At 43.4% G+C, this 72,089-nt stretch overlaps 1 protein-coding gene, 1 long non-coding RNA gene and 1 other non-coding gene across 3 annotated transcripts; all 3 read right to left on the bottom strand.

Moving 5' to 3' along the window:
* Nucleotides 1-35,499: 35,499 nt before the first annotated feature.
* On the bottom strand, nucleotides 35,500-35,606 carry LOC138833433 (U6 spliceosomal RNA). The gene has a single exon (XR_011373908.1). It is a non-coding gene; the product is annotated as a U6 spliceosomal RNA (small nuclear RNA).
* Nucleotides 35,607-41,883: 6,277 nt separating this feature from the next.
* Nucleotides 41,884-46,685, bottom strand: LOC138833417 (uncharacterized). Its single transcript, XM_070031755.1, has 3 exons — nucleotides 46,104-46,685; nucleotides 44,812-46,054; nucleotides 41,884-42,300 (listed from the first exon to the last, which is right to left on the bottom strand). The coding sequence occupies exons 1-3, from the start codon at nucleotides 46,683-46,685 to the stop codon at nucleotides 41,885-41,887; spliced, it is 2,241 nt and encodes a 746-aa protein (XP_069887856.1). The 3' UTR covers nucleotide 41,884.
* Nucleotides 46,686-53,084: 6,399 nt separating this feature from the next.
* LOC138833423 (uncharacterized) lies at nucleotides 53,085-62,444 on the bottom strand. Its single transcript, XR_011373900.1, has 3 exons — nucleotides 62,250-62,444; nucleotides 60,427-60,474; nucleotides 53,085-53,366 (listed from the first exon to the last, which is right to left on the bottom strand). It is a non-coding gene; the product is annotated as an uncharacterized lncRNA (long non-coding RNA).
* Nucleotides 62,445-72,089: the final 9,645 nt, after the last annotated feature.

Below are 72,089 nucleotides of genomic sequence, written 5' to 3'. Positions count from 1 at the left end.
GCACAGGGAGCAACAAAGAATTGCCTAGATGATGGCTCTCATATCAACTACATCTTGTTCAGGGATATTATCCTAGCTACTTAGAAGTCTAACATGAAAGGATCTCAAATCAAAGCCTGACCAGGAAGAAAACCTTCCTCTCTGCAATCAGCAGACAGGAAGCATTAGCTCTGTACCTGAAGCCCAGCTAGACGGCCTCAGACAACAGACATCCAGACACACAAGACTACCCCCATCTGAAATATTATCAAATACAGTCACATAATATCTCCTATTTGGGAGATAATGTTTAAAAGATGTATCAAAAACAGTTCAAAAAGGTAGTTAATAAAGGCTAAGTGAGAGTGGAAATATGTACTCACACACTGAAATGAAAGTTACTGCCAGAATGATGTTAATGGAGCTAGAGGCCCATTTGGTAACTTATCTACTCAACCATCTTTCCTCACATCTTGTCAGTCAGCCTGAAGAGTGAGATTTTTTAATGAAAGGAATGTGTGTGAGCATGTAGCTTGTAACATTAATAATGAAAAGCTAGGCATTGGAAGCTCAGGCCTGTAAAACTAGCTACTCAGAACCTTAAGATATGAGGAACTCAGGTCAAAGCCAACTGAACAAAAACGATTCTTACCTCCAATTAAACAGTAAATGCAAGGCAAGCACTTTACCACTGAGCCACCTTCCCAGATAAGTTGATGTTAGGGAAATGAACCCTAAGATATGTATTCAAAAGTTTTTTTTCTTTCATGCGATTGTTTCTAACACATTTATAAGATTATTTCTTTGTTGCTTTGTATGTCCCTTCCCCACAGTATAACCCCAGCTTTCACTGTATTTGATGTCGGTATAATTTGTGGAGGGGAAGAGGGAAAAATCATTTAAATAGGGATACAGGTGGACCCATTGAAACAATGAAATGTACAAGTCGTTATGTTGAAAATGAACTTTACAACTTTGGTTGGGGGGAGGACTGGTTGGGGGGCGGGGGGAGGATGGGAAGGGATGGGAAGGGGAAACAAAGGAGGAGGCTACAATTCTTGATAAGAAATGTACTCATTATCTTGCCCATTCAATTGTAACCCCTCTGTACAGTATTTCACAATAAAAAAAGCCAAAAAAGAAAGTGAAAACATAAACAATCACAGGAAGTTTGAAAAAAATAAACAGTAAATGCAGAAACCTGAGCTGTGCTTCAAATGGTAGAATGCTAGCTTCATATACAAAAGCTAAGTGACAGTACCTAGGTCCTGAATTCAAGCCCCAGCACTGGCTCTCATACACAAAATAATCATGGCAACACCACAGTACATGCAAATGTTAGCAAGGGATGTAGATGAATAAGAGATGACATCATTTACCTCACCTTTAGTCTCAGGCATTCTGTACAGTGTAGTTCAGTCTTTGAAAAGCCCCGGTGAAATCTTTCCTCAAAATCAGATACATCCTCATTTCCCTCTGCACATTGATATTATGTACACACACACACACACACACACACACACACACACACACACACACACACACACACACACACACACACACACGGGCTATATTTTTCTAACTAAGTTTGAAATACATAACCTTACACACATGCTTCAGTATTATGTGCCCTTGTTTAGGTTTCATAGGGAGCACAATATATCCAGCATCTGGCTCATTCTTGTAATCTTAGCTGCTCACGAGGGTGGGATCTGAGGATCACAGTTTGACGCCAACCTAAGCTAATAAATCCCCAAGATTATTATCTTCAATTTAGTAGAAAAAGCCAGAAGTGGATATGTGGTTTGAGTGGCACAGTGACAGCATTGTGGTAAACAATCTAAACTGGAGTTCCAGACCCTCAGTTCAAGCCTGAGTACAGGCCCACTAGCACTCCAAAAGCGACCCCCAAACACCAAACCAAAAATATGTCAGAATATTTTGTAACTTTTGAAGCAAAATGCAATGAGGCAACATAGTTGCTAGTTTGTTGAAGATTTGGTGGGGAAACACCAAATTCAACATGTGTTAAAATGACATAACAAACAAGCAACCAAATAAAATTTCCCACTAAAGAAACTTCCTTAGTATTCACTGGGACCCCTGGCAAAGATATTTTTTCTATGCTTTTTGAAAATCAGTGTTTTTTTCAGTAAGGTAATTAGTATAAATCTTTGCTGTAAGTTATAGGAGTCATTGAAAACTTCAAGTGAAGTGAATGTACAACAAAAAGCACACAATATTACAAGTTTCTATGCTTCTGTTGAGACACTAGAAACCTGTAATAGCGTGGCCTCTTGGAAAGAGAAGGGGGATGCTCACCATCACTGGTCATAAAAGAAATGCAAATTAAAACCAAAACCATATTTAGATTCCACTCACCCCAGTTAGAATGGCCATTATCAAGAGAACAAATAATAACAGATGCTGGGGTGGATATGGCTAAATAGGAACACTACTACACTGATGGTAGGAATGTAACCTGGTTCAACCACTCTAGAAAGCAGAATGAAGGTTTCTCAAAAGACTAAACATAGAACTTCCCTAAGATCTAACCACCCCACTCCTCAGAATTTATCCAAATGATCTCAAACTGGGGTATAATAAGCTACCAGCACAACTATGTTCATTACAGCATTGTTACACATAGCTAAGATATAGAGACAACCCATTTACCCCTCAATAGATGAATGGATCAAGAAAATGTGGTATATTTACTCAATGGAATTTTATGCTTCTATCAGAAAGAATGACATCGTCCCTTTTGTAAGAAAATGAAAAGACTTGGAAAAAATCATACTATATTAATCAAGCCAGGCCCAAACAAACAGAAGCTCTATGATTTCCCTCATTTGCAATGATTAGCATTAGCCTGTTACTCCTGAAAGTGGATCATAATAGCTGAGGAGTTATGAATATATATATGACCAGAGAAAATGATGCTAACTGAAATGAATACCAAGACATAGAAACAGCAGGTCTTCTTTCGTTTAGTTGTCAAGCTTGATGTAGCCAATGTACTGCAGATAGTTCTTTCTTCTTACTTTATGTCATTTTTCTTTTCCTATTGTTTTTATTGCAATTCCAGTCTTTGATTCTAGTACCCTGTATCCTGTATATGCCTTTATCTGATTGGGGGAAGGGAAGGGAAATAACAAAATGCTGAAAGAAGTACAAATGGTGATCCATTGCAACAATGATACTCACAGGACACTATGGCAGAAATTAACGTTACAATGTAATGGGGGTGGGAAGGAGAGGAGCGAAGGGACAGGGAGAAAAACACTAAGTGGGTAATAATGTTCAATGAGAAATGTAACTTACTCATGTAAATGTAACCCCTCTGTACAGCATCTTTATAATAAAATAGATTTTTAAAAATATAAAAAGTAATTTTTTCCATAAACTCTCAAGCTAATACCAATGGAACTTCTGAGTTTGTGTCAAAGAGTTTTTTAGGACTTTCAAGAGCTAGTGCTGAGTACATACAACCACAATTAAGTGATAATGAGAAAAGTAGTGCTTTTTATTGTATTATATGAAAAAAGGAAAATTTCTTTTCATTTCTGTTAACATAGAATTCGTGTTTGTGATCTTCATTGTTCCCAAGTTAGACTAATCTCTTGTTCTTAGTTTTCTTTGGTATGTATAGCTTGGACATGTAATCTGAGATATTCTTTGTTTAATTTGGAGGCACTCCTCCCTGGGCAAGAAGTTAGTCTGGAGGACCCCTGAAACTTGCTGTGGTTTCTCTCGCACAGCTCACTGAGGAACTTAGGAGTTTGTGAGAGTGACTGCTAATTAAGTGCCTCTTACTAATAAGAATTATTGGTAGGATATGAAAACATATTTGGATAATAAATATACTAGAAAAAATTTTAGTTTGCTATTTTTTATCACTACATTTCTTTTTGTCTAAGTATAAAAGCCAGATTCACCCTAAGGACCTAGAATAAGCAAAATGGCTTATAGAGCTCAGATCATTTTTTTCCACAGAAGATGACAGCAGCAGAAGAAATACAGGTCCACAACTGGCACAAGGAAGAGAGAGTTTGATTTCTCCTTAATTCTTAGGCTCGAATGTTCAAGGAAGAACTCTCGGGACTTATGACACCTTAAGGACCTAACATTTCCTGTGTAGTTCCATCATAGGAAGCAGTAGGTGCCAAGCCTGACTGGTGACCTTGACTGTGTCCTAAGAACGCCCAGCAGGGCTCTGTCATGGTCACTGGAGAGGCAGAATTGCACTCTAAGAGGACCTACAGGAAGGTGGTAACAAGGCCTGTGTCAGGGTTTTGCCAGATCTAGATGATTTATAACAGGCACTATTGTTTTCTAGCTAAGAATGTGGATATATCATCGGGGTCCTGGACACAAATATATCACATGTGTTAGCTTGCACCATTTCCTTATGAAAACCAGCAAAAGGTCATTAATGCCCTCTGGACATATTCTCATCAATATTTAGTAGGTAAAAAAGCTATAAAATCAAGTTCATTATGAGGAAAAAACCCAGATGAAAACCAAATTGCAGGAACATTTACAAACAATGTTTTTCTGTACATATCAAATGTGACAAAGTTTTAAAAGTTAATGAAGCTGGGAAAGTTAAATGGATTTCTTTTTAATTATAGTTACAACTGTCTTTTACATTTCAACTACTTAACAAAAAGAAAGTAGACCAAGCATCACCAGTGGCTCACACCTGTAACTCTAGCTATTTATAAAGCTGAGATCTGAGGAAAGTGGATTATAGCTAGAACAGGTGGGAAAAATCTGTGAAATTTTGATCTCCAATTAACCATTCAAAATCAAGAAGTGAAAGTTTGGTTCAAGTGATAGACTGTTACCCTTGAGTTAAAAAGCTAAAAATCAGCTCTCTGAGTTCAAGCCCCAGTATGCGCATGCGCGCGCGCACACACACACACACACACACACACACACACATTTTATCTCAAAAAGAACCAGTGACTAGGAAACAGAAACAAGATAATTTTCTTTATTTTATTTCATTTTTGTCATGTTTCATCTTTATCTCTCTTTGCGAGGTTAAAGGGGCATTCAAAAGGAGAGACAAATGATGAACATGTGTATCAGTGATATTCAATTGGTACTATGCTGAAAATGACCTATGAAACTTGTTTGTGGGGAAGGATGGGAAAACTGGAAGAGATGAAGGGAAAGGTTAACATTGTCCAAAAAGAAATGCACTCAGGGAAGTAGAACTGTGGCTCAATATGAGTGCCATTCTTCAGCAAAAGAGCTCAGAGACAGTATTCAGGCCCTGGGTTCAAGCCTTATTACTTACTGAAACAAAAACAAAGACAAAAGAAATGTAGTCATTGCCACAATATATAACTATTCCTTCTAGATCTCGAAGAAGAAGAAAGAAGAAGAAGAAGAAGAAGAAGAAGAAGAAGAAGAAGAAGAAGAAGAAGAAGAAGAAGAAGAAGAAGAAGGAGGAGGAGGAGGAGGAGGAGGAGGAGGAGGAGGAGGAGGAGGAGGAGGAGGAGGAGGAGGAGGAGGAGGAGGAGGAGGAGGAGGAGGAGGAGGAGGAGGAGGAGGAGGAGGAGGAGGAGGAGGAGGAGGAGGAATTTAATAAAACCAAACTAGTGAGAGAGAAAAATTGAGAGAGCAAGGGAAGGGGTGACATTTTAAAAAAGAAATATATCCAGACCTGACTTATATGACTATAACCTCTGTGTAACTCACCTTTGTAATAATAATACAAAAAATAAAACAGAAATAGAGTGCTGGAGGCATAACTCAAATGGAAGATCTGACTAATATGTATGTGATATCAAGTTCAAACCCCACTATCAATTTCCCCTTCAAAAATGGCTCTTCTCATCACTTGTGCTTCCCTAGCTTATGAAAGGGGGTGCAAACAGTTAAAGAGAGAGAAAGGTAATCTGTCAGGCACAGAACTGTACTTGCAATGAGCAGTACTTGCTAGAACACATGTTGACTAGAACAGATGACGACTCCGTGTTTTCTGAAATAAACAGATCTAGTTGAGCTTGAATACAGGCTCCACTGTATACTAGATGGGAACTCAAACTTAACCTAACTCTCTGGAGCTCAAATTCTTCATAGGTAAAGTCAGCATAACAATATGTATCTCACGGGATTATGGAGTGGGTTTTATCTTAGGTGTGTATGCAACACTCAAGCACTGCTGGAAGGAGTATAAACTGGCATGTTTACTATATTACTTAACAGTAATACAACAACTACTACAGACTCACGCCTGTAATCTTACTTAGAAAAGAGGTTGAGAAAGAGGATCAAGGTTCTAAGCCTGAACAGAAAACTGGATCAGACTCATCTCCAATGACTTCTAAAAAAGCTTGAGGTGGAGGTTGGTCCAAGTGGTAGAGTGCTAGACTTGAGCATAAACCTCAGGAACAGTGCCCAGGTCCTGAGTTCAAGCCCTAGGTCCAGCACAACCACACACACACACACACACACACACACACACACACACACACACACACACACACATACAAACACACACTACATTTTGTATGTTCCTCTCACCCCACTTAACAATACTTTCCTTCTTCCAAGCTCAACAGTTGTTGTTTTGGTTTAAAAGGGACTTACTGTGTAGCTCAGGCTTCTCTTAAGTTTACAATCCTCCTGGAAACTAGGATTACAGTCGTGTCTACCATAATTAGCTTTACTCAGTAATTCTATTTATAACATTTTCTGCAAGAAATTCATTCATGCTCATGAAGATATGTGGCTTAAAGCTGTTCATATTAATATTCTACTGTACAAAATGTAAATAATATAGCTGGACATGATACTATGCTACCACATGGTAATGCAATCATTACTCAGGAACCTGACACAGGAGAATTAGGAGTTGAAGAAAGCCTGGTCTACACTGCAGAACATTGTCTCCAAAGGAAAGAAATTCTATAAGTATTAATCTACTATGAAACATACAATATGTTAAATTTATAAAATGGAACAAATAGATCATTGTTAATGGAAATAAAATCTTGTCAGAAATTTTAAATACATACATATGCATATATATTTAAATTTGGAGAAATAAAATTTCAAGTGGTATTATCTGCATCTTTCAGTCTGTCACTATCTATTTACTGACACATTGATTTCTGTTTAGTCTTCACAAAACACTGTTCTCTCACATAAGTACCAAAAAAAAGTGAAAAAGAAAAAGTACAAAAATGCATTATCAGACCTTTTCCGCTTGACTCATACGTATACTAGATATTGTCAGGAAAATGAACCCTTAAATATGTATTTTAATGTTTTTTTCTTTCATGCATGTGTTTCTAACGCATTTATAAGATTATCTCTTTGTTGCTTTGTATGTCCCTCCCCCACAGTATAACCCCTGCTTTCAATATATTTGATGTCAGTATAACTTGTGGAGGAGATGGGGAAAAACCAGTTGTTTAAGGATACAGGCGGACCTGTTGCAACAATGAGAAGTACAAGTTGTCATGTCCAAAACGAGCTTTACAACGGGGGTGGGGGGGAAGGGGGGGAAAGGAGAAGGATTGGGATTGGGGGGAGGGGGGAGGCCCGGAAGGGATGTGAAGGGTAAACCAAAGGAGGAGGCTGCAATGCTTGGTAGGAAATGTACTCATTATCCTGCCCATGTAATTGTAACCCCTCTGTACAGTATGTTCACAAATAAAATTAAATTAAATTAAAAAAAAAAGAAAAAAATGCATTATCATAAATACAAATGTGGATTAATCCCTACCATAATAATTTGGAAAGAATGAATTAGGTTAATGACATTGAATATTGCTCAAGAAGGGTTGTCTAGGAGAATGTACATTGTGTGTATGTGTGTGTGTGTGTGTGTGTGTGTGTGTGTGTGTGTGTGTCTGTGTGTGTGTGTGTGTGTGCGCGCGCGCTCCATGAGTGAGTCTGAAGTAGACCAATTATACTTGGTTAGTCTTTTTGCTCAAAGCTGACACTCTAGCACTTGAGCCACATCTCCGCTTCTGAATTTTGGTTTCTGAATTGGAGAAATATCTCAGATTTTTCTGCCTGGGCTGCTTTAAACCAAGATACTCAGTTTTTGACCTCTAAAGTAGCTAGATTTTAAAACATGAACCACTAGTGGACAGCAACTATGTTAACATTTTTGCATGTTTGAATAAATTTTAAAGTAAGACATACATGTTACGTTTGAGAATGGTGGGAAATAGTAATTAATGTTTAACAGAATTTAAAGCATACAAAGCTGAGAATGGCAAGTCTCTGAGAATAGGATGGAATATATCAAACTTACCTATGACAGTTTTCAGTCTGTGCACAGAAATGACTGCATTGTTGGAGGCCAAGGCCATAAGACAGCTGAGCTCTAGCTGGCTGCTATGCTCATGAGGCCAGTTAGTGCTACTCACAAGATTGTGATGTCGTTGGATGGCAGGGATCAGCTTCAAGTTCAGAGGCTGGAATGTTTCTATTCATCTAGAAGGCGAAATATACCAGGACCGAATGACTGGGAATGTGGTTAGTGGTAGAGTGCTGGCCTCGCATGCATGACACACTTGATTTGATTCCTCAGTATGATGTAAGCAGAAAAACTGGAAGTGGTGCTGTGGCTCAATTGGTAATGTGCTACCCTTGAGCAAAATAAACTCAGGGAGAGTGCCCAGGCCCTCATTTCAAGCCCCAGCACTGGAAAAAAAAATTTTTTAAGTTCAAAATGCTGTTTGTTGAAATAAATATTCTGAATAATTCTTTTTACTCACTAGAAAATTGTGCTGTTGAGAATTCATAATGAACTTTGTTAGGAAAAAGTAAATTAATGAAATATTATCTGGCATTGGACAGGACATAGTGAGATCTAAAAATGATTGCTGCCTATGGTTACTTGATACAACTAACGTTACAGATACACTTGCCAGATTGTAATCGTTTAAGGATAGAATCATGGGATTTTTCTTTTTCAAAATAATTTTACTGCCAGGCCCCAGTGGCTCATACCTGTAATCCTAGCTACTAAGGAGGCTGAGAACTGAAGATCTCTATTCAAAGCCAGCCTGGGCAATAAAGTCTGTGAGACCCTTATCTCCAACTAAAGGTTCAGAAAATGTAAAGTGGCACTGTTGCTCAAGTAGTAGAGTGCTAGCCTTGAGCTGAAATGCTGAGGGACAATGCCCAGACACAGAATTCAAGCCCCACAACTGACAAAAATAATAATAGTAATAATATTAATTTTGTTACAATTAAGGTATTATAGATAAAGGCTGCCATTACATATTTTGTTTATTTGCTCAAAGAAACACGTATCCATCTTCATTGCCAACAGCCAGGATTTGACCATCTGCTTTCCAGCTGATCTCTGTGTGTAGAGGCAATGCCTAATACAACACAATACAAACCAGTTCTGACTTTAATTTTTCTCTGCACATCTTAAAAATCAATGCTGACAACATAAAATAAAACATCCCTAAGTTTAAAACATTCTTCTAGACAAGTTAATGAAATCCTGAGAACAAATATTTTAAGAATAATTTCAGAGAACTTGAACTCACAACTTGGGTTCTGTATCTGAAATTTATTGCTCGAGGCTAGTGCTGCCACTTTGAGCCACAATGCCACTTCCAGTTTTCTCATGGTTATTTGAACAGAAAAGTCTCACCAACTCTCCTCTCCAACCTGGCTTTGAACTAGGATCTAGAGACCTCAGCCCTCGGAGTAGCTAGGATTATAGGCATGAACCCCTGGCACCTGGTTAGAATAATTGCTCACCTGAGACAGAAGCTAGTAAGTATTAAATGCCAATCATGTTTAACTTTGTAAAATAAAGTTAACTGAAATGCCTTACAGTAGAAATTTTAAGAAATAAAATGTTAGGTGTGTTACAAAGTTCTTACCAAAATCTACATATATTCATTGTCTTTTTATCTTCCAAAATTGTGTGCTTTTCAGAGTCATACCTTACCTTTCCTTGCTGATTTCTTTATTTTATTTCATACAGAACCACAGATTCTTCAACTATAACATATTTATGTGAAGAGCTTGCACATATCTATTTTCAGTCCAAACTCCTTGTAAGCATCTCTCATCCATATATTCAACTGCCATAAAAACTTGTGAAACACTAATCATCTCTTTCCATTACTGGATATTAATGTGTAAGTAAAATTTAGGAAAATAAAGAAAAACATCAATAAATATAACATAATTTTGATAGTAATACTAAACATAAATTCAATGTTGAGTATTTTCTGAGCAACTTAATAAAAACCTCAAGGAAAAGAAATCAACTTTTTTGAGTGCTGATGTTTAAACTCAGGACATTACCTGCTCACTTAAGCTTTTTCCCTAAAGGGTGGTGCTCAATAATTGAACCATAGCTCTCCTTCCAACTTTCTCTGGGGGATTATATAGAGATAAGAATCTCATGGAATCATTTGTGTCCCTCTCTTGGGGTTCATGTCACTTAACATCATCTTATATGGTCATATGATACCATGTACTAATGTACTCGTTACTGCAAGTAAGGGAAACTACGGAATCTATGGTTATATATATATATATATATATATATATATATATATATATATATATATATATACATCTATATATATGTATGTATTTATATATATATATACATCTATATATATACATCTATATATATGTATGTATTTATATATATATATACATCTATATATATGTATGTATATACACATATACATATATAAATATATACAATGTGATACACACACACACACACACACACACACACACACACACACGACATTTTCTCTTTTTTATTGGGAAAATACCATACAGAGGGTTTGCAATTACATGGGCAATGTAATGAGTATATTTCTTATCAAGAATTGCCTCCTCCTTTGTTTCCCCTTTCCATCCACCCCCCGCACATACGCACCCCAATCCAAAGTTGTAAAGTTCCTTTTTCAACATAACGTCTTGTACATCTCATTGTTGTGATGAGTCCACCTGTACCCCTATTTAAACAATTTGTTTTTTCCCTTCCCTTCTACAAATTATACCAACATCAAATACAGTGAAAACAGGGGTTGTACCGTGTGGGAGGGACATGCAAAGCAACAAAAAAATCATCTTATAAATATGTTAGAAATAATCACAAGAAAGAAAAATCATTTGAATCCTTATCTTGGGGTTCATTTTGCCTAACATCTACTTATCTGACTGTTTCTACCTGTCTCAGACATATACTACTTATTGCAAATATGGGAAACCATGAGACCTATGTTTCTTTGGGCCTGGCTTACTTCACTTAATATAATTTTTCCAAGTCTTTCCATTTCCTAACAAATGGAGCCATGGCATTCTTTCTGTTGAGGTATAGGATTTCATTGTGTGTATATACCACATTTTCTTGATCCATTCATCTACTGAGGGGCCTCTGGGTTGGTTCCATATCTTAGCTATAGTAAATACTGCTGCAATAAACATCGTTGTGCTGGTAGCTTAGTATGGTCTTGTTTGTGATGATTTGGTAAATGCCTAAAAGTGGGATTGTTGGGTCATAGGAGAGCTCTAAGTGGAGTCTTGGAAAAAAATTATATTAAGTGAAGTAAGCCAGATCCAAAGAAACATAGATCCTATGGTTTCCCTTATCTGCAATAACTAGTATATGTCTGGGACAAGTATAAAAGTTCAAAATCTATGTATATATGATCAGATAAGATGATGTGAAGTGAAATAAACCTCAAGATAGGGGTTTATCATCTATATTGTGATTTTTTTTGTTTCCTTGTGTGTTCCTCCCACAGAGTATAACCCCTGTTTTCACTGTATTTGATGTCGGTGCCCTGCATCTTGTATACACACTTCTCTAGCTTGGGGAGGGGAAGGGAGAAAACAAAATGTTTAAACAAGGATACAGGTTGACCCATTGTAACAATGAGATACACAAGACACTATGTTGAGAAAGGAAGTTTAAATTTAGGCAGGGAAGTGGGGAAAGGGGGAAGAGGGAGTGTAGTTGTGAAGGTGGGAGGGAAGGGAGGGTAGGGGAAAAACAAAGGAGGAGGTAGCAATGCTTGATAGAAAATGCACTCATTACCTTGCTCATGTAACTATAACCGCTCTATACAGTATTTTTACAATAGAAACCTCTCAAAAAAAGGAAGGTGTCATGTACACCAAGTATAGTAGCCCACATCTGTAATCCTAGCTGATTGAGAAGCAGAAATGTCTGAGGCCAGGCCAGAGAAATAACTGCCAAGACAGCCATCTCAACAAATGATCTGGCCATCCTGGTTCACATCTGTAATCCTACCTAATTATGTGGGAGGCATAGGTAGCAAAGTCTCAGTCAATCTAAGATCAGACCTGGGCAAAAACTTCAAGAACTCAAGCAAATAAAAGGGACTAGAACCATGGCAACAGTAGTTGAGCTGCTTGGTGCTATACAACCAAAGTCCTGAATAAAACCCTAGTAATACTCTTCTCTTCCACCAAAAAGCCTAAGTAATTTTGATTTATTGGAACATCTAATTTCAAGGGCACTGACAGATTAGAGATGATGACACTCTCTTTAAAATTAGGTATTCAAAAGAGACAAAGTAATTTAGGCTTTGAAAGAATTGAAAAGGAAGGAAAATGCATATGATTTTTGTTAGCTCCATAATTCTTGAAATCATAAAATGCATATATCCATGTATGTATGTATATATACATACAAGTGGTTCATCTCTTTTGTGTGTAGCAAATGGTACAAATGAATCTGTACAATCACTACTCAAAGGCATGAATAGACGAAGAGAATGAGCAAAGAACTTATTCAGGAATCTATTCCTAGCCAATAACCCTGACAATATTTTACATCAGTTTGCATGTGTCAGTTACTGCAGTACAGGGACAGTATGGCAACAATGGGATACCAGGCAGAAGAAATGAGAAATGAGATACAAATTGGACAATATTCTTTCTGATGGGTAAGTAGAATTTCCAGTGTGTGTGTGTGTGTGTGTGTGTGTGTGTGTGTGTGTGCGCGCGCGCGTGCGCACGCATGTGCGTGTGTGTGTATTGCATTTTCTTGATTCATTTCTCTCTTGAGGGGTAGGTAGGGTGATTCAGTAAGCATGGTTGTGCTGAAACTTTTACTACATCCTAGTTTGTAAATGTTCAGGTAAATGCCTAGGAGTAGAGTTACTGGATAATATGGAAGTGGGTAGTCAAAAGAGGGGTGAAGGGGGAAAATGAGAAGAATGAAAAGGAGAACAGGGGTGAAGTGCAGAGAGGAATCCAGTAAATATCGTACAAAATTAAAAAGAGTTAAGGAAGAGGTTCATAGAGGAGACATGGATGAGAATGTTGAAAGGGTTGTCATTGATCAAGGTATATTGTATGCATAAACTGCTTTGTTTAATGATAACTCCTTTGTTACTTAAAATAATAATTAAAAATCATGTCCCTAAAATGTTATGCCATTAGAAGCAAAGCATGAGAATCTGCTCAGATCATCTCTAGGGTCTATAAATCTTTTTTCATTTGGATGAGTTTTAGAACAACACTAATGAAGCATATCATCTGAAGAAAAATTAATGTTTTCCAGCTATTAAAAAAAATCATTTTTGGAGATATGGCTCAAGTGGCAGAGTGCTACCTAATGAGCAAAGCTATCAGATATTGAATTCAAGTCTTTTTTTTAAAGTGAAAATACTGTACAGAAGGGTTACAATTACATGGGCAAGATAATGAGTACATTTTTTATCAACCATTGTAGCCTCCTCCTTTGTTTCCCCTTCCCATTCCTTCCCATCCTCCCCCTACCCCTCTAATTTTCCCCAATCCCCGCATGAAAATTGTAAAGTTCATTTTAGAAATAACGATTTGTACATCTAATTGTTGCAATGGGTCCAACTGTATCTCTATTTAAACGATTTGATTTTCCCTTCCCCTAAACAAATTATACCGACATCAAATACAGTGAAAGCAGGGGTTATACTGTGGGGGAGGGACATACAAAGCAACAAAGAAATATCTTACAAATTTGTTAGAAACAATCTCAGGAAAGAAAAAAAAGCATTTGAATACATATCTTAGGGTTCATTTCCCTAACACACCTTATCTGACCTTTTCTGCTTGACTCAGACATAAACTAGATATTGGAAATAAGGAAAACCATGGGACCTATGTTTCTTTGGGCCTGGATTACTTCACTTAATATAATTTTTTTCCAAGACTTTCCATTTCCTAACAAATAGGGCAATGTCATTCTTTCTGATGGAGGCATAGAATTCCATTGTGTATATATACCTCATTTTTTTTGATCCATTCATCTACTGAGGGGCATCTGGGTTGGTTCCATATCTTAGCTATAGTAAATACTGCTGCAATAAACATAGTTGTGCTGGTAGCTTTAGTGTGGTCTTGTTTGCAAACATTTGGGTAAATGCCCAAAAGTGGGATTGCTGGGTCATAGGGGAGCTCTATGTGGAGTCTTTTGAGGAACCTCCATACTACTTTCCAAAGTGGTTGAACAACTTTACATGACCACCAACAATGCAATAAGGTTCCCTTCTGTCCACATCCCCTCCAGCATCTGTTGTTATTAAAGTTCTTGATTTTAGTCATTCTAACTGGAGTGAGGTGGTATCTTAATGTTGTTTTGATTTGCATTTCTTTTATGGCTAGGGAGGTTGAGCATTTCTTCATGTGTCTATTGGCCATCCTTCTTCCCTCTTCAGAGAAGTTTCTCTTTAAGTCTTTAGCCCACTTATTTATTGGGCAGTTGTTTCTTTGAGGATTTGTTATTGGGGGATTTAATTTTGTGAGTTCCAAGTATATTTTAGATATGAGACCCTTGTCCGTTGTATGGTTAGTGAAGATCTTCTCCCAATCCGTGGGCTTTCTATTGATCTTGCTAGCTATGTCCTTTGCCATGCAGAAGCTCTTCAACTTCATGCAATCCCATTTGTCCAACCTTTCTTTGATTTGTTGTGTTTCCGTGTCTCTATTAAGACAATTTCAGCCTGTGCCAAGGAGACCTAGGGTTTCTCCTATTCCATACTGTAATGTTTTGAGAATGTCAGCTTTGATTCCGAGGTCTTTGATCCATTTGGAGTTGATTCTGGTACAGGGTGATATATAAGGATCTAGCTTTTGTTTTCTACAAGTAGTTAACCAATTTTGCCAGCACCATTTACTAAAGAGGCTGTCTTTCTTCCATTCTATTGTTTTAGCTCCCTTATTGAAAATTAGATGGCTATAGGTCTATAGGTTCATTTCTGGGTTTTCAATTCTATTCCATTGGTCCTGAGGTCTGTTCTTGTGCCATTACCAAGTTGTTTTGATTACTATGGCTTTATAGTAGAGTTTGAAATTTGGTATTGATATTCCTCCAGCAGTGTTATTTCTGTTGAGGATCGGTTTTGCTATTCAGAGTCTTTTATTGTTCCATATGAATTTTTGGATTGCCTCTTCTATTTCCTTGAAGATTGAGTGAATTTAACTCTTGATCTGGAACATAAGTGAAAACAGTCAATAAAAGTCAATCACTGTCCTGAGCACTGGTAGCTCATGCCTTTAAACCTAACTTTAATCAGAAGGCAGGGATCTGGGGATCTCAGTTCAATGTCAGCTCAGATAAGAAAGTCTGTGAGATTTTCATCTCCAATTTACTGCCAAAGAAAGCTGGAATTGGATTCGCGGCTCGTAGCCTACAGCAAAAAGCTCAGGAACAGAACCCAAGCCTTGAGTTCAAGCCTTAGAACAGTGCAATACATACACAAGGGAAGTAATTCACTCAAATTCTCAACCTTTAATTTCCCTAATCCTAACTCTAATCCTGGTCACAACCCTAAGAGTAACCTTGATGATAATAGTAACCCAATCCTAAAATTAATGGAAAATTCTGAAATTTAGATACATCCTTACAGATACTCATTGTCTTTGAAATGATTTGCAGTTTGCTCCAAATCCTACAGATTCCCTGACTTGGAATCTGAAATCTATCTTTTTCTCTATTATGAATCATTAACCTCAAATCCTCATATCATGAAAAATACCATAGTTTCCAATGATATTAACTTTTACAGAACTCCTGTATCTCCAAAAAGAAGTTGCATGTTTACTTAAAATCTACTCTAGTTCCTAGCCCTTACTATATATCTAAACCTTACTAGAAACCTAACTCTAAATTTAACCCCATTGAGCCCTGCATAGGAAACTTAGAGAAACTCTGTAGTTTTTGGTAAGTTTCAAACTTAATTTACTTGAAAGTGTTAGCAGAAAATTCAGTTTTACCTTAAAGCTTAACCTTCCCTAATCCTAAGCCTAACCTGAATTAGAAAAGTAACCCTAACCCTGGAACTAATGGGCTTTGGATTCTAAAAGCCACACAAATACATTAGTTTTTATTCATCCTTTGATTCAACTCATCTTTCTCAAAATGGTTTGTAATTTTACTCATTATCTTGCCATTATTGTACCCCAAGCCCTAACTGAAATATTGAGGTTAATGCTCACACTAATCATAACCTAATCTTAGTATTGTTAGCAGTTTCTTATTTCATATTCATCCTAATTCTAACTCGACTTGTTATTCGAAGATTTACTTTCAGTTGGACCCTTATCTTTCCATTTCACTAACCCCAACTGGAACTGAAACCTTTCACCTTGATAGTCCAATTCTAATATTTAAGAAAATGACTCTAGATTTAAATCATTCTAATCAACACTCCATTTTGCACTCTGGAAATTAGTTTCAGTTTGCCCTCATTCCCACAAATTTTCTGACTCTACTTCTGAAGTTATCTTGTTCCCTAACATGAACCATTATATTACTTGTCCTCAAATTCTCATTATCAGGAAAAATATTGTAGTTTCCATTCATCCTACCTTTTCCAGAAACCCTGTACCCTAAAACAGTTTCAGATTTACTTACCATCTAGTCCATTACTTAATGCTAACTTTCAGCCTAAACCTCTCATTAATCATGATGAGAATGATCACTGAGAAATAAATATAATGATAATGCTCTACTTACTATTCAATCTCACATTTTTGCTTCTACTTGTAAGTAAAAACTCAAGTTTATACTAAAAACTTTCTTATTCATAACAGTAATCATAATCAGAACAAAATACTGATCTTAATCTTAATCCTAATTATATGACAATACTAACACTAACACAATTACACTAGTTTTCACTCATCCTAACTTGATTCAAATAAGACTTCCAAAATTAGGTTTCATTTATTTTTCGAATATCTTAGTCATTTTCTAATCCTAACATAATCTTAACTGGAACATTGACAATAACCATAAGTCTAACTGTAAGTATATTCTAATATAAATAACAATACTCTAGTTCACATTCATTCTAATTCTTACTAGTCTTAGTCTAAATTTACCTTCAATTTGAGCCCCATTTTTTTTCTCCTTCACTCTAACCCTAACCATGGCTGGCATCCTAACCATAACCTTGACACTAACAGTATCCCAATTCTAAAATTTATGAAAAATGCTCATTTTCTACAATCCTAACTGAAATTCCACTTGTAATTCTTGAAATAAATTGCAGGTTTTCTCTAAACCCTACAGATTTTCTCACTCTTAATTCTGAATGTATCTTGTTCCATAAGAGGAATCATTATACTCATTGATCGCAAATCCTGATATTATGAAATACATTGTACTTCCATTATCTCAGCATTTCCTGAATTCCTAGAACCTAAAATAAGTTCAGCTTTACTTATCATTTAACACATTTCTTTTTTTTTTCTTTTTGTCGGTAGTGGAACTTGAACTCTGGGCCTAGACACGATCCCTGAGTTCTTAGCTCAATGTGGGAGCTTTACCACTTGAGCCACAGCACCACTTTTGGATTTTCTGGTGGTTAATTGGAGATAAAAGTTTCACAGACTTTCCTGCCCGGGTTAGCTTTGAACTGGGATCCTCAGAAATCAGCTTCGTGAGTAGCTAGGAAAATAGGCACAAGCCACTAATTTAACCCATTTCTGTACTCTATCCTCTACCCCGGTTAACCAGAAACCTAATCCTAGTCACAGTCTGATTTAACTCCAAATGGTTAATGTAAGGAAAATTGTCTAGATTCTATTCAATCACACATTTTTTTGCTTCTACTTCTTAGTAGAAAACTAAAAGTTACCCTAAAGCTTATCCTTCCCTAACCGTAATTAGAACAAAAAAGTATCTCACACTTTAAACCAAATTATATCTGAATGTTTAAAGTAATATAAACACTGGTTTTCATTCATTCTAACTTTGATGCCATTCATTCTTCTTAAAATATGTGGCAGTTTTTCACAATATCTTACATCTTTTTCTCATCTTAACCCCAGCTCTAACTGGAACACCTTGCCTAAGCCTAAGCCTACATATAACCGAATCATCATGTTAATAGCAAGCCTCTTTTTTCACATTTATCCTAACTCTTGCTCAGCGTGTACGTCTAATTATTACTTGCATTTTGAACCTAAATTTCTAAGTGTTTTCATATTTCCTAACAGGTTTTATTTTTCATTATTTTTTGAAAATTTTATTTTGTTGTAAGGATGCTTTAAAGAGCGAATAAGTACACATGTAATATAAAGAGTACATTTCTTGTTGAGCATTGTTACCCCCTTCTGTCTTGTTCTCCCACTAACCCATCCCTCCCCACTTCCCTTACTCCTCCCTCCCCATGGTGTAAACTTCATTTACAACATAGTGTCTTTTGAGTATCATTGTTGCAATGGGTCATCCTGTGTTGAAGTTAAATTTTCTATTTCCCTAATTCTAATTCTGCCTGGGGTCCTAACCCTAACCATAATAATAATGATAACTCAATTCAGAAGTTAACAAAAAATATTCAAGTTTTTATTCATCTTATTAATCCACTGTACAGCTTGAATTAAGTTGCAGTTTAGCTTAAATCTTCTAAATTAGTTTATATGCACATATACAAAGATGTAATTTTATGTGAAAAACAGAAGATCTTTAGAGAAAGGAGTAATGGAAAGGAAATAGAGGGACTATAATCAAATTCTTTAAATATATTATAGAATTGCCACTTCTGACAATTAATAACCATTAAGAAAATAACTAAAAATTAATAAAGAACACACTGCCTTCTAATGTTCTTTAAGAGAGACATGATATGTCTTGTGAAAGAAATATTGTGTTAGATAAACTTTGTTCTTACATAATTTATATTGTTATTGGCCAATTATTTAACTTAATGAATAAAAAAGTCAAATAAGATTCCATGACAAAAAATATAAAACAATTATTTAGCAATTGTTTGAGAAAAAGTTATAGTCATGAGTTTTAGGAAACTGAATTTCTATTTCCCAGAAAGCAATGAATTAGATTTACTAATCTAGTATTTGTAGTAAGTATAGAGAACATAATTGGCATGAAAAACAACTAACTGTACATCTTCTTTCTTGAATGAGTGATATTTTAAACATTATATTTTATTCAAATGAATGCTTAGGTTTACATTTCAAAATAAATGTACTTCTATCTCCTTTCAGAACAAGTACTTACCCTGCAATTAAATGTACTAGCATATTCAGGTATTTAAGAGTTAAATTTTCTTTGTTTGAAATGTAGCTTTACATGTTCAGAATGACATGATTTTTTATTCATAAATGTCTAACCTCGGATTTTTGCTTCATCAATATAAATTGTCTCATGAGGTTGTAGTGAGGGCTTCAGTAACCAGAGTGGTCAAAACCATTTCCTGAATTGTAAATTTTAAATCTAATCATTTTTAACCTTTGATTACATCATTTATTGTCTCTTCAGAGCAATTAAGCTAAAATAAATACTACTTTTTAAACATTTCACTCACATTGTAAATAATATTAACATAGGTTAAAAAGACACTAATCATTTCAGACTCATATTTGGTGGTCTTAGTGTGAAGAATGTAGAGAGTAGAAGGACTTTATACTCAATAAATATTTTTGGTTAAATTAAATCATATATCTGGATTTCTAATTTGAAAGTTAATCACATGGAAACAGGGAAACAATAAAAAATAATTACTTTGGGATCATTATTCTTCTTAAAATTATGAAGCAAAAACATCTCTAAGAAATATATTTTTCAGGGGCTGGGAAGGTGACTCAGTGGTAGAGTGCTTGCCTTGCATGCATGAGGCTCTGTGTTCGATTCCTCAGCACCACATAAGCAGAAAAAAAAAAGCTGAAAGTGGCACTGTGGCTCAAGTGGTAGAGTGATAGCCTTGAGCTGAAGAGCTGAGAGACAGCACCCAGGCCCAGAGTTCAGGCCCCATGACCAGACTCTCCCCCCCCAAAAATATATTTTTTCTCAATAAAATGTTTCAATCCTTAGTAAAGTGCATTATACTTTAATATAAAGTTTTTCTCAAAATAGAAATTCTGCAACTAATCTAATGTATGTATTTATGCACAAAATGCTGTGACTTGTAGCAGTTAAGTGATTTTATTTTTACTTTTTAGTTGTGACATGATCCCTACATACTTTTATTACAAACATCTGTAATTATACAAATCAAGCTTATGCACACTAATTTATGTAAGATAATATTCAAACAAAATTATCTTTTTTCCTGTCTCTAACGGGGAAGGATGATGTGCTGAATTGTATTAAATGAAAGTACTCTAATGAAGAGTCTTTATGGAATGGAAATTTGCAACATGAGGATGGGATAATGAGCACTTTCTACTTGGCTGAACAGGAATTCTTGCTTCTACTTTCTTACCTTTTAATCACACAAGGAAAGCCACAAAATTTGAAGTTCATATGAAGGAATTGCATTGCTAAATGATGTGTCAACTCTGCTCAAAAGTTTGATCTTATCACTAGTTCTTTGTGCTTGCAGGCTGATCTACTTCTGTATCGTATGTTTCATATTATTAAGCATATTAGTAATTCAGCCATGAGAACATTGCAAGAGACTCCTGAAAATCACAGCTATTGTTGTGTAATAATCAGAAGAGAGGAAAAAGATTATATTAATCTCCAATTCCTCCTTTTGGCCATTAATATACCAATTATTTGTCAAAACAATCATGTAAGATGTTAGTTTATTTTTCCCTTTTTAATTAGAGATTAAGCAAGTGCTTTTAGCAGTTAAAAGTGATGACAGTGGTATCAGAACTGTGATATGAGCACCTTCTTCATAACAAGTAATGCTCTATGGACTGTAAATATGGAAGATACACTAAAATTCTCTCTCTCTCTCTCTCCACACACACACACACACACACACACACACACACACACACACACACACAGAGAGAGAGAGAGAGAGAGCTGTCACCAGACACATCAGAGATCAGTTCCATTTGTGATAATAGTTGATTCATGTTTGCTCCATTGTTTTATCTCGGCTTCAAGATCTTGCCTGGACCTTTATCTTTCTCTGAGATCAAGTCCCTAGATCTTAGTATATTGTGTGTCTGTGTATTCAAAATATGTTCCTGGCTGCTTCAGGCCAATTCACAATACCCTGAATGCAGTATCCTCAAACTTGACATTCAAAGTAAACTCCATGAATTTATACTACTATTCCAAAATACTAAAATTTATTTGATCTAGAAACGAAATAAAACTCCCACCTTGTTACTTTAGTAGCAATTGACATCATGAAAGTAGAATAATAATGATCAGAAACTGAAGTAAGAGAATCGGAGTATGTCTAAAATGTAGAATACAGGATCTGTATTACAGACACAAAATCTTGTTCAATAGGCTCATGAATTGAAAACCTGTAATCCTATATTGAAAGCAAAATTTACATGTACAGTTTTCCAATTATTTTGCTTACCTATCACTTCTCATCACATATCTTCTTATGAATGTTTATCATATCATTGAATAAATCACAATTTGCATGTACTTATCACCTTAAGGAAAGACAGTCTAATTTTATATCTTTCATTCTATGTAACAAATCCTTATTTTTTGTTTCTCTGTTTGCTGAAAAAAATGTATTCCTGGAAACAGGATATTGACAGAAAATCTGGGTGTAATTTTCATTTTTTAAATTTCAAAAATAAACTTGGTTTTGATTAGTCGTTTTCTAACAATGAGTGATATTCATGAACACTAATATTTTGGTGCCTTTAAGCAAATTGAGACTTGATGTGGTATGGTAGTTTTTGGGTCTAATTGACTTAATCATTAGACCATTCATGTATAAGCATTTGCATTGAACTTTTTTATTTTTATATATACAATAGTCCCCAAAGTTTTACTTTAAAGTGATAATGGGAGGAAGTGTCTTCATGTTCAAAACTTTATATTTATTTCAATTAAAGTCCTGAAAATACACGATGTTCACTGGAGCAATATGATGAGAAACATGAGAAATATGAGAAAAATATTTCTAGAAAAAGATGAAAACATATTTCTAAAGAGAATGGATATATTGATTAAAACATAGAAAAGAGTTAAATAGGATTCTTGCTTGAGACTGCATAAATTTCATATGAATATAGCTCAAGATGAGACTGAGAGATAAATTCATACTTATATTACTGAGATTTACATCACAATATAAGAAATATAGGTATTTTAAGGAATTGATCTTTCAAAGCTCTAGTTACCTAATGGATGAAGAATGGAATTGAAAATTGCAGATGAAAACAAATCAACATGCAGGTATTATGATTTTATAATACTAATATGAAAGCACTGAAGCTTTTGTCTTCTGAAAAAGAATGGTTAGCCTGTAATTGCAATGTAAATGTAATGAGTCTAATATGTTTCCTCCAAGATATCCAAGAGTACTATGCTCATTCTCTAAAGAGTAAATAAGTATTTTTATTAGTTTTGCTTAATATTAATTTACTTGTAGCAAAAGGTTATAATGTCTGCTCTCTTTCTTTCAATGTAATAACATATATTTCATATTATTACTGTCTCTTCATAGAAGCCTGAAATCACTATTTCAAAGTAACACAAACAGAAAAACAAAAATAACCAGATACAACCATCACAAATGCTAAATTATGTGAAAAAATCCACAATATCAAAAATAAACCTGAGGAAGTAGAAAAACAATGGGAGAATAAGAACAGAAAATTACCTTAGCTCTAGCTAATGAAACAGAGATTTAGAGTCCTAGAAGGTATTCCACTATTAGCAGGTCAAACCAAGTCAGGTATAATTATATATAAATATATAATTCAAAGAAGATTTTATACTGTCTTTACAAGAAAACAGAAATCTATGAAAAGTTACCCAGCCAGGCAGGTGACTGCTGTGACTGTGTTGGCCAACATATTCAAAAGCACAGCTGCACTGTGGAAATAAAAGGACCACATGAGAAAAAAGCAGGAACAGAGGAAGCCACATCCAAACACAGACACTATTCATCTTACCACTGGACAGTTCGAATTGTCATTGGAACCACAAGTACTAACATGACAACATCTCACCGCAAATGATCTCTAATCCTACACTTAATCGTCTAGACAAAAACCAAATTTCAGAAAAACACATAACAACAGAAGACCAAACCAACACCTGAAAAATCAACCAAGAACATAGAGAGTCACCTATTAAGATCATAGATTCCCCAAATGAAAGCCAAGAAATCCACCAAATGGAAAGAACAAATCAGAAAAATACAAGAAAACTGATGCCAAGGTAGTATAATTCACACAGGAACTGACCAGACATTAGAACAGACAATTAAGGAGCTAGAAGAGAGAATTCAAAATACGTTACAAATACTGCTGAAAAATGTGATTAACGAAAAGATACAAAATCCTTACAAGGTAATTTGTCAAAAAAGAAGACACCAATCAAAGATTAGCAAAATAATTCATGAAGACTACAAACAGAAAGATAAATAAAGTCTGAGAAGGCAAAGGAGTCCAAGGAAAAAATAGTTAAGTAGTTAAATAGTTAAAAGGTATGAGAAGACACAGCTAAAAAAACAGCCCCTCCAACTCCCCTACCCAAAGAAAAGATGTAAAGAAAGTCCACACAAGACCTAAAATAAAGCTTTAGTAAAGATAGAAGCCCTAAAAAAATGACCAATTAGAAGATAGAGAAATCAAAACCAAAGTAGAAAGTCTCCACAGCGAAGAGATGACATAGAAGATAATGTTAGGCATCAAAGACAGACTAGGTCTAATAGAAAAGAGGAGCTATCATTTAGAACAAATCCAAGAAATAAGAAACGATCTTGCTGGAAGTTCAAGATTCAGTTAGAAGATCAAAGTTGGGGGAGATAGGTATCAAGAAGGAGAAGAGCAGGAAACAAAATGGATGGGAAACATATTACAGAATTCTAGCAGAGAACATGCCAAACATCCAAACAGATAGGCTCATTCAGAGAAGAGAAGCCTTTAGAACACCAAACGGAGAATAACAGAACAGAACAACCCACTACCACATCATAATCCATTAGAGGATCATTAGAGATCAAGGAAAGGATTCTTAAGCTGTCAGGAGAAAAGACTGATTATTTATAAAGGATATACAGTCAGAATAAATAATGATTTCTTAGCTGATGTGGTAAAAAGGAGAGCCTGGCATGATATATGGCAAACATTAAAGACAAACAATTACCAACTGTGAATACTCTCCCAAGCCAAACTCTCCTTTATATTTAAAGGAAATATAAAAATATTTCATGACAAAGAGAACTTGAAAAATTTATATCCACCAAATCAACAAGATAGAAATTAATCAAATATATCCTACATAGAGAAGGTCAAGAAGAACAGGAACTGGTTATATAAAATGCTCCCTACCAGAGAACAAAGTAAATATATTAAGAATAGATGAGGCACAGCTCCTAACAGCAGGTGTATAACAGCAGGAATTATTAAATATTTCCCAGCTGTAACTCTCAATATCAATGGACTTAAATTTCCAATTAGAAAACACAGGTTAGATAGTATTATGAAAAAACAAGACACATCCATCCAGTGTCCACTAGAGATACATTTCCTTGACAAAAACAAACACATTGACAAAAACAAAAACACAAACAAAGGAAATTTTTCAAGTAAATGGATACCATAAACAGGCCACAGTAGAATTGCTAACATAAAATAATGTAGAATTCAAATTAAAAGTAGTAGGAAGGGACATTATATATTGATAAAGGCAGCTCTCCATTAGGAGGATACAAGTGTAAATATCAATGCCGTGAATCTTGGACCACCCCACATCATCAACCAAATACTACATAACCTAAAAATACATCTCAACCCATAATTGTCACGCATGGATTGGTTATCCAGGAAAATCTCAACCAAGAAACTGAAGACCTAAATAACTGCATTGACCACCTTGCCCTAACAGACATCTAGAGAATATATATTCAGTGTCAGTATATACATTCTTTGCAGCAGGTCATGGAAGATTCTCCAAAATAGAACCCATCCTATGTCACACAGAAATTCTGTCCAAATCGAAAGAAAAATTAATTGAATTCCCATAGCTTGTCAGACCACAGCAGAATAAACTTACAATTAAAGAACTAAAGCAAAAATAATTGTCAAACCTATGAAGACTGAACAACACATTGCTGAATGACCAGTGGAGCACTGAAGAGATTAGAATGGAAATCTGAAAGTTTCTGGTATTTAACAAAAATGAAGACACAAAATACCAGCTCCTCTGGGACACATTAAATGCAGTACTTACAGGAAAAGGTATAGCTTTGAATGCCTACATCAAGCAATTGGGGAAATTTCAAATCAGTATTTTTATCATGTACCTAAAGCTCCTTGAAGAGAGGAACAAGTCCAAACATAAGTAGGCTGAAACATAAAAAAAATTAAATCAGAAATAACTAAATAAAGACAAAATAAAACAGAAAGACCAAGAAAACAGAGCTTGTTCTTTCAATAAATTAACAGACTTGACAGACCCTTACCAAATCTGACTAAAAAGAGAACTTATATAGATAGAAAGACAAGTAGAAAACTAACAGAGTGGGAGAAGGTATTTATTAGCTCTGGAACATACAATGGCCTCATATCTCAAATATTCTTAGAGCCCCAAAATTAACTCCCCCGAAAAAACAAATCCTCATAGAAACAACAACCCTCATAATATAATTGAGCTTAAGATTTAAGGAGAGACCTCTCTGAAGAAGAAATATGAATGGCCAATAGACACATGAAGAAATAAGCAACATTTCTGGCCATAAAAGAAATGCAAATCAAAGCAAAATTGAGATTCCACCTAACCCCAGTTTGAATGAAGAAAACTAATAATAACAGATGCTGGGCTGGTGGGGATGTGGCCAAAAAGGAACATTACTACACTACTGGTGGAAATGTAAACTTGTTCAAATACTCTGTAAAGAAGTATAGAGGTTCCTCACTAGAGCTCCCCTATGACCCAGCAATGATGGATCAAGAAAATGTCGTATATATTCACAACAAAATTCGATGCTTCCATCAGAATGATTGACATTGTCCATTTGTAAGGAAATGGAATCATTTGGAAACATAATACTTCAAACAAGCCAGTCCCAAAGAATCAGAGGCTACATGTTTTCACTCATTTGGAAAAACTAGAATATGTCTAGGATATTCACAGTAGCTCAATAGCAATATGCATATCACCATATAAAATGATGCATATCGAAATGAGCTCCAAGAAATGGATACAAGATGATTGTATAGTGAATTGTTTTTAGTTATTTCTATTTAGTTTTTCCCCTTTGGTTTATTTCCTGTACTCACTGTTTTTTATTTCTGTACCCTTTGTCTTATACATGTTAATCTGATTTAGGGAAAGGAAGGAAAATCACAGAAATGGTGGGACAAAGATTAACCAAAGCAACAGTGATATTCACTAGACACTATGTTAGAAATAAACGTTACAACTTTGTGGGAGTGGGATGTCAGGGTTGGGGGAAGCAGAAAAAAATGAGGAAGGGGTAACACTGTTAAAAATGTACTCATTTGGGCTGGGAAGGTGGCTCAATGGTAGAGTGCTTGCCTTACATACATGAGGCCCTGGGTTCGATTCCTCAACACCACATAAGCAAAAAGAAAAAAGCCGGAAGTGGCACTGTTGCTCAAGTGGTAGAGAGCTAGCCTTCAGCTGAAGAGCTGAGGGACAGCGCCCAGGCCGAGTTCAGGCCCCATGACCAGACCAAAAAAAAAATGTACTCATTACTTATGTAACTGTAACCCACTTCTCTGTATATCACCTTCATAATAAAAAACAAAACAATACAAAATAATTAGAGAACTCATACAAATACAGAAAATTAGAGACAAAAATGAGACAACACAACAGATATAAGCAAAATTAAGAATGTTATAAGAGAGTACTTTGAAAATCTTATGCCAATCACCTGAAGAATCCTGGGGAAATTCATGTTTTCCTATACTGGATCTGAAGCAAGAAGTAACACATAAGAAGAAATGAAAATGAAATGTCAATAAACCACTTCCCATTCCAGAAAAATCTATGACTCAATGAATTTACCATGAAATTAAGGCCTGCAAAGAACTTACAACACACAGTTATAACTCTTCAATGGAATAGAAAGAGAAATGGAATTATCAATCACATTCTATGAAGCTAGAATTAGACTCTTCTCCAAATCACATAGGGACTCACCAAAGAAAGAGAACTATGAACCCAACTCTTTGATAAGTGATAATGCAGAACTTCTTAATAAAATTCTCACCAACTAATTTCAGCAACTAACAAAAAATAATATTGTATGATCAAATAGGATTCATCCTAGGATACAATTGGATTGAATATTCTTGTCAATAATCATAATACAAACCATCAGCAGAAGCAGGGACAAGAAACACATGATCGTCTATAGGGATGAAGTAATAGCTTTTAACAAGCTCCAATACCCCTTTATGATTGTCTGAGAAGCTAGGAATGCATGGAACATTCCTCAATATATTACAGAGTATATATATGACAGATAATTAGCATTTATCTAACAGTGGAAGCATGAAGACATTAAAATCAGGAATGAGACAAGGATGTCCATTCTCTCTACTACTCTTCAATAAGGCAGTGGACTTTCTAGCAAGAGCAATAAGCAAGAGAAAAACATAAAGGGGATCCAAATAGGGAAGATGTGAAACTATCCCTTTTTACAGATGAAATGATCCTGTATTTAAAGGACCCTATAGCTTCCTCCTTCAAGTTACTAAAGGTGATGCTAACCTTCAGCAATGTAGCAGGGTATAAAAACCACAAGAATCAGTAGTTTTTCTGTGTTACCATCAATGGGAAGATCCATGCTGAAATCCAAAAAACAACCTCATATATATTAGCCTTAAAACCAAATCAAATCTAAACTAAACAAAACAACAACAACAAAACTAGGAATTAATTAAAGTAAAATGTGAAGGACCTCTATTGTAAAAACTTTAAAAATCTAAAAAGGGAAATTAAGGAGACTCAAGGAAATGGAAAATCTTTCAATGCTCCTGGTTGGAAGAATTTACATGATGAAACTGCAATGCGGCCCCCCAAAAATTGACAATGCAATAGTCATCAAAATCCCAACTATATTGTTCAATAAAGTAGAGAAAGCAATCCAAATTTAATATGGAATTCTAAATTATAGATGAAACAGAAGGCTTAGAAATGAATTCATATGGAATTACTAAATTATAGATGAAACAGAAGGCTTAGAAATGAATTCATGGGCCTATCATGATTTAACACACACACACACACACATACACACACACACACACACACACCACACACACACACAAACAGTGGAATTCTACTCACCCATCAGAAATGACTTTTCACCAGTCTTAAGGAAAATGAAAGGCTTGGTAAAATTATACTAAGAGCAAAGAGAACAGAATGCAGACTCAGAGCAATATAAGTTTCATGGATTCATTCATTTATGTTAGCTAGAAGGTGCCCACAAATCTACAAGTAAACAAGACTGATTCTACCTCGTCCCAGTTAGAATGGCCATTATCAAGAAAACTAACAATAGCAAATGCTGACATGGATGTAGCCAATTGGGAACTCTATTACACTGTTGGTGGGAAATTAAACTTGTTCATCCACCGTGGAATGCAGTATGGAGTTTACTGAAAAGACTAAATATAGATCTTCCTTAAGACCCAGTAATTCCCCTCATCAGCAGTAATTCAATAAATAACAAGCAAGCTCACATGAAAGCTATCAGCATAACCATGTTCAGGGCCCAGGCCCAGTGTTCAAGGACTGGAATAAAAGTTACCACTTCTGGTATTTGTTTTTAAAAATATGAACTTTTGACATAAGAAACCAAATCATTCTATTTGCAGTAGCTAGGCTAGGACTTAAATGTTGTGGGTGATAAAATGGCTTCTTTGTTGAATGTTAGGAAAAGATGTAGGCAGTCCAAGAAAAGGGAGATTTCTTTTGTTGTTGGTCGAGGGGCTTGGAGTCTGGGCTTGGGCACTGTCCCTGAGCTCTTCAACTCAAGGTGATTTCTCTACCTCTTGAGCCACAGTGCAACTTCTGGTTTTCCTGTGGTTAAATGGAGATAAGAGTCTCTGGGACTTTCCTGTCCAGGGGGCTTGGAACTGCTGTCCTTAGATCTCAGCTTCCTGAGTAGCTAGGATTACAGTTGTGAGCCACTGGCACCAGACTAAAAATGGGGGGATTTTAGAAAAGAAAGTCCACTTCTTTACCTGTGTCTAAACCTCAGTTATCACTATTAGAACACTTCATTCTCAACTCATTTCACCACACATTTGTAAATTTTCTCTTACTCTTTATGTAGGAATACTGCAGTCAATATCAACTCAGCTGTGGGACTGGATCAATTGTATGTTAATTGCTAGCACCTAAATCAAGAACTGTTACATCAAAACAAATGAACCACTCACTTGGAATAATTGTATTCTTTTTATTACAAATCTGTGCTTTATTAATTCCTAATGTGATATTGGACATCCTAACAGGGTGATGCCATTTTCTTTCTCTTCAGCAATTGTCCTTCTCCCACATGTGTTCAAATATTTAAGATTTCAAAGATTTCTATTGATAATTCATTAAGCTGACCTCTAAGATAATGTGCATTTCTGGAATTTGGTCTGCTGTCTTGTTCTTACATGCACAGGCTTTCTATGATTTATTTGTTCTACAAGGAATTCTACTTTCCAATCTTTGTGTGATCAATTTTAGTCCCTTTCATCAGTCTTTCTGACTCTCTCTCAGGAGTCTCATTTGAGTCTGTCTCATAAAAAAATATATTAGTTATCAGCTAAATGACTCTCAATTTCTGTTTCTGGCCTGACTTCATGTAGGCTGTGATAGCAACCCTGACTGGCTGTGCTTACTGCAGTGTTTTTTGTTTGTTTTGTTTCTGGTTTTGTTTTGTTTTGTTTTAGAGGTCTAGGATTACTATTCATGGTAGTAGCTTTTCTGGGCCCCTGTGATCCCCTGGCCTAGAGTCAATGAGTTAAGATGATTGCTAATTGTAGAATACACTTTGAATTATTACATTAATTCACAGAATTAAAACAGTAATAATATATTATTTGTTTAAATTCTGCTTCTCAATTTTACAATTCATGGTATATATTAGTAAAATTAGATTCACTTTCTTCTTTTCTATAGCTGCTAAAAGTAAAATTACATATTAAACATTCAGCATTAAGAAATCAATAATAAGTAACCTATTATTAAAATGATATAGTACTAAACTGTGATTTGAATTATAGTTCTAACAAATTGTGATGTAAACAACAATTAATAGAATTATGGGTAATATTTTTTTAAACTTACCAGCTTTTTATTTGTTTCCTAATTGTCTCATTTGTAATTTTTGGTCCAAGCTGTCTCTTCATCCTTATTGTTTAGTTTTCTATTTTATCTCTACTGGTTTGTATGTTGTTTTCCCTTTTTAGTGACTGACATGAGGCTGAAAATCTGTATGCTAGTTAATTACTTCCTATGCTAAAGTAAAATTATTATTCTCCACAGCTGTTCTACTCTTTGTATAGTATTTTCCCCAGTCCCATATCCTGTATTGCTGCTCTCATGTATTTTATTTTATTTTTATTGTGAAAATACCATACAGAGGGGTTACAATTACATGGGCAAAATAATGAATACATTTCTTATTAAGCATTGTTGCCTCCTCCTTTGTTTCCCCTTCCCATCCCTTCTTTATTTTACTTTTTATTTAAATTTTACTGTCAAGGTAATGTACAGAGGGGTTATAGTTACATAAGTAAGGTAATGAATTTATTTCTTTTCTAATTTGTTATCCCTTCCCCCATTTTTCTCCCTCTTCCCTCCCAACAGCCCCTCCAGATTATTTCCAACATATTGTCTTCTGTGTATCACTGTTGCATAGGTTCCCCCTTTGTCCTTTGCCTCATCATTTTTTCCCTTTCCCTTCCCTAGTTCAGATTAACATATTTACAATAACCAGGGTATCAAAATCAAATACAGTGACTACAGGGGATACACCATAGGTGGGGAAAACACAAAAGGATAAAAAGAAATCACGCAATACATTAAGAACAAAAACATCAAAGAACATGTCTTGGAGTTCATTTCACTTAGAATCACCTTATACAATCATATGTACAGAGCTATAGGGCTATTCTGCTCATTTACTAAGATTATCCTTGATGTACACAATAATGCTCCCCTATTACTTAGTAATCCCACTGGTGGGCATTTAACCAGGTGGCCACAAGCAAGGCCACATTAAAGCTACCAGCAAAATTATGTTTATCACAGTATTATTTACCATAGCTAAGATATGGAATCCATCCAGATGCCCCTCAGTAGATAAATGGATCAAGAAAATGAGACACACGCGCACACACACACACACACACACACACACACACACACACACACACATGCGGAATACTATGCTTTCATCAGAAAGAATGATACCACCTCATTTGTAAGGAAATGGAAGTTCTTGGAAAAAATTATATTAAGTGAAGTAAGCCAGACTTAAAGAAACATAGGTCCCACGGTTTCCCTTATTTGTAATAATTAGTTTACACCAAGAATAATCTCATGTCTTATGTTGAGCATACAACATTATTGCTATATTGTTTGTTATTATTTCTGCAAACAGGCAGGTATATTTAAAGAATTATGTTCATCTTATCCATTACTGGAGGAAGAGCATCCAAAAGAGCAACCCCTACTAGGAAGAACAACTCCTACTTATTTAGCTTCATTCCTATGTAAGGCCAGTGTTGTCCCCTGTATCCTCATGCTGTACATTACAACTCTATACCGGTTCATCCTGTATATCTACTATCTTCTACATTGTGACCTAAATGCCCCAGCAATTCCACTTTGCTTTACTTTTCAAAAAATTTCACTCTTAATGTTTGAGGTTGATGTGTGTGTGTGTGTGTGTGTGTGTGTGTGTGTGTGTGTGTGTGTGTGTGTGTGTGTGTTCACAAAAATCAGAAGACAACATTTTTCCTCATTTACAATACATCTTTCAGGTCATTATAAGTGGTGGCTAATGGGAGAAGTCTCTTGCTATTTTAAGGATGAAACAGAAAAATATATTTGTGCATGCACCACAGTTGTTTATTAGTCTGTAGTTGAACACTGAACTTCGATTTATATCTTGGCTGTTGTTGTGAATAATGCGAATAACAATGAACTACAGATATATTTATGAGTTACCCAGAGAGAAATAATCAGATGATTGGTGGGTCAGATGATATTTCAACTTTGGATTTCTTTAGAAAACTGCATACTACTTTCTACAAGGAGAGTATTAATCTGTATTTTGACCAAGAGTGTAGAAAATTTCCTTTCTCCACACTCTCACCAACCAAAATTATTACCTTTTGAGTTTTTTTAAAGGGCAGGTATTTACTGTGTGCAATACCCAAGATGACCTCAGACCCAAATCCTTTTACTCCAACCTCCTAAAAGCTTCGAATTACAAGCCTTTACCACCACACCTGGTTCCTTTGATTTTTTTTTGATAAGAGTTATAATAGTTATGAAGTAGTATCATAGTAATTTTGAATTGCATTTCTCTAATGATTTTTGTTTACAAAACATTAAGCCAGCATAGAAGTTGTATTAAACACAACTTTGTAAACCCACTGGCAATTTTCAGAGCTTTTTGGTAAACATGTCTATTCAGAAATTTTGACAATTTTTAATCAAGTTTCTTGTTAATCTCATCTTTAATCTCTGTACAAAATCAATAATTAATTCAAGGTAGTAGAAAGGAAAAAATAAAGCAACTCCTAACATTTTTCAGTTTTCAATAACATGATATTGCTTAAATCATTTTCTGTTAATGCTTGAGACTATATAACTCAATTTAGTTAGACCTTATACAAGGCTATGTATTTTATTTTACATTGATTTTTCTTTCCAAACCCTGCATGACTAATTTCCCTTGGTTTCTTTCTGTCTCATGTAGTTCAGATTTCAAACTGAAGAATAAATGGAAGGAAGCAAACAAAAAAAAAATACAGTTCCTCTCATCTGATGATGCCTCTACAAGAATGAGGAAAGACCTATGATAGAATATCAAAAAGACAATTCATTCTTCTAGGTCTTCCTTATCTTTGTGATGTAACTTAAATGATGTAACTTAAATGGAAGGAAGCAAACCAAAAACTTAGTTCCTCAAATCTGATGATGCATCTACAAGAATGAGGAAAGACCTATGATAGAATATCAAAAAGACAATTCATTCTTCTAGGTCTGCCTTATCTTTGAGATGTAACTTAAATGATGTAAAACACAATATACTGCTCAGATACTTTTGTTTTATCAGTTTTGTACATTTTCTTTTGGACTTCATCTCAGTCTACAACATTCCTTCATTATTATGTGCCTGATATTTTTACACTAACAAGACTTAAAATAACCAGTTTGATTTACAGCATGAGAAGTTATCTACCCGGCTTCACTACATGTAATGGTTTCTGTAATACTTATGACATTCTATTTAGTATTTAAAAAAAACTTCTGGCTAAACTCAAAGCTCATTCATAGAAGTTTATGTTAAGTATATTACAAGTTTTATTTCTCTTAATTCTTAAGATAACATTTGCTATAATGCTAATGTTATTAGTATTTTAGTGTTGGGAAAAATTATAATTAAAGGCACTAAGTGCATGGCCCAAAGACACACAGTGAGGAAGGAAACGAGTCAAAGTTTCCAAAAATCTTTCAGCAATACACAAAAGGTAGGTAAATTCTTTCCATTCTCTTACACTCTCAATTCAATATTCATATTGTCCAAGAAATTATAGCATAGCAAATATTGTCCATGGTGATTGTTTTCTATCACATTTTGTCTCCAACAGAGACTATGTTGGTGACATTGGGTTATCATGCACAGAGCTGAGCTTCTAAATTGAGGTCCAAAGAGAGACAAATTTCTTCTGTCCCACAGTTCCAGTTTCCTTTTTTAAAAAGTACCAAAACTTTTAATATCATCACTTACTGTCTTTTAAGAATCCAAAAATGAAATAAATTCACACTTAATCAATCCAAAATGCTTTAAAAGTAGGAGATAATAAAACAGGCCCCCATGAAGTAAATTTTCTTCTACTTTTAAAATTATTCTGAAAGCCTTGTATTGGCTAGTCACATCTGTAATCCTATCTACTCAGGATAGCTACTCAGGAACCTGGGATTTGTGGATAACAATTGGAAGTCAATCAGGGCCAAAAAAAAAAAAAAATTCATGAAATTATTTTTCAGACTTTTTAATGAACTAGCAAAGACCCAGGAAAGAAGATGTAGCTCATATAGTACCTCACCAACCTAGAGAGGAAAGGCCTAGCAAGACCTTTAAGCCCTGATTTCAAACTCTGAGCATACCAACACACATACATGCACATGCGTTCACGCGCACACATTTTTTCCCTTCCCCTCCCCAAATTAGAGAAGCGTACATAAAAGAGGCAGATGCACCAACTTCAAATACAGAGAAAACAAGGGTTATTGAGTGGGGGAGGAATATACAAAGAAACAAAAATTCACATCGCACATTATAAGTACGTTAGAAACAATAGCAAGAAACAAAAAACTACTTGTTTCCCTATCGTGGGGTTCAATTCCCTTAACGTTATCATATCTGTTCATATGCACATAGCTTTTGACCTTGTCTGCTTATCCCAGACATATATTCGTTACTGAAAATAAGGGAAACCATGGGACCTGTTTCTTTAGACTTGGCTTACTTCATTTAATAATTTTTTTTCCAAGTCTTTCCATTTCCTAACAAATGGGGCAATGTCATTCTTTCTGATGGAGGCATATAATTCCTTTGTGTATATACACCACATTTTCTTGATCCATTCATGTAGTGGGGACAGCTGGTTGGTTCCATATCTTAGCTATGGTAAAAAATGCTGCAATAAACATAGTTTTGCTGGTAGTTTTAGTATGGTCTTGTTTGTTATCATTTAGATAAATCCCCAAAAGTGGGACTGCTGGGTCAAAGGGGAGCTTTATGTGGAATCTTTTGAGGAACCTCCATAATGTCTTCCAAAGTGGTTGAACAAGTTTACACTCCCACCAAGAATGTTGTATGGTTCCCTTGTGGCCACATCCCCTCCAGCATCTGTTGTTGTAAAAATATGGAACGCCCCACAAATTTGCATATCGTCCTTGCACAGGTGCCATGCTAAACTTCTCTGTATCGTTCCAATGTTAGTGTATGTGTGGCTGAATTGAGCACAGAATATTTTTTATATCAGAAGTGCAATTGTGGGGGCTGAGAAGGTGGCTCAGTGGTAGAGCGCTTGCCTTACATGCATGAGGCCCTGGGTTCGATTCCTCAGCACCACATAAGCAAAAATAAAAAAGCTGGAAGTGGTGCTGTGGCTCAAGTGGTAGAGCATTAGCCTTGAGCTGAAGAGCTGAGGGACAGCGCCCAAGCCCAGAGTTGAGGCCCCAAGAATGGATCCCCCCAAAAAAAGTGCAGTTGGATTTTATTAAACTAGACAATTCAACAAAAAATAAGTTCAAAAGAATTGTCATGAAATTTTAGAACCATAAATTTCTTACATAAGCACAAATTTAAGAATAAAGTCAAGATTGACGTCAAAAACAAAATAATCCCAGATATTTGTTGTTCAAGAAATGTGTAGGAGGAGGATTCAATTATTCTATACAAGGCACCTGTCATAATGAACACTGCACCAAGCGTTAAGGTTTGTTAAAATTTTTAATGTATTAAATATATTTAATTTTGGGAATTTGTTTACATATGCCAAAATTAGGACTGTTTGTCAGATATAAAACTTTTCCATAAAGTATTTAAGATTTATGGTAGTAGACATATACTACTAAGTATGTACATTTCAGAGTTTCAAGAAACTTTATTAATGAGAAGTTGCAAAGTTTTTGTGTAAAGAAGTAGAATGAAGTGTTAACACTTTGTTAACTACATGGTCTGTTAAAACTTTAGAGCTTCCTCAGTTTATAAGTTAATGAGGAAAAATGATGATATAAGCCATAAACAAATAATGAGAAGAGCCATAAATAGTAATCTTAGTGGGTAGCTTTAAAGACTACTCATATTCTATAAAACTCTTGTTGAACATCACAACCTCAGTCAGTGTTAAATGTACAGAATTATGAGCAAATAATAAAATCTAATATGTAGTACACTTCAAATAGGGAAAACAGTCATAATATTTGCTTTTTATTTTATTAATTATTAACATTTAATTATTGTTTTCTTTATTTGTAGCATTGTTTTACTTGTTGAAATATAGTACAACTTTTTTGGAGGGGTTTGGTCGTGGGGCCTGGGCGCTGTCCCTCAGCTCTTCAACTCAAGGCTAGCGCTTTACCATTTGAGCCACAGTGCCACTTCCGGCTTTTTTCTTTTTGCTTATGGAGTGCTGAGGAATTGAACCCAGGCCCTTATGCATGCAAGGCAAGCGCTCTACCGCTGAGCCACCTTCCCAGCCCTAGTAAAACTATTTGTAAATCATCATTAGGAGGTACTTTGAGAAGGTTACTTGGATGGCCAAACCAATTTTTATAGGTGCATATTAATTTACAAAGAGGAAAATTAAGAACAAAGTATTTATTTAAAAAATTATCAAATAGAGTCTGAGTCAGAAGTGTTGATAAATGTCCACACCTAAATTTTTTTTTTTTTGGTCAGTCATGGGGCTTGAACTTTGGGGCTGGGCGCTGTCCCTCAGCTCTTCAACTCAAGGCAAGCACTCTACCACTTGAGCTACAGCGCCACTTCCAGTTTTCTGGTGGTTTTATTGGAGATAGGAGTCTTACGGTCTCTCCTGCCTGGGCTGGCTTTGAACCGCGATCCTCAGATCTCAGCCTCCTGAGTAGCTAGGATTACAGGCGTGAGCCACCAGTGCCTGGCTTACACCTAAAATTTTATCCCTAGGCTGAAGCAGTGGTATTACAGAGTTGAGGCCAAAACAGTGATAGACTGTGTTTTGTTCTTTATTTTGATTTTGTTGGTCATGAGGCATGAACTCTGGGGCCTGGGTGCTGTCCCTCAGCTCAAGGCTAGCGCTACCACTTGAACCACTGCACCACTTCCATGTTGTTTTGCTTATGTGGTGCTGAGGAATCAAACCCTGGGGCTGATGCATGCAAGGCAAGCACTCTACCACTGAGCCACCTTCCCAGCACCTGAGAAACTGTTTTAAAATATCATCTAAACAACATTTGCTTAAGATAGCGGGGCAGGCGCGTGATGGGGCGGAGCTGGTGCGCCACTGGGCGGAGTCAACGCCTCAGAGGGCGCAGTCAGCACGCAATATGGCAGAGCAGGCGGCCCAGGGGGCGGAGCTGCCTCAGAGGGCGGAGCCAGTGCACCAGGGGGTGGAGCCAGCACCCACGATGGCAGGGCAGGCATGTGATGGGGCGGAGCTGGCGCGCCAGGGGGCGGAGTCAATACCACAGAGGGCGGAGCCGAAGCCGCTGGAGGTAGAGCCCGCGCCCAACATGGTGGCAGCCACACCCATATCCGGGCTTCGCCCGCCGGGTTGCGTGCCTCGCATGCCACGGCGTCGCTGCCACTGCTGCGCAGCGCACGCACATCCGGGATTTCCAACGTCCCGCACGCATCCACGCTGATCCCTCCCCCCATGCGACTGCGATACGGGACTGGAAGTACCAGTCCGCCCGGAAGTTCCCACAGCAGGCGGGGCTCGGGGAAGCCATCCGCCTGGCAGCGCACGCGCAGATGCACCACGGGGGAGATGCGGATGTCGTCGTTCACGTTGTCATGGACATCAGGCGTGACCCGGATGCGTGGCGCCCGCAGCTGCACGTGTAGGCGCACGGTGGCGCGCCGGCCCCGCCCCGCCACGCACGTGTACATGCCTGCGTCGGCCCGCCGTGCCGCCTGCAGGTGCAGACGCCCGTCTGGTAGCACCCGGAAGTGGGCGTCCTCCTGGCCGGAAGTGAAGGCCACGGGCTGCGAGGCCGGCGTCAGCCAGGTCACTGTGCACGACCCCTGGGTCACGGGGCACGTGAGGGTCACGGGGGCGCCGTAGGGGACGGAGAGCTCGGGGGTAGCGGGGCAGAAGTGGAAGTGGGAGACGAAGAGGAAGCAGGAAGTGAAGGGGAAGCCAGAAGTGAAGCAGGAAGCGAAGGGGAACCAGGAAGTGAATAGGAACCAGGAAGTGAAGAGGAAGAGGAAACAGGAAATGAAGAGGAAACAGGAAATGAAGAGGAAGAAGGAAGAGACTGAGAGGAAGAGGAAGAAGGAAAGGAAGAGGAAGAAGGGGAAACATGAGAGGAAGCAGGAAGAGATGGAGAAGAGGAAGAAGAAGGAAAAGAAGAGGAAGCAGGAAAAGAATGTGAAGAAGAGGAAGATGGAAGAGACTTGGAAGAGGAAGGAAAGGAAGAAGGAAGAGACTGAGAAGAGGAAGAGGAAGGAAAGGAAGAAGGAAGAGATTGAGAGGAAGAGAACAGGAAGGGATGAGAGGAAGAGGAAGAAGGAAAAGAAGCAGAGGAAGAGGAAGAAGATGAAGGATGGTGAGAGGAAGAAAAAGGAAGAGATGGAGAGGAAGAAGGAAAGGAAGAGGAAACAGGAAAGGAAGAGGAAGAGGGAATAGAAGAGGAAGAAGAAGTTGAATGATGTTGAGAGGAAGAGGAAGAAGAAGGAAGTGATTGAGAGGAAGAGGAAGAAGGAAAGGAAGAGGAAACAGGAAATGAAGAGGAAGAGGAAGAAGGAAGTGACTGAGAGGAAGAGGAAGAACCCGCCCCAGGCCCCGCCCCCCCACCCGTGGTCACACATCCGAGGTCTAACCTAGGCCCCAGGTCCCAGATCCCCACACTCCCATCATGCCTCGCGACCCGAACATCCGGGTCTCCCAGGACACCGGATGGGACGTGGAGACGGTGGTGGGGAGTGCAGTCCTCCCTGGGGTCGGCATCCTGGGTCACGGGTGTCACGGGAAGCCGGGGTTGCAGATAGGAGGCGCCTGGCCCAGCTGCCAACTCCACGCGCAGCCGTGCATGCGCGTCGCCCGCCGCGTTGCGCACCACGCACACGTACTCCCCCGCGTCGGGTGACATCACCGGATGCACAGAGAGCGTGCCGTTGGGAAAGGCGCGGACCCGGATGTCAGAGCGGGGAGCGGAGAGGGAGGGAGGGCAGGAAGGAAGGAAGGAAGGAAGGAAGGAAGGAAGGAAGGAGGGAAGGGTGAAGGAAGGAATGGAAGGAAGGAAGGAGAGAATGTAGGGAAGGAAGGAGGGAAGGAAGGATTTGAGGGAAGGATTGGAAGGAAGGATTGGAGGGTAGGAAGGATGGAAGGATCGGAGGGAAGGAAGGAAGGATTGGAGGGAAGGAAGGAAGGATTGGACGGAAGGAAAGATGGAAGGATTGGAGGGAAGGAAGGAAGGATTGGAGGGAATGAAGGAAGGAAGGATTGGAGGGAAGGAAGGAAGGATTGGAGGGAAGGAAGGAAGGATTGGAGGGAAGGAAGGAAGGATTGGAGGGAAGGATTGGAGGGAGGGAAGGAAGGATTGGAGGGAAGGAAGGAAGGATTGGAGGGAAGGAAGGAGGGAATGTAGGGTAGGGAGGTTGGAAGGAAGGAGGGAATGTAGGGAAGGAAGGGTGGAAGGAAGGAAGGATTGGAGGGAAGGAAGGAAGGATTGGAGGGGAAGAAAAGAATGATTGGAGGGAAGGAAGGAAGGAAGGATCGGAGGAAGGAAGGAAGAAGGGAAGGAGGGAAGAAGGGAAGGAAGAAAGGAGGGAGGGAAGGAGGGAAGGAGGGAAGGAGGGAAGGAAGGAGGGAAGAAAGTAATAGGAGGTAAGACCATAAGGAAGGGAAGACAAATTTGAAGCCAATGTTAGTTATTCGCACATGTGACATATGCATCCAATACTCATCTTGTATCGATCCCTGATCGATCATCTATCAATGATCAATCACTAGGGTTCTACCTTGCGATCTGGCAAGCCAGGACCTATCAATTACCTATTCACTGCTAATAGATCTACCATCCCCACCTCATCTCTATCAATATTTAATCAATAATGGATTTGTTATCTATGGACTACTGTGTCTATGTCATCTGTCTAATCCATCCTCTATCAATTAACTATCTATCAAGGGGTATCATCTTTATCCCAACTATGGGTGGATAGATGGATGGGTGGATGGATGAGTGGATGGATGGGTGGATGGATGAGTGGATGGATGGGTGGATGGATGGATGGGTGGATGGATGGGTAGATGGATGGGTGGATGGATGGGTAGATGGATGAGTGGATGGATGGGTGGGTGGATGGATGAGTGGATGGATGGGTGGATGGAGGGATGGATGGATGGATGGGTGGATGGATGGATGAGTGGATGGGTGGATGGATGGATGGATGGAGGGATGGGTGGATGGATGGATGGGTGGGTGGATGGATGGATGGAAGGGTGGATGGGTGGGTGGATGGATGGGTAGATGGATGAATGGCTGGATGGGTGGATGGATGGATGGGTGGGTGGATGGATGGATCGATGGGTGGATGGATGGGTGGATGGATGAGTGGATGGATGGATGTGTGGATGGGTAGATGCACGGGTGGACAGATGGATGCCCCCCACTTCCCACACTCACCTGCTCCCAGCATCCACCAGGCGCCCATCTGGCAGCCTCCAGAACACGCGTGGGGTGGGGTCCCTGCATGCGTGGCAGTGCAGCGTGAGGTCAGCGCCATGGGGCACGCGCGTGGCGAGCGGGCCTCGGGGTCGGACGCTGGGGGGAGACGCGCGTGCGCAGGCGTGACTTCGACGTGCACAGTGCGTTTCGCACTACTCAGCGTGTTAGCGGCCACGCACTCGTACTCACCTGCATGGCGCGGGGCCTGCAGGCGGCGCAGCACCAGCGTGCCATTGGGGAGGACGTAGATGTCTCTGAGTCGAGGGTGCGTGTGCGCATGCACGGGTCTCGCGTGGGTCCCGTCAGGCAGACGCCAGTGTAGGGCCGCAGGGGGCCAGGCCTGGGCTGTGCAGGGCAGGTGCAGGGTGAGGCCCGCGTGGGCCAACACAAACTCCGTGGGCGCCTCACGCAGCATAGGGGGAGCGGGGGAGGCGTGCATGACATTTCCACGTGTGTCAGCGCCATGCATGCGCGCTTCATGTGTATCAGGTGAGTGTGGAAGGGATGTGATCGTGTCCCTTTCACGAGTGATATTTCCACGTATGACCATTGTGTGAGTGTCAGATTCATGCGTGACATTTACACGCGTGTCAGATCCATGCATGTGTGGTCCAAGAGTATCAGGGCCATGCAGAAGGGACCTGATCGCATCCATTCCATGCGTGACATTTTCATGCGTGACATTTTCACGCGTGTCAGGTCTATGAATAATGGACCTGATCGTGTCCATTCCACGCCTGTCATATCCAAGCGTGACATTTTCACGCGTGTCTGATCCACGTATGTGCATTCTAAGAGTGTCAGGTCCACGCAGAAGGGGTCTGATCGTGTCCCTTTCACGCGTGACATTTCCATGTGTGACCATCATCTGAGAGTCAGATCCACGCGTGACATTTCCACTGGTGTTAGGCCTATGAATAACAGACATGATCGTGTCCCTTTCACGCATGACACATTTACACGTGTGACATTTACACGTGTGACATTTCCACTCATGTCAGATGCAGTTATGTGCGTTTCACGCATGTCCAGTGAGTGTGGAAGGGATCTGATCGTGTCCATGTCACGTGTGACATTTTCACACGTGATCATCAAGTCAGTGGCAGGCCTATGCGTGTACAGTTTGCTTCTGTGAGGTCCACGCCTGTCCTTTCCACACATGACCATCGTGTGAGTTTCAGATCCACGCGTGACATTTCCACGCGTGTCCATCATGCCAGCGTCAGATCCACTCGTGTCTATCCCATGCATGTCGGGCGCCGCTGGGGTCAGCTCCACGCCTGGGGATGGACAGACGGACGGAGGGAGGGACAGAGGGACAGGGCGTTGGATAAGGGCCCCTGTGCTGTTCGTAGACAGTGCTCTGTCCCTCTGTCTGTCTGTCCATCCGGCTGTCCATCTCTCTGTCCGTCTGTCTATCCATCTGTCTGTCAGTCTGTCTATGTCTGTCTGTCTGTCCTTCTGTCTGTCTGTCTCTGTCAGTCTGTCTGTTCGTCTGTCTACTTGTCCGTCCGTCTGTCCATCTGTCTGTCCGTCCGTTTCTCTGTTCATCTGTCTGTCCCTCTGTCTCTCTGTCCCTCTGTCCATCTGTCTGTCCCTCTGTCTCTCTGTCTGTCCATCTGTCTATCCATCCATCAGTCCATCCATCTATCTGTCCATGTGTCTGTGTCGCTCCGTCCACCGATGTATCTGTCTGTCCATTCATCTGTCCATCCATCTATCTACTGTCTGTCTACCTACCTGTGTATCCTTCCTTCTCTCCCTCTCTCTCTCTCTCTCTCTCTTCTCTCTCTCTCTCTCTCTCTCTCTCTCTCTCTCTCTCTCTCTCTCTCTGTCTATGGCTCTGTTTGTCTATCTGTCCATTGCTCTGTCTGTCTATCTATGATTCTGTCTATTTGTCCACTGGTCCATCCATCTAGCTATCTGTCCATCTGTCTGTCCACCTGTCTCTCTATCTGTCTGCCTGTCTGTCTGGTGTCTGTCTACCTATCTGTCTATACATCCATCAGTCCGTCCGTCTGTCTACCCACCCACCTGTCCATGTTATCTCTTTCAATCCATCCATCCATCCACCCGTCTGTCTTTCCATCCATCTGTCCATCTGTCTCTCTGACTGTGTATGCCTCTGTCTGTCTATCTGTCCATTGGTCCATCTATCCATCTGTTCATCTCTCTGTCCATTCTGTCTATCTGTTTCTATGGCTCTGTCTATCCGTCCATTGGTCTGTCTGTCTGTCTGTCTATCTATCTATCTATCTATCTATCTATCTATCTATCTATCTATCTATCTATCTATCTATCTATCTATCTATCTATCTATCTATCTGTCTGTCTGTCTGTCTGTCTGTCTGTCTATCTACCTATCCATCCATCAACCATGTATGTTTCTATCTGTCTGTCTGTCTATCCATCCATCTGTCCATGTATCTCTCTGTCTATCTGTCTCTCTATGGCTCTGTCTGTCCATCCTTCCATTGGTCGGTGTGTCTGTCTGTCTCTTTCTATCTATCTGTCCATGTCTCTGGTGTCTGTCTGTCTATGGCTCTGTCTATCCGTCCATAAGTCTATCTGTCTGTTTATCCATCCATCAGTCCATGTATCTCTCTGTCTGCCTGTCTGTCTCTCTATGGCTCTGTCTATCTGTCCATTGGTTTATCTGTCTGTCTGTCTACCTATCTGTCCATCTGTCCTTCTATCTATCTACTGTCTACCTGTCTATCCGTCCTTCTGTCCGTCCATCTGTCCACCTGTCTCTGTATCCATCCGTCTGTCTGGTGTCTGTCTACCCATCTGTCTATATATCCATCAGTCTGTCTGTCTGTCTACCCATCCATCTGTCCATCTATCTCTTTGTCTATGGCTCTGTCTGTCTATCTGTCCATTGGTCTGTCTATCTATCCATCCAGCTGTCTGTCTACCTATCTATCCATCCATCCAACCATGTATGTTTCCATGTCTGTCTGTCTCTCCATCCATCTGTCCATGTATCTCTCTGTCTGTCTATGGCTCTGTCTATCCGTCCATTTGTTTATCTATCTATCTATCAGTCTATCTGTCTGTCTATCTGTCCATTTGTTTGTCTACTGTCTGTCTACCTGTCTATCCGTCCTTCTGTCCATCTGTTTGTCTGTCTCTCTATGGCTCTGTCTATCCGTCCATTCATCCGTCTATCCACCTATCTGTCTGTCTGTCTATCCATCCGTCCCTCTATCTATCTGTCTGCTCTGTCTGCCTGCCTGTCTGTCCGTGCGTGTGTGTCTCCCCAGTCATCCTGTGCCCCACACGGCCAGGAACACAGACAACAGACAGAGTAAAGGACTTCGCCCCACCCCTCCCCATGCCCTCTGACCTGTCCATGCCCTCTGCCCTCCCAGTGACCCCTGACCTCCCTGTGACCTCTGACTACTCTGTGACCTCTGACCTCCTGTGACTCCTAGCTTCCCCATGACCTCTGACCTCCCAGTGACCCTCCCGAGACCTCCCCGTGACCTCTCCATGACCCCTGAGTTCCCCATAACCTTTGACCTCCCTTCCACTTCTCACCTGCCCATGGCCTCTCAACTCCCCGTGACCTCTCCATGACCTCTGACCTCTCTGCAACCGCTGACCCGACTGTGACCCCTGACTTCCCTGTGACCTCTGACCCCCCATGACCCCTAACCTCCCCGTGACCTCTGACTGTCTTGTATCCTCCCTGTGACCTCTAACCTCCACCTCTTATCTGGCTCCCCTCAGTCCAACGCCCCCACGCCAAGAGCCTGCAGGAAACAGATGGGTAAACTGAGGCTCACCTGTGTCCAGCTCGTTCCAGGTGCCACGGGGCAGGGTCACGGCGGGCGGGGCCGGGGGTCGGGGGTCAAAGGTCCCGGGGTCACCGTCGTGGAAAGCCGCAGGACGGGAAGGGAGGGCATCCGGGGCACGGCTGTGCAGGGTCGTGACCACGGGGTCACGGGTGTTTGCCGTGGGGCCCGGCCGGGCGTGGTGGGCTTTGTGCTGTCTCCCCTGCCTGCGGCCGCCGCCAGACCTCCTAGGGGCCGGAAGTAAGGAGGCCGGAAGTGAGGAGGTTGGAAGTGCAGAGGTCGGAGCAGCGGATGCTCGAGGGGTGGAGGCCGGAAGTGGGAATGTCCGTTTCAAAACCGGAAGTGCAGAGGTCCATGGGGAGACCGGAAGTATGGAAGTCGGAAGTGGGGATCTCCGAGTGGTAACCGGAAGTGGGGTGGTATGACTGGAGACCGGAAGTGGGGAGGTCCGTGGGGAAACCGGAGGTGTGGAAGCTGGAAGTGGGGATCTCTCAGTCAAAAACGGAAGTGGGTAGGCCGAAATAGTGGAGGCCGGAAGTGGGGATTTCCGAGTGGAAACCAGAAGTGGGGAAACAGGAAGTGGGGTGGTCTGAGTGGAGACCGGAAGTAGGAATTTTTGAGTGGAAACTGGAAGCGTGGAAGCAGGAAGTGCGGGGGTCCGAGTGGAGACTGGAAGTGGGGAGGTCCGCGGGGAGAGCGGAAGTGGGTAGGCGGAAGTAGTGAAGACAGGAAGTGGTGATGTTTGAGTGGAAACCGGCAGTGTGGAGACCGGAAGTGGGGTGGTCTGAGTGGAGACCGGAAGTGGGTCGGCGGAAGACACAGAGACCGGAAGTGGGGATATTTGCGTCGAAACCGGAAGTGTGGAAACCAGAAGTGTGGATGCCAGAAGCAGGGAGGTCTCCATGGAGACCGGAAGCAGGGTGGGCGGGGCCCGGAAGTCTCCCGTGCCGCGGCCCCGCACGCGTGCCAGGATGCTCGGGCCGGATGTGCTCGGCAGCCACTGGCGGGCGTGGGCGGTGCGGCAAGGCAGGCTGGAACCCGCGGCCTGCGGGGGCGGCGCGCGGAGCGGGAAGGGGAGGCGGAGCCGGCAGACGCCGCTGCTGCCCGCGCCCGGGGCCGCCCGCAGGACGCCGACGCCACAGCCGCGCTTCCCCGGTGCCCGGGCCCGAGCTCGGCGCGTCAACAATGACATCAGCGCCACGCGATGCCCCCACGGCCGCCTCCGCAGCGGCACCTGCCATCTTGGAATCCGCCATTTTTGAATCCGCCATCTTGGCCTCCACCATCTTGGAATCTGCCATCTTGATTCCCTCCATCTTGGATTCCTCCATCTGGGATTCCGCCATGTTGGTTCCTTCCATCTTTGATTCCACCACCTTGTTTTCGGCCATCTTTATTCCTTCCATCTTGTTTTCCGCCATCTTGATTCCTTCCATCTTGGATTCCGCCATGTTGCTTTCCCTGATCTTGTTTCCCTCCATTTTGGATTCCGCCATCTTGGCGTCCACCATCTTGGAATCCGCCATGTTGGTGTCGGCCATGTTGGATTCCACCATGTTTTCGACCATCTTGGTTCCCTCCATCTTGGATTCCTCCATCTTGTTTCTCTCCATGTTTGATTCCACCATCTTGGCGTCCCCCATCTTGTTTTTGGCCATCTTGGAATCCGCCATGTTGGCGTCGGGCATGTTAGATTCTGTCATGTTTTCGGTCATCTTGCTCCCCTCCATTTTGGATTCCGCCATCTTGGTGTCCACCATCTTGGAATCCGCCATCTTAATTCCCTCCATCTTGTTTTCCGCCATCTTGTTGCCTTTCATCTTTGATTCTGCCATCTTGTTTTTGGCCATCTTGCTTTCCGTCATCTTGGATTCTTCCAACTTTTATTCCGCCATCTTGGCTTCCGCCATCTTGTCCCCCGCCGCCCCACCCACGCTGACGTCCGCATCCCAGCGCGCCATCCCCAGCGCGTTGGCGGCCATGTACACATAGCGTCCACTGTGCTGCGGACCCAGCGCGGGCAGCGTCAGTGTCCCGTCCGCCCCGACCCCAACGCCGTCCGTCCCCAGCTCCATCCCCGCCCAGGCCCAGCGCCCGCCCGGCAGCAGCCAGCCCACGCGCGCCGCCAGCTCCGCCTCCGCTCGGCAGCCCAGCCGCAGCGCGGCGCCTACAGGCAGCGCCAGAGCCGTGGCCGCTGGTGCCCGCGACGCCACCACGATCACGCGCTGCGCCCGGCCTGCCATGGCGGCCTCAAAGCCACCGTAGGCCACAGGGCCTGGGGCTGCAGACGGGGCATAGGCCGCGGGGGCTGTGGCTTCAGAGGCATCAAAGGCCGCGGGGCCTGGGGCTGCAGACGGGGCTGCGGGGCCTGTGGCTTCAGAGGTGTCAAAGGCTGCGGGCCCTGTGGCCTCAGATACGGTGTAGGCTGCGGGGCCTATGGCTTTCTCCTCTGTGTAGGCCTTAGATCCTATGGCTTTTTCCTCAGTGAAGGCCTCGAATTCTATGGCTTCATTTGCACCATAGGCCTCGGATTCTATGGCTTCATTCACAGCATAATCCTCGGACTCTAAGGATTTTTCTTCACCATAGGTCTCAGATTTTGTGGCATTTTCCTCAGTGTAGGCCTCGGATCTCATGGCTTCATCTGAGCCATAGGCACTGGATCCTTTGGCTTTCTCCTCAGTGTAGGCCTCAGATTCTATGGCTTCATTCACATCATAGGCCTCAGATTTGATGGCTTTCTCCTCAGCATAGGCCTGGGATCCTTTGGCTTTCTCCTCAGGGTAGGCCTCGGATCTTGGGGCTTTTTCCTCAGCGTAGGCCTCAGATCTCGTGGCTATCTCCTCAGCGTAGGCCTTGGATCCTATGGCTTCATTCACACCATAGGCCTCAGATTCCATGGCTTCCTCCTCCACGTAGGCCCCGGACCCCGTGGCTCCATCCCCGCCGTAGGCCACGTGCCGTGCCTCGGTTTCCCTGCGGCGCCCCACTCGGGCCTCGCAGCGGTACCATCCAGCATCAGCCTGGTGCACCCCACGGATCTCCAGCGTTGTCCCCCCGTCATGGCCGCCGTCCTCATCGCCCCGCAGGACAGAGCAGTCTGGCTGCGTCCAGGCCACGCGTGGCGTTTCCGAGCCCTGCGCCGCACAGTGCAGCCGCAGAGTCTGCCCCGGGGTCACGACGTGAACGTCATCGGGGTCATCACGGGGGTTGAGGGTCACCCAGGGCGCGTCCTCCGGGTCCTCGGGGCCATGCATGCATGCCATCCACGTCAGATGTATGTGTGGCCCGCCAAGCCCGGCCCAGTGCAGCGTCAGCTCGGGCTGCAGAAGCCAGGCAGGCCGCGCCCACAGCCGGGCCACCACGCCCGGAAGTGACATCGGCGACGATGACGACGCACCAGGGCCGCGAACCAGGCGGTAGGCCTTGCCCACATCCGGGTCATGGACAATCCGGGAAACTGGCCTCAGGGTGGGCGTGGCCTCCATCCTGGTCATACCCGGGGCCTACATCCGGGTCTCTGTCCTCAGAGTGGGCGGGGCCCTCATCCGGTTCATTGACATCAGGGTCTCTGTCCTCAGGGTGGGCAGGGCCCTCATCCATGTCACGGACATCCGGGTCTCTAGCCTCAGAGTGGGCGTGGCCTCCATCCTGGTCATACTCGGGGCCTACATCTGGGTCTCTGTCCTCAGGGTGGGCAGGGCCCTCATCTGGGTCATTGACATCCGGGTCTCTGTCCTGAGGGTGGGCGGGGCCTATGTCCTGATCATACTCATGGCCTACATCCGGGTGTCTGTCCTGCTGGCGGGAGGGCCCTACATCCGGGTCTCGGGCTTGATACATATAGCCTACATCCGGGTATTTGTCCTGCAGATGGGTGTGGCCTACAACCGGGTCTCTGTCCTGAGCGTAGGCAGGTCCTACATCAGGGTCTCTGGCTCCCTGGTGGACGTGGCCTATATCAGGGTTCCTGGTTCGATGGTGGGCATGGCCTACATCCGAGTCTGTGGCCTGATACATATGGTCCACATCTGGGTCTCCGCCCTGACGGTGGGCATGGCCTACATCCGAGTCCCTGTCCTGATACAGCTCATCCCCATCAGGGTCTCTGCCCGCGGTTTGGGCGTGGCCTTCCCCGGATCCATCTCCCAGGTCCCCATCTGGGTGGGCGTGGCCCAGCGCCTCCGGCTCCAAGAGCAGCATCAGCACGTCGTCATCAGTGTCATCATCGCCTCCCAGCAGGCAGCGGGCATGTGCGAGGTGGGCAGGGTCGGCATAGCAGACGAGGGCGGCACTGAGCGTCAGGCGCACGTGCGCAGGGGTGTCGGGGGCGAGGCCGGGCCGCACGTCGAGGTCGCGCACAACGGGCGCGCGCCGCAGGCGGCAGGCAAGGTGGGCGGTGCGGCCATGGGCGTCTGTCAGCCTCAGCCGCACCTCGCCCACATCCTCCCAGTCCTCCACTTCCTCTTCCTCTGCCTCCACTTCCACTTCTGGCGGCTCCTCGCCATCCGCCGGGTCAGTGTGGATGCGCGGTGACTGACAGCGCATGCGTGGCGGCAGGCAACGCAGGTCCAGGCCGCGGAGGTCAGAGGGGCGGGCTCAGGCCGCGCACGCCTGTTCCTTCCCACAGCGCAGCACGCCTGCAGTGGGGGACGGGAGAGGGGCGGGGCTGACATGGGACACGCCCCCCTGGGGAGCCTCGGCCACGCTCCCGCCGCGCCTGACTGGCTGGAGCTCAGCCACGCCTTTCCTGGGGGTTCTCAGCCACGCCCCCGCCATGCGTGACTGGCTGGAGATTGGCCACACCCCCTGCCAAGCCTCAGCCACACCCCTGCCCTGCCTGACTGGCTGGAGCTCAGCCATGCCCCCGTGTCACCTCAGCCACGTTCTCATCTCACCTGACTGGCTGGACCTCGGCCACGCCCCCGTGGAGTCTTAGCCACACCCTCGCCCTGCCTGAGTGGCTGAAGCTGGGCCACACCCTCCCTGTGGAGCCTCAGCAACGTCCCCGCCCCGCCTTAGTGGCTAGACCTTGGCCACGCCCCCTGCAGCTACTCACTAATGCCCAGCCACACTGCTGCCATTTTTTACTGGCTGTAGCTCGGCCACGCCCCCCTGGGAACCTCGGCCACGCCTCTGCCCCACGTGACTCGGGGAGCTTGGCTACTCACTTACGCCCAGCCACGACCCCGTCCTTTTTCACTGGCTGTATCTTGGTCACGCTCCCTCTCTGCATCGCCTCAGCCCCGCCCCGCCCTCTCATTGGCCTGTGCTTGACCACGCCCCCTCTGCTCACCTCGGCCCCGCCCCTGCAGGTCCTCCATCCAGCGTGCGCGGTAGCTGCAGGCCCAGGGGTTACCCTGCAGATGCAGCGCGCGCAGCGCGGGTGCGCGGGCCAGGGTGCCGGCAGGCAGCGCTGCCAGGCGGTTCCCGGCCAGGTGCAGCACGCCCAGCGTGCAGGCCGGGACCCCGTGCACACGCAGCGTGGCCAGCGCCTCGGGCGCCAGCGCCGCCAGCCGGTTCCTATCCAGACGCAGCAGCCGCAACGATGCCAGCCCCAGCAGTGCCCATGGGTGCACCGACTCCAGCCGGTTGTGGTCCAGGTACAGCCGGGACAGGCGCCGCAGGCCCCGCAGGGAGCCCATGTGCAGTGCCCGAAGCTGGTTGTAGCTCAGCTTCAGCACCTGCGTGGGTCAAAGGGGGCATTTCTGGGATCCGAAGGGCCACTTCGGGGTCACTTCCGCCCCACTTCCGATCTCTTTCACCCCCTTTCGGTCTCACTTCTGCCCTATTTCCGTACCACTTCCTGTCACACTTCTGCTCCACATCCAGCTTCTGCCGAATTCTGCCTCTACTTCCTCCCACTTCCGAGTACATTTCCTCACTTCTTCCATTCCCACTTCTGCCCCAGTCTCACTTCCTCCCTACTTCCGACTCACTTCCGCCCCAGTTCCGGGTCACTTCCTCCCCACTTCCGGCTGATTTCCGCCTCTACTTCCTCCAAGTTCCTCCGCACTTCCGGCCACATTTACGGCCCTACTTCCTGTATCTTCTGGATCCATATCCTCACCACTTCTGCCCCACTTCTGGCTCACTTCCGCCTCACTTCAGCCCCGACTTCCCACTTCCTATCCATTTCCTTCCTTATTTCTGCCCCACTTCCGGTCTTACCCATGGTCCTATTTCCACTTTCTTCCCCTCTTCCGGCTATATATCATTCCCTACTTCTGGGTCACTTCCGCCCCCACTTCCTCCCCACTTCCTTCCCTATTTTCACTCCACTTCCGGATCCATATCCTCACCACTTCCGCCCCACTTCCGCCTTACTTCCGCCCCTACTTCGTCCTGCTTCCTCCCACTTCCTTCCCTATTTCCACCCCACTTCACACTTCCGGAACCCTATCCTAACCACTTCCGCCCCACTTCCACCCCTACTTCCTCCCACTTCCTCCCCACTTCCGGCTTATTTTCATCCCTACTTCCTCACACTTCCTCCCTACTTCCTGATTTCCACTCCACTTCCGGCCCTACTTCCACTTCCAGATCCATATCCTCACTACTTCCGACCCACTTCTGCTCCACTTCCTTCCCTATTTCCACTCAACATCCGGCTACACTTCCGGCCCTACTTCTTCCCAGGTCCTTATCCATTTCCGTCTCCCTTCTGCCCCACTTCCGCCTCCCTTCTGCCTCGACTTCCTTCCTATGTCCGTCTCTACTTCCTCCATTGATTCCCTACTTCCTCCACACTTCCTTTGCTATTTGATCCCCATTTCTGCCTGTCTTCCTCCGCATTTCCCCCCTCCTTCCTCCCTACTCTTTTCCCACTTCCTTCTTCCTCCAACTTCCTTCCCACTTCCAGCCCTACTTCCTCCCACTTCCGTATCTATTTCCTCAAACTTCCGCCCTACTTCCTCCCCTACTTTGTCCCACTTCACTGCGTATTTCTGCCCCACTTCCTGCCAAACTTCCTTCTACTTCCTTCCAATTCCGCCCGCTCCCTGCGCACCTGCAGTGCACCCAGGTTGCTCAGGGCGGTGATGTCCGCGATCTCGTTTCCATGCAGCAGCAGCAGCTGAAGTCTCGCGAGACCGGAGAAGGAAGCGTGCGTCAGGGCCCGGATGTGGTTGAACCTAATTCAACAGATGAGAGGACAGGAAGAGGAAATCAGGAAACCAGCCTGAAAACCAGCGCTGGGAAGGCAGGACTTTTGTTCCGGGTCAGGGTCAAGAATAATGAATCATTACTCATCATCATCTTCCTTCCTTCCTTCTTTCCTTCCTTTCCTCCCTCGCTTCCTTCCTTCCTTCCCTCCCTCCTTCCTTCCTTCCCTCCCTCCTTCCCTCCTTCCTTCCTTCCTTCTTTCCTTCCCTCCTTCCCTCCTTCCTTCCTTCCTTCCTTCCTTCTCTCCCTCCTTCCTTCCTTCCATCCTTCCCTCCTTCCTTCCTTCCTTCCCTCCCTCCCTCCTTCCTTCCCTCCCTCCCTCCTTCCTTCCCTCCCTCCTTCCTTCCCTCCCTCCTTCTTTCCTTCCCTCCTTCCTTCCTTCTATCCTCCCTTCCTTCCCTCCATCTTCCTTCCTTCCCTCTTTCTCTCCTTCCTTCTTTCCCTCCTTCCCTCCTTCCCTCCTTTCCTTCCTTCCTTCCTTCCTTCCTTCCTCTTCCTTCCCTTCCTTCCCCCCTTCCCCCCCCAGGCCTCACCCCAGGTTCACGCGCTCTATCTTGGGGTCCAGCACGTGGGGCACGGCCCTGAGGCTGCAGAAGGTGCAGTGGAGCTCGGTGGGGACGTAGCAGGCGCAGGTCCTGAGGCAGCGGGTGGCGGGGGCTGGGTGGGGGCCACACAGGAGCAGCAGCAGCAGCAGCGAGGCCCAGGGGCGGGGCCCCCCATCCTGGGGCTGGGATGGAGGGGGGGAGGCTGGGGATGGAGGCCCAGGGGTGGAGGCCCAGGGAAATGGATGCTGGAAATTGGAGGCCCAGGGAAGGAGGCCTAGGGATTAGAGGCCAGGGTGGAGACTGGGGATGGAGGTCCAACAGGGTGGAGGATAGGGGTGGAGGCTGAGGAAGGAGACTGGAAGTTGGAGGCCCAGGGGCTGGAGGCCCAGGGATGGAGGCCTAAGGGAAGTGGAGGTCCAGGGATGGGGGCCTCGGGGTTAGAGGCCAGGTATGGAGGCTGGGGATGGAGGTCCAGGAAGGTGGAGGCCAGAGGTAGAGGCTGAGAATGGAGACTGGAAGTTGGAGGCCAGAAAAGGAGGCCCAGAGGTATTGGAGGCTGGGGATGGAGGCCCAGGGATGGAGGCCTAATGGGGTGGAGGCTGGGGATGGAGACTGGAAGTTGGAGGCCCAGGGAAGGAGGCCCAGGAGGGTGGAGGCTAGGGATAGAGGCCCTGTGGATAGAGGAAAGTAGGCCAAATGGGGTGGAGGCTGGGGATGGAGGCCAGGAGTGGAGGCTGGAGATGGAGGTCCAAGGGGGTGGAGGCCCAAGGATGGAGGCCAGGGATGGAGGCTGGAAGTTGGAGGCCCGGGGATGGAGGTTCAAGGATGTGAGGCAATCTGTGGGGGTCAGGGAGACAATGGGGAGGAAGAGGAAGGAGAATCGGAAGAGGAAGGAGATGTATCAGAAGAACAGGAAGAGGAAGAAGGACATGGACACGAGGAAGAGGAAGGGGAAGAGGAAGAGGAGATGGAAGAAGAAGAGGAGATGAAAGAGGAGATGGAAGAGGAAGAGGAGATGGAAGAGGAGACAGAAGAGGAGATGGAAGAGGAAGAGGAGATGGAAGAGGAGACAGAAGAGGAGATGGAAGAGGAGACGGAAGAGGAGACGGAAGAGGAGATGGAAAAGGAATAGGAGACGGAAGAGGAAGAGGAGACGGAAGAGGAGATGGAAGAGGAGATGGAAGAGGAGACGGAAGAGGAGACGGAAGAGGAAAAGGAGATGGAAGAGGAAGAGGAGATGGAAGAGGAGACCGGAGAGGAGATAGAAGAGGAGATGGAAGAGGAAGAGGACATGGAAGAGGACACAGAAGAGGAGATGGAAGAGGAAAAGGAGATGGAAGAGGAGATGGAAGAGGAGACGGAAGAGGAGATGGAAGAGAAGATGGAAGAGGAGATGGAAGAGGAGACAGAAGAGGAAGAGGAGACAGAAGAGGAGATGGAAGAGGAAGAGGAGACAGAAGGGAAGATGGAAGAGGAGACGGAAGAGGAGACGGAAGAGGAGATGGAAGAGGAGATGGAAGAGGAAGAGGAGACAGAAGGGGAGACGGAAGAGGAAGAGGAGACGGAAGAGGAAGAGGAGATGGAAGAGGAGATGGAAGAGGAAGAGGAGAGGAAGAGGAAATGGAAGAGGAAGAGGAGATCGAAGAGGAGACGGAAGAGGAAGAGGAGAGGAAGAGGAGATGGAAGAGGAAGAGGAGAGGAAGAGGAGATGGAAGAGGAAGAGGAGATGGAAGAGGAGATGGAAGAGGAGACGGAAGAGGAGACGGAAGAGGAGACGGAAGAGGAGATGGAAGAGGAGATGGAAGAGGAGACAGAAGAGGAGACGGAAGAGGAAGAGGAGATGGAAGAGGAAGAGGAGACAGAAGAGAAGATGGAAGAGGAGACGGAAGAGGAAGAGAAGAGGGAAGAGGAGACGGAAGAGGAGATGGAAGAGGAGATGGAAGAGGAGACGGAAGAGGAGATGGAAGAGGAAGAGGAAATGGAAGAAGAAGAGGAGATGGAAGAGAAGATGGAAGAGGAAGAGGAGACAGAAGAGGAAGAAGGAAAACACCAACCAACAGGAATATGATCAGGAAGTCGAGAGACACAAGGAAAAAGAGACCGGGAAGACCTGCTCTGTCTGTCTGTCTCTGTCCATCTGTCTCTCCATGTCTATCTCTCTGTCTTTAGCTTTCTGTCTGTCTTTGTCTGTGTCTGTCTGTCTCCCTGTCTGTCTGTCTCTGTGTTGACATCTGTCTGCCTGTCTCTTATCTGTCTGTCTGCCTCTCGGTCTCTGTCTGTTATCTGTCCACTGGTCTCATGTCTGTCTGTCTGGTCTGTCTCTCCCTGTCTGCCTCTGTGTCTGTCTGTCTGTGTCTGTCTCTTATGTCTGTCTCCCTCTGTCTGTCTCTTATCTCTGTCTGTCTGTATCTGTCTGTCTGTGTCCCTGTCTGTCTGTCTGTCTGTGTCTGTCTGTCTTTGTCTCTGTCTGTCTCTGTGTCTGTCTCTGTCTCTTATCTCTGTCTGTCTGTTCTGTCTGTGTTGACATCTGCCTGTCTCTGTCCATCTACCTCTGTCAGTCTCTCCCTGTCTCTGTGTCTCTGTCTGTCTGTCTCTGTCTGTGTCTCTCTGTCTCTGTCTGTTATCTGTCCATTGGTCTCATGTCTCTCTGTCTGTCTGTTCTGTCTTTCCCTGTCTATCTCTGTGTCTCCATCTGTCTGTACATCTCCGTCTGTCTGTCTGGGTTTCTCTATCTCTGTCTCTTGTCTGTCCATCGATCTTGTCTGTCTGTCTGTTCCATCACTGTCTGTGTTGATGTCTGTCTGTCTCCACATCTCTGTTTGTCTCTGTCTTTTGTCTCTGTCTGTCTGTGTTGACGTCTGTCTGTCTGTTATCTCTGTCTCTCCCTGTGTCTGTCTACCAGTCTCATGTCTGTCTGTGTCTGTCCATCTGTCTCTTGTCTCTGTCTCTGTCCGACTCTCTTCCTGTCCGTCTGTGTGTGTACATCTGTCTGTCTGGATCTCTTCTGTCTCAGTCTGTCTCTGTGTGTCTTTTGTTTCTGTCTGCCCGTCTGTCTCTGTCTATCTGTCTTGGTGTCTCTTCTGTCTCAGTCTGTCTGTCCCCGTCTGTCTCTTGTCTCTGTCTGTCTGTCTCTCTGTGCCTGTGTCTATCTCTGTTGGTATGTTCTGTCTGTCTGTCTGTCTTCCTGTCTCTATCCATCTGTCTGTGTCTCTTCCTGTCTGTCTCTGTCTCTGTCTGTCTGTCTCTCCGTGTCTGTCCATCTCCCTTCCTGCCTGTCTCTGTGTCTGTCTGTCTGTCCGTCTCCTCTGTCTGCCCATCTGTCTGTCTGTGCCTGCGTCTGTCTGTCTGAGTCTGTTTCTTCTCTGTCTCTGTGTCTACATGTCTGTCTCTTCTGTCTGTCTGTCCCTGTCTCTGTCTGTCTGTCCCTGTGTCCGTCTGTCTCTTCCTGTCACTGTCTCTACATCTGTCTGTCCTCTGTCTGTCTGTCTCTGTCTTCCTGGTTCCATCTGTCTGTCTCGTCTGTCTCTCTCCATCTGTCACTTGTCTTTGTCTGTGTCTGTCTGTCTGTCTCTTGTCTTTGTCTATCTGTCTCTGTGCATCTGTCTCTCCCTGTCTGTCTCTGTGTGTACATCTGTCTGTCTGTCCCTGTCTGTCTCTTCTGTCTCTTCTCTTTGTCTGTCTGTCTCTCTGTGTCTGTCTGTGCCAGTTTCTCTCACATCCATCTCTGTCTGTCTGTCTGTCTGTCTGTCTGTTCTGTCTCTCTGTCTGTGCCTGTGTCCGTCCGTCTCTTCCTGTCTCTGTGTCTATGTCTGTCTATCTGTCCTGGCTGAGTTTGTCTGTCTGTGACTGTGCCTGTCTGTCTCTTTGTCTCTTCTGTCTCTGTCCATCTGTCTCTTGTCTCTATGTCTGTCTGTCTATGCCTGTGTCTGTCTCTATCCGTTTCTCTTCCTGTGTGTCTCTGTGTGTACATCTGTCTGGGTCTCTTCTGTCTCAGTCTGTGTCTGTCTGTCTCTGTGTCTACATCTGTGTCCTCTGTCTGTCTGTCTGTCTGTCTGTCTGTCTGTCTGTTTCTGTCTTCCTGGCTCGTCTGTCTGTCTCTTCTGCCTCTCTCCATCTGTCACTTGTGTCTGTCTGTCTCTGTCTCATGTCTGTCTCTGTGTTGACGTCTGTCTGTCTGTCTGTCTGTCTGTCTGTATCTGACTCTTCTCTCTGTCGGTCTGTCTGCCCCTGCGTCTATCTGTTCTGTGTCTGTCCATCTGTCTCTCTGTCTCTGTGTCTGCCTGTGTCTGTCTGTCTCCCTGTCTGTCTGTCTCTTATCTCTGTCTGTTTTTGTTCTGTCTCTGTCTGTCTCTTGTGTCTGTCTTTCTATTCTGTCTCTCTCTCTTCCTGTCTGTCTCAGTCTGTCTGTCTGTCCGTCTACCTCTGTCGGTCTCTCCCTGTCTCCATCTGTCTGTCTGTCTGTTCTGTCTGTCCATCTATCTCTCCCTGTCTGTGTCTGTGTCTCCGTCTGGCTCTGTGTCTCATCTCTGTGTCTGTCTCTTGTCTGTCCATCAGTCTCATGTCTGTCAGTCTGTGTCTGTTCCCTCTGTCCGTTTCTGTCTCCATCTGTCTGTCTGTCTCATGTCTTTGTCTCTGTGTATATGTCTGTCTGTCTGTGTCTCTTCTGTCTCTTGTCTGTCCATTGGCTCTCATGTCTCTGTCTCTCTGTGTCTGTCTGTCTCTTCTCAGTCTGTCTTTCTGTGCCTGTGTCGGTTTCTTCTGTCTCAGTCTGTCTGTCTGTCCCCGTCTGTCTTCCTGTCTGTGTCTGTTTGTCTCTTTTCTCTTCTGTCTGTACTTGTCTGTCTTTTGTCTCTGTCTGTCTGTGTGACTCTTGTCTCTGTCCATCTGTCACTTGTCTCTATCTGTGTCTGCTTGTCCATCTGTCTCCTCTGTGTCTGCCCATCTATCTGTCTGTGCCTGCGTCTGTCTGTTTCTTCTCTATCTCTGTGTCTACATGTCTGTCTCTGACTGTCTGTCTCTTCTTGTCTGTCTCTGGGTCTACATCTGTGTCCTCTCTCTGTCTGTCTGTCTGTCTGTCTGTCTGAGTCTGTTTCTTCTCTCTTTGTCTACATGTCTGTCTCTGTCTGTCTGTCTCTTCCTGTCTGTCTCTGTGTCTACATCTGTCTGTGTTCTCTGTCTGTCTGTCTGTCTCATCTGTCTCTCTCCATCTGTCACTTGTCTCTCTCTGTCTGTCCGTCTCTCTGTGCCTGTGTCTGTCTGTTCTCTTTGTCTGTCTGTCTCGGTGCATCTGTCTCTCCCTGTATGTCTCTTTGTGTACATCTGTTTGTCTGTCTGTCTGTCTTTTGTCTCTTCTCTTTGTCTGTCTCTGTCTGTCTGTACCTGTGTCTGTCTGACTCTTCCTGTCTCTGTGTCTATGTCTGTCTATCTGTCCTGGCTCAGTTTGTCTGTCTGTGCCTGTCTGTCTCTTCTGATTCTGTCTGTCTCCGTCTGTCTGTCAGTCATGTCTGTGTCTCTGGCTCATGTCTGTCTGTGTCTCTCTGTCTGTGTCTCTTCTGTCTCTGTCCATCTGTCTGTCTCTGTGTCTCTGTCTGTGTGTGTTCTGTGTGTCTCCGTCTGTCTGTACATCTTCGTCTGTCTGTGTGTCTCTGTCTCATGTGTCTGTCTTTCCGTCTCTGTAACTACATCTGTCTGTCTCTTCTGTTGTCTGTCTGTCTGTTCTATCTCTGTCTCTTCCTGTATGTCTCTGTATTCATATGTCTGTCTCTTGTGTCTGTCTGTCCGTCTGTGACTGTTTCTGTCACATCCGCATCTGTCTGTCTGTTCTGTCTGTGTCTGTCTTCCTGTCTCTGTCCATCTGTCTTTTCTCTGTCTCTGTCTCTCTGTCTCTGTCTGTGTCTGTCTGTCTCTATCCATCTGTCTCTCCCTATCTGTCTGTCTGTCCGTCTATCTATGTTGGTCTCCCCCTGTCTCCATGTCTCCCTCTGTCTGTCTCTGTCTGTCTGCCTCTCTGTCTCTGTCTGTTATCTGTCCATTGGTCTCTCTGTCTGTCTGTCTCTGTCTTCTTGGTTCTGTCTCTTCTGCCTCTCTCCATCTGTCACTTGTCTCTGTCTCTGTCTGTCTGTCTGTCTCTGTCTCATGTCTGTCTGTATGTTGATGTCTGTCTGTCTTTCTCAGTCTGTGTCTGACTCTTCTGTCAGTCAGTCTGCCCCTGTGTCTATCTGTTCTGTGTCTGTCCATCTGTCTCTCTCTGTCTGTCTCTGAGTCTGTCTGTCTCTTATCTCTGTCTGTCTGTCTGTGTCTGTTCTGTCTCTTGTGTCTGTCTGTCCTGTCTCTGTCTCTTCCTGTCAGTCTCTGTGTTCACATCTGTGTCTCAGTCTGTCTGTCTGTCTACCTCTGTCGGTCTCTCCCTGTCTCCATCTGCCTGTCTGTCAGTCTGTTCTGTCTCTGTCTGTTTGTCTCTGTCTGTGTCCATCTCTGTGTCTGTCTCTTGTCTCTGTCTGTCTCTCTGTGCTTGTGTCTATCTCTGTCTGTTGCTGTCTCTCCATGTCTGTTCATCTCCCTTCCTGTCTCTGTGTCTACAGCTGTCTGTCTGTTTCTTGTCTCTGTCTGTCTGTCTCTTCTACCTCTCTCCATCTGTCACTTCTCTCTGTCTTTTCTGTCTGTCTGTCTCTCTGTGTCTGTCTGTGCCGGTTTCTCTCATGTCCATCTCTGTCTGTCTGTTCTGTCTCTGTCTGTGCCTGTGTCTGTCTGTCTCTTCCTGTCTCTGTGTCTCTGTCTATCTGTCCTGGCTCAGTTTGTCTGTCTGTGCCTGTCTGTCTCTTCTGTTTCTGCCATCTGTCTTTCCCTGTCTGTCTGTCTGTGTCTCTGTCTGTCTGTGTCTCTGTCTGTGTGTCTCTGTCTGTCTGTCCTGTCTCTGTCTGTCTCTCCCTGTCTGTCTGCACATCTTCATCTGTCTGTGTGTCTCTCTCTGTCTGTCCGTCTCTGTGTCTACATCTGTCTGTGTCTCTTCTGTCTGTCTGTTCTGTCTCTGTGTCTTCCTGTCTGTCTCTGTTCATATCTGTCTGTCTCTTGTGTCTGTCCATTTACCTCTGTCGGTCTCTCCCTGTCTCCATGTCTACATCTGTCTGTCTCATATTAGTCTGTCTGTGTCTGTCTGTCTGTCTGTCTCTATCTTCCTGTCTCTGTCTGTCTCTTTTGCCTCTCTCCATCTGTCACTTGTCTCTGTCTGTCTGTGTCTGTCTGCCCGTCTCTCTGTGCCTCTGTATGTCTGTCTCTATGTCTATCTGTCTCGGTGCATCTGTCTCTCCCTGTCTGTCTCTCTTCTGTCTCTTTGTCTGTCTGTCTGTCTGTCTCTCTGTGTCTGTCTGTGCCAGTTTCTCTCACGTCCATCTCTGTCTCTGTCTCTGTCTCTGTCTGTGCCTGTGTCCATCTGTCTCTTCCTGTCTCTGTGTCTCTGTCTATCTGTCCTGGCTCAGTTTGACTGTCTGTGCCTGTCTGTCTCTTCTGTCTCTGTCTCTCTCTCAGTCTCTGTGTCTCTGTCTGTCTGTATGTCTGTCTGTGTGTCTGTCTGTCCTGTCTCTGTCTCTCCCTGTCTGTCTGCACATCTTGGTCTGTCTGTTTGTCTGTGTCTCTCTCTCTCTCTCTGTCATGTCTGTGTCTGTCTGTCTGTCTGTGTGTCTACATCTGTCTGTGTATCTCTTCTGTCTGTCTGTCTGTTTCTGTCATTGTCCATCCCCCCTCCCCCCTCCCTAGGACTAAGTACTAAGTACTCAGCACCCCATTTCCCCCTGGCTTCCTATCACCCATCACCCTCCTCCTCCTCCTCCTCCTCTTCCTCCCACCTCCATCAGCCCCCCCTCCCCGGGACGCGAACCCGGGGCCGGAGCTCCTCACCTACCTTTCCAGGTTGGGGGGTTCACTGGAGATCCGGGTCTCTCGGTTGGTCCTGGGGGGGGTGGGGAGAGGGGTGGAGGTGGCTTTGAACCACGATCCTCCAGATCTCAGCCTCCTGAGCAACAAGGAAGGCTTGGCGAAGAAGATGCCAACGACCGTCACCACCACAGTAACAAGAACAACAACAACAATAACCATTATGACAATAATAATAACTATAATAACAATAGCAATGACAATAATAACCATGACAACAATAACAACTATAATAACAATAACAATGACAATAATAACAACAATAACAATAATAACCATAATACCCATAATAGTAATAACCATGGCAACAATAATAACTATAATAATAACAATGACAACAACAATAACAATAATAACCATCATGACAACAATAGCAGTAACCATAATAATAACCATCACCATAGTAACAATAACAACAATAACAATCATAACAATAACCCAAACATCATGACAACAATAACAATAATAACCACAATACCCATAATAGTAATAACCATGACAATAATGATGATCATAACCATCATATTAACAATAACAGTAACAACCATGATAGTAAAAACAACAATGTCAATAACAGTAATAATAATAACTATGATGAGAATAATAGTAATAACAATGAGGAGGAAGGAAAGGAGGAGGAGGAGGAAGAAGAGGAAGAAAAGGAGGAGGAAGAGAATGGGTTGGACCAGCCACAGGGGGCGTGGCTTCATGGATGGATGAATGGGTGGATGGATGGGTGGGTGGGTGGGTGGATGGATGGGTAGATGGATGGATGGGTGGATGAATGGATGGATGGGTGGATGGATGGATGGGTGGATGGATGGGTGGATGGGCAGATGGATGGATGGATGGATGGGTGGTGGATGGATGGATGGATGGGTGGATGGATGGGTGGATGGGTGGGTGGGTGGATGGATGGATGGATGGGTGGATGGATGGGTGGATGGGTGGGTGGATGGATGGATGGGTGGATGGATGGATGGATGGATGGGAGGATGGGTGGATGGATGGATGGGTGGATGGATGGGTAGATGGATGGATGGATGGGGAGGAAGAGGAGGAGGAGGAAGAGGAGGAGGAAGAGAGGAAGAGGAGAAGGAAGAAGAGAAAGAGGAGGAGGACAGGAGAAAGAGGAGGAGGAGGAAGAGGAGGACCATGACACCCTGCACCCCTAAGGTGGGTTTTCCATTACCTCTGGCCCCTGGGACCCTGGTACCCCAGATTCCTGTGACCTGTGACCCCTGCACCCCCTGAACTCTGCACCCCAGGACCTTTGCTCCCTGGGCTTTTCCCCTCTGAACTTGGGGGAACCTAGGACCCAGGACCCCCGTGACAGATGCCTTCCCTCACCCCCCAGATTGGTGACCTCTGATCCCTGCAAACCTGAACTTCCCATTCCCCCTCTTCCTGACTCCCTCACCCCTGAACTTTGCACCCCAGGACCTTGGCTCCCTGATCTTGCCCATGTCCCAGGTGTCCGCCCTCCCCTGACCTCTGTCTCCCCCCTCCTTGACCTTTGAACTCCTTTGCTGGCTGCACCCCAGGACCTTTGCTCTCTGGGCCTTTGACCCCCTCTTCCCAGGAATCCTTGTGCTTTCCCCCCAATGAACTTTGGGGTCCTGGGAACCCCAGGATTGACCATGTTTCCCCCTGCATCTCCCTGACCCCTAACCTCTCCTCCTTGACCCCCAGAACCCCCAAATCCCTACACCTCCCCCTTTCCCCCTCCCAGGATCCCCTGTACCCCACGATCCCCTCACCCCCCTCCACCCCTCGTCCAGGCCCCCTCACCTGGTCTGTCTGTCTGTCTGTCTCTCTGTCCTGTGTCTCCAGACAGCACAGCACAGCTTGCGGGCTCCTCTTTTATCCGCCCAGGCCCAGATGTCCCCACCCCGCCAGGCTGTGGCCTGAGCCTCAGCTCCGCCCCACACAGCCTGGGCTGAGGGGGGGTGTCAATGGGAAAAGGAGGGAGGGGAAGCAGGGAAGAAAAAGAGGGGGTGGGGGTCGGGGAGAGGGGGATGGGGAGACCTTGAATCCCCCCCACCAGGCCAGGCGGGGAAGGGGGGGATGCTGGGGAGGGGGAGGGAGAAACGGCCGAAGAGAAAGTTCTGGAAGGAAAGAGAGAGGAGGAGGAGGAGGAGGAGGAGGAGGAGGAGGAGGAGGAGGAGGAGGAGGAGGAGGAGGAGGAGGAGGAGGAGGAGGAGGAGGAGGGGAGAGGAAGGGGAAAAGGCCGGACCTGTGGGGTGGGGGGCACAGAGCTGAGAAATAGGGGGTGTGGGGGGGCGGGGGAGGAGGGGGGATAGACAGACAGACAGAGAGGAAACGCAGCCAGAAAGACAGAGGAATGGAGTCAGAGACAGACACACAGACAGACACACAGATAGACAGAGAGAGACAGAGAGACAGAGACAGACAGACACACAGACAGGCAGATAAACAGGGACAGACACACAGACAGACAGAGAGGGAAAAATAGACAGACACAGAGAGACAGACAGAGAGATACAGACATACAAATATAGACAGACAGACAGAGACAGACAGACAGAGACAGACAGACAGACAGACAGACAGACAGACACAGAGAGAGATGAACAGACAGACAGACTCAGAGAGACAGAGACAGACGGAGAGAATGACAGATGGACAGACAGAGACAGAGAGACAAAACACAGACAGAAACAGATAAACAGAGAGAGACAGAGACACACAGACAGAGAGAGATGGAGAGACAGACACAAATACAGAGAAACACAAGAGACAGACAGACACACAGAGAGGCAGATGAACAGGGACAGACACAGACAGAGAGAGAAAAATAGACAGACAGACACAGACAGACAGACAGAGAGATACAGACAAATATAGAGACAGACAGAGACACACAGAGAGATACAGACAGATAAATATAGAGACAGACAGACAGAGACAGAGAGAGAGACAGACAGACACAGAGACAGAGAGAGAGATGAACAGAGACAGACATGGACAGAGAGACAGACACAGAGACAGACAGACACAGATAGACAGAGACAAACAGATACAGAGACAGACGGACACAGAGAATGACAGATGGACAGACAGAGACAGAGACAAACAGACAGAGAGAGACAGATGAACACAGACAGACAGACTCACAGACATAGACAGACAGATGGACACAGAGAGACAGAGACAAATACAGAGAAACACAAGAGACAGACAGATACACAGAGAGGTAGATGAACACGGACAGACACACAGACAGAAACAGAAAAATAGACACAGAGCGATAGGCAGAGAGATACAGACAGACAGACACAGAGAGACAGATGAACAGAGACACACATACAGAGACAGACATGGACATAGAGATAGACAAAGAGACAAATAGAGACCGAGAGACACACAGACAGGGACAGACAGACAGACAAAGAGACAGAGACAAATATATAGAGAGAAACACAGAGAGACAGATGAACAGAGACAGTCAGACACAGAGAGAGACAGACACACAGATAGAGAAAGACAGAGACAGACAGACAAACACACAGATACAGGGACAGACAGACAGAGACACAGACACAAACACAGAAAAATGGAGTCAGAGACAGACAGACAGACCCAGAAAGAGACAGAGAGACAGACAGACAGACACAGACAGAGACAGACAAATGGACAGAGAGACAGACAGACACAGACAGATAACCAGAGACAGACAGACACAGACAAAGACACAAATGGACATAGAGACAGAAAGACAGACACAGAGATAAACAGACCGACAGAGAAACAGACAGACAGAAAGTCACAAAGAGAAATAAAGACAGACAGAAATAGAGATAGACAGACAGACAGACAGACACAGAGAGACAGATGAACAGAGACAGACAGACAGACAGACAGACAGACAGACAGAGAAATAGACAGAGAAACAGACAGAGACAGATGGACAGACAGAGGCAGACAGAGAGACAGACAAATGGACAGACACAGAGAGACACAGAGTCAGACAGGGACAGACAGACGCACAGACAGAACCATAGAGACAGAGAAACGGTAAAAGAGAAAAAAGGAGTCAGAGACAGACAGACGGATGGACAGACAGACAGAGACAAATACAGAGTGAGACATAGAGAGACAAACGGACAGAGACAGATAGAGATTGAGACACACAGATACAGACAGACAGATGAAGACAGACAGACACACAGAGAGACCGACAGACGAACAGACAGAGACAGACACAGAAAAATACAGAGAAACACAGAGACAGACAGACAGACACACAGAGACAGATGAACAGACACAAACAGAAACAGACAGAAAAATGGAGTCAGAGACAGACAGACAGACAGACAGAGACAGAAAGAGACAGAGACAGACATAGCTAGCCAGACAGACAGATGAACAGAGGCAGAGACAGACAGACAGAGACAGACAGACAGATACAGAGACAGACACACAGAGACATAGAGACAAATGGACAGAGACAGAGTGACAGACAAACAGACTGCAAAACAGAAAGAGACACAGAGACAGACAGAGACAGAAATACAGAGACTCACAGAGACAGACAGAAAGACATAAGAAGGAAGGAAGGAGAGAAGGAGGGAAGGAAGGAAGGAAGGAGGGAAGAAGTGGAGGGAACAAAGGAAGGAAGGAAGGAAGGAAGGAGTGGAGGGAACGAAGGAAGGAAGTAAGGAAGGAGGGAAGGAATGAAGAAAGGAAGGAGGGAAGGAGGGAAGGAAGGAAGGAAGGAAGGAGGGAAGGAAGGAAGGAAGGAAGGAGGGAAGGAAGGAAGGAAGGAAGGAAGGAAGGAAGGAAGAGGAGGAAGGAAGGAAGGAAGAGGAGGAAGAGGAGGAGGTGGAGCAGCAGCAGCCACAGTGGGAGGAGGAGGCGCAAGCTTTTCCCACATCTTGGTCTCATTTCCTGCTAATTCCTTCCAGATGTTTCCAGCTTCCTCCAGGCCATGTTTCATGCGGGGCCTGCAGGAGAAAAAAAGCCACAGCAGCAGAGGCTTCCAGTTTCCCTGTGCCCCTCCTCCCCCCACCCAGCTGCTGTTCCACGTTGCACACAGGAAGGACTCAGCCATCAGCACCCAGCATGGGTGCTGTGGGCCCCGAGCTCGGTGCTTCTCCTAGGCCCTGGGTTGGACCAGGGAGGAAGGAAGGAAGGAAGGAAGGAAGGAAGGAAGGAAGGAAGGAAGGAAGGAAGGAAGGAAGGGAAGGAAGGAGGGAAGGAAGGAGGGAGGAAGGAAGGAGGGAAGGAAGGAGGGAAGGATTGGAGGAAAGGAAGGAAGGAGGGAAGGAGGAAAGGAAAGAAGGAGGGAAGGAGGGAAGGAAGGAGGGAAGGAAGGAAGGAAGGAGGGAAGGCGGGAAGGAAGGAAGGAAAGAAGGAAGGAGGGGAGGGAAGGAAGGAAGGAAGGAGAGGAGGAGGGAAGGATTGGAGACAAGGAAAGAAGGAAGAAGGGAAGGATTGGACACAGGAAAGGAAGGAAGAAAGGAAGGAAGGAGGGAAGGAAGGAAAGAATGAAGGAAGGAAGGAAGGAAGGAAGGAAGGAAGGAAGGAAGGAAGGAAGGAAGGAAGGAAGGAAGGAAGGAAGGAAGAAGGGAAAGCTCCAATTTTAAGATATACTCATACCATTTGCAACATACTCATACCATTTGCGACATACTTAAACTTTCTGAGGTTTGTCTTTTTTCCCTTTTTTTTTAAAAACAATTAAAGACAATCCTTACTTTTTAAATCCTTTCTTATCTAAAGGGGATACTAATTTTTCCCCAATTTCCTTTCCAAGGCTTTCTTTACTACCCCCCTCTCCTTTACAATTTTTTTCCCAAGGCTTTCTTTACTACCCCCCTCTCCTTTACAATTTTCATTGATAACATACTCAGGTCATTACCATACCAGAGCCAAACTAGGCTGTGACCATAGAGTGGATTTCCAGTCACTATGCACTGAAGTGCCTAAGACAAGCAAGCCAGGGATAACTTTGTCCCCAATATCCACTGTGGGAAGAGAGGGTTCCTGGATATCACCCAAAAGAATGTCTCACAAGATCTTAGATATAGCAGCAGTCAACCAGGAAGCAGACTCAGGTGATGGAATCAGGCAGGAGTTCCTCCAGGTGGCTGTCAGGCCATCGTTGAACTTTACCCATTAGGGTATGCAGCAGCAGCAGCAGCAGGGTCTCTCAGTGGCTCCAAGGGACTGTCACACCTCATGCTGGGCTGTAAATTTTTACACAGACTGGTTAAAGATACATTGCATAGGCTTGGCAGGCTTTGATCCTGCTGGTTTTTAAGATCTTCAAACAATAGTCCGGGACAATTTACCAAAATCACAACTTTTTTTTACTAACCAGATATTTTTGTAAATAGACACAGAAGGCTCAGAAGGCTTAGTACAGATGCAGTCTCCATACCTTGCACACCGACAACTATTAACACTGTTGTTTATGCCTTTTTTTTTGCCTCATTTTTCCAAAATTTCTGACTCCGGACCCTTGATCTTAAAAAGGGGGTAGAAGGGCGAAGGTCCATCTTCTGTAACTTCTTCAAGCTGACTTCAGGGGCGTTGATCCTACCTAGCCAGGAACCTATAACCTTAGCCTATTTTACAAAGAGGCCATCAGGGTTAGATGTCATTTAGAACAATATTTAATTTTTGACAACTGCACAGACCTTTTCTCCGGCTACAGCAGTGTAGCTAGTTTAGCACCCTGGTTTGCAAAAACATCTTTCTAGATGGCTTAGGAATGTGATCTCTAAAGATCCCAACAATGCCTAAATTACCTTTGCAGGCCTTTAGACAGATATCAATAGAAACACACTCTCGGGTTTATAAACTTTTTTCTGAGCAGATGAACTTCATGTAGCTGATGTCAGCTCAAGAGTTACTGTCAATTAAAGCACAGAAAGGGGTTGAGATTTAAACTATCCCCCACATTTTAGAACATTAGCTTTTTATTATCACAGAGGACTGGCAAGTTCCTGTCCCTTACAAGGTAGTCATGAACATTAGGCATGCTTTTAAACTATCTTCCTATGACCTCCCGGCTCTGACCAGTTTTGAAGGGCCACGCACAAATGACTCTAGGATCTGACATTTCTGCCATCCAAGCAGTGGCTTACTGCCTCTGGATGCTCCTCCATTGCTTTTGTCCCAGGAGTGTCTTCTCCACATTTGGATAAATGCCTCATCGGCATTTCCCTTTAGCTGGTCGCTGGACTTGAACTCGGGGCCTGAGCACTGTCCCTCAGCTGTACAGCTCAAGGCTAGCACTCTGCCACTTTGAGTACCAGACTCGGGGCTTGAATGCTGTCCCCTAACTCTTCAGTCCAGGGCTAGTACTCTGCCACTGTGAGTCTCCAGCTTGGGGCTTGAGTACTGTCCCCTGACTCTTCAGTCCAGGGCTAGTACTCTGCTGGCTGAATAGAGGTGACAGTCTCACAGGAACCTTTTTGTGCCTGGGCTGGCTTTGAACCAGTTTGCAGATCAGTGAGTCTTATAAAAGGCCATTTTACTCCAATTAAAAGCAACAAGGTGGTCAACATAGAAGTAGCTTTTAAGCATGCTCTTACCTGAAACTTGTTAAGAGCCAAAGTTACATCTGACAAACTTTTAAGAATCCTCTGTGCTTTGCTCTGGGCTTGCTGGAAACTTATAAAAACCTATAAGAGCAAACTAGAATAGCAATCATTTTGATAATCCTAATTTTTTTCCTTCTTTGTGCACATTGAGGCCAATGTCAAGAACAATTTTACATTTAAACTTTATACCCAAAAATCCATTCCCTATTTTTTAAAAACCTCCTATTAATCATCTTTAATATTTTATACTTTAGTTTTTATTTGCATTTTATAAAAAACCTCTTAAAATCTTGAGGCCAAGTGTCACTCATTGTCTCGGCTGCTTGTTTTTACACATTAAAACTTTTAAACTCAAATGACAATTTTTCCTTAATGCAAGAATTACAGTCACCTTCACTATACCACAAAGCTAGATTTAAAACCTTTATAACTTCCTAATTGTAAAACATCCTAATTGTAAAACATTAAAAGCAAGTCACATTATACAAATAACTTTTTAACCCTCTTTTTAAGGCCTTTTTAATTTTAATGTTAACATATTTAAGGGGATGTTTTAGCAATACTAATCAGATCATTACATCACTTATTTTAACCATCATGTTTTCAGTGTCTGTCTGCAGGGAAAAGAGAGAACAAAGATGGGCCACTCAGCCCCTTCTATGGAATGGGTACGCACCCAATCCGACTCTTTAGAGTTAGATGAACTGCGTTTGTGCCAGCTTGCCCTCTTTCACCATGTGTGGATTCCTCCCAGGGCCTGTCCCACCATGCATGTCCAGCTGAACTGCACTTATGCCTGTTCACCCCTCACCCCTAAAGATAGGTCTTCTGTTGGCTTCTAGTTTTTCCTTTTCTTTTTTTTTTTAATTTAATTTTATTTTATTTGAGAACATACTGTACAGAGGTGCTACAATTACATGGGCAGGATAATGCATACATTTCTTACCAAGCATTGCAGCCTCCTCCTTTGTTTACCCTTCACCTCCCTTCTCCGCCTCCCCCCTCCCCCCACCCAATTATACCCCCCTCCCCCCACCCAATTATACCCCCCTCCTCCCCACACCGACATTGTAAAGCTGGTTTTGACATGACATTTTGTACTTCTCATTGTTGCAACAGGTCCACCTGAATCCTTAAACGACTTGTTTGTCCCCATCTCCTCCACATGTTATACTGACATCAAATATAGTGAAAGCAGGGGTTACATTGTGGGGGAGGGACATACAAAGCAACAAAGAAATAATCTTATAAATGCGTTAGAAACACATGCATGAAAGAAACGAAAACATTAAAATACATATTTAAGGGTTCATTTTCCTAACATCACATTATCTGACCTTTTCCGCTTGACTCATACCTATACTAGATATTGCAAATAAGGGAAACCATGGGACCTATGCTTCTTTGGGCCTGGCTTACTTCACTTAATATAATTTTTTCCAAACCTTTCCATTTCCTAACAAATGGGGAAATGTCATTCTTTCTGATGGAGGCATAGAATTCCATTGTGTATATATACCACATTTTCTTGATCCATTCATCTACTGAGGGGCATCTGGGTTGGTTCCATATCTTAGCTATGGTAAATAATTCTGCAATAAACATAGTTGTGCTGGTAGCTTTAGTGTGGTCTTGTTTGTAAACATTTGGGTAAATGCCCAAAAATGGGATTGCTGGATCATAGGGGAGATCTATGTGAAGTCTTTTGAGGAACCTCCATACTGCTTTCCAAAGTGGTTGAACAAGTTTACATTCCCACCAACAATGAAGTAAGGTTCCTTTCTGTCCACATCCCCTCCAGCACCTGTTGTTGTTAGAGTTCTTGATTTTTGCTGTTCTAACTGGAGTGAGGTGATATCTCAATGTTGTTTTGATTTGCATTTCTTTTATGGCTAGGGATGTTGAACATTTCTTCATGTGTCTATTGGCCATCCTTCTTTCTTCTTCAGAGAAGCTTCTCTTTAAGTCTTTCGCCCACTTATTTATTGGGCAGTTGTTTCTTTGAGGATTTGTTGTTGGGTGGTTTAATTTTTTGAGTTCCAAGTATATTTTAGATATGAGACCCTTGTCCGTTGTATGGCTAGTAAAGATCTTCTCCCAATCGGTGGGCTTTCTATTGATCTTGCTAGCTATGTCATTTGCCCTGCAGACGCTCTGCAACCGTATGCAATCCCATTTGTCCAACCTTTCTTTGATTTGTTGTGCTTCCGGGTCTCTATTCAGAAAATTTCGGCCTGAGCCAAGGAGACCTAGGGTTTCTCCTATTCCATCCTGTAATGTTTTCAGAGTGTCTGCTTTGAGTTCAAGGTCTTTGATCCATTTGGAGTTGATTCTGGTGCAGGGTGATATATAAGGATCTAGCTTTAGTTTTCTACATGTAGTTAACCAATTTTGCCAGCACCATTTACTGAAGAGGCTGTCTTTCTTCCATTCTATTGTTTTAGCTTCCTTATCGAAGATTAGATGGCTATAGGTCTGTAAGTTCATTTCTGGGTTTTCAATTCTATTCCATTGGTCCTGAGGTTTGTTCTTATGCCAATACCAAGCTGTTTTGATTACTATGGCTTTATAGTAGAGTTTGATATTTGGTATTGATATTCCTCCAGCAGTGTTCTTTCCATTGAGGAGCGTTTTTGCTATTCGGGGTCTTTTATTGTTCCATATGAATTTTTGGATTGCCTCTTCTATTTCTTGAAGAATGAGGGTGGAATTTTGATAGGTATCGCGTTGAATTTGTAGATAGCCTTGGGAAGTATTGCCATTTTCACGATGTTAATCTTGCCAATCCAGGAGCATGGGAGGTTTTGCCATTTTTTAAGGTCTGTGTTGATTTCCTTTTTCAAGATTTTAAAGTTTTCATCATAGAGGTCCTTCACTTCTTTGGTTAAGTTAATTCCTAGGTATTTTATTTTTTGTGGGGCTATTACAAATGGAGTTGCTTTCCTAATTTCAGCCACACTTTTAGTTTTTCCTTTTCTTATCTCTTGGTTCTTGAATGAAATACACAGTTTTTAGACAGACAGAACAAGTAACATCTTTGACAGTGTTAAACTAACCTTTACATTTAAATTTTTAATATTTATCCCAAATTTTAGCCAAGGGAACTAGATCCCAAACAGCCAATGCATTTTTGTTAAGCCAGATAACTTGATTACAGTATAAACAGTCTTATGCATTTTAAAACATTAGTTTTTAAAATACCAGATTTCCTAATTTGCAAGTTAAAGAATCTTTAAAAAGCCATTTAAAACAATGTGAAGATTTTTTTTTTTAGAATTTTTGGTAATGTCCAAACCTCATAACCTTTTGAATTTTAAATTTAAACTCACCCAATTGTTACAGCATGCTGACAATTTTTATCTTTGAACACGTTCACAGACACACACACAAAACACTCACACAGATCTTAAAGCACCCAAAAAATCAAAATCAGTCATACGTACACCTTTTAAAGTTTTTAAACAAAAATTTAAGACAGTATTTCTTTTAAACTAGGTACCTTTGTTGGGCTTTATTTTTCCAGAGCTTGCTTATCTAGCAAGGCAATTCACTATTTAGTCTCTTTGAATCCCTTCTGTTGGAGGAGGGCTGGGGGAGGGGGTCACCTGAAACTAAACTAGCCAGTTTTTTTTTAATCCAATTTTAGACAAGAGCACTTTACAAATTGTTACATTGTCGGGACTAGCTGAAAAAGTCCAAACTAGGCACACAGCCTTCTACACCCTCCCTGCTGGCAACCTCCACAAGGAGAAAATGCAGCCTGAGGCTTGAAGGGAACCAAACTAGCCCAATAACCTTCCATGCCTCAAAGGAGGGTGGGCATAGCAGGTCTGTGACTGAGCCCAGCTGGAACTTTTATTTCCCCAGAGATGTTCAAATAAATAAATATCAAAAACACAGATAAACACAAAAACCAAGGATCCACATTTAAAACTGGTACCAATTTTAAAACAGAACTAGACAAGAACTGAAGGCTGAGTTGGCGAATAATGGGCCCCAGTTTATCCCTACCGGAACTCTGTGCTGTTCTCACTCAGCAAGCTGAATCCAGAGTCTC

Source organism: Dipodomys merriami, unplaced genomic scaffold (genome assembly GCF_024711535.1).
Source record: "Dipodomys merriami isolate MVZ:Mamm:240054 unplaced genomic scaffold, mDipMer1.0.p SCAF_207, whole genome shotgun sequence".
Classification (NCBI taxonomy): Eukaryota; Metazoa; Chordata; class Mammalia; order Rodentia; family Heteromyidae; genus Dipodomys; species Dipodomys merriami.
This window is presented reverse-complemented; position numbering and strand designations above follow the sequence as displayed.

Bases quoted from the DNA above. Each gene is read 5' to 3' on its own strand.
- LOC138833417 (XM_070031755.1), bottom strand. From the start codon at position 46,685: ATGACGGAAAGCAAGATGGCCAAAAACAAGATGGCAGAATCAAAGATG. The intron at 46,055-46,103 runs GTGGAGGCCAAG...CCAAGATGGCAG, and splicing joins AGATGGCAGATTCCAAGATG to GTGCCGCTGCGGAGGCGGCC. The intron at 42,301-44,811 runs GTGAGCCTCAGT...GTCCATCCCCAG, and splicing joins CTGGAACGAGCTGGACACAG to GCGTGGAGCTGACCCCAGCG.